Source organism: Callorhinus ursinus, unplaced genomic scaffold (assembly GCF_003265705.2).
Source record: "Callorhinus ursinus isolate GAN/ISIS: 27379988/994484 unplaced genomic scaffold, GSC_fseal_2.0 scaffold55, whole genome shotgun sequence".
NCBI lineage: Eukaryota > Metazoa > Chordata > Mammalia > Carnivora > Otariidae > Callorhinus > Callorhinus ursinus.
Window position 1 is genome coordinate 2,989,580 of NW_027397117.1, and position 66,680 is coordinate 3,056,259.

Sequence of the window (66,680 nt, forward strand, 5' to 3'; positions counted from 1 at the left end):
ATGATCTTGAATTAGGAAATGGTTTCTTAAATATGATGCCAAAGCATACGCAACAAAAGAAAAAACAGATACACTGGATGTCATCAAAATAACAACTTTTGTGCTCCAAAGGACATCATCAAAAGTGGGAAAAGACAACCTACAGAATGGGAGAAAAGTACAACTGTATATCTGATAAAAGACCAGTTTCCAGAATGTATAAAGAACTCTTGCAACTCAACAATAAAAAGGCAAATACCCAATTAAAAAATGGGCAAAGGATTTGAATAGACATTTCTCCAAAGAAGATATAAAAATGACCAATAGTGGGGCACCAGGCTGGCTTTGTCGGTGGAAAATGTGACTCTAGATCTTGGGGTCATAAGTTCGAGCCCCATGATGGGTGTAGAGATTACTTAAATAAATAAACTTTAAAAAAATGACCAACAGTACATGAAAAGATGTTTAACATCATTAGTCATCAGACAAATGCAAATCAAAATCACGAGATCCCACTTCATATCCACTAGGATAGCCATACTAAGAAAGATAGACAATACAGTGTTGGTGAAGAAGTTGGAATCCTCACCCATTGTTGGTGTAAGTGTAGGATGGTGAGGCTGCTTTGGCAAATGGTCTGGCCTTTCCTCAACAAGGTGAAACATGAAGTTATCATATACTCACTCACTGGTATATAATCAAGAGAAAAAACACATGTCACCTAAAAACTTGTGTGTGAATGTTCGTAGCGGCATTATTCATAATAGCCAAAAAGTGCAAACAGCCCCAGTGTTCATCAACGATGGATGGATAAATAAATCATGGTATACACAGACAACGGAAAATTATTTTAGCCTTAAGAAGGATGAAAATCCTGTCACCTGCTACAACATGGATGAATCTTGAAGATATTATGCTCAGTGAAATAAACTAGTCACAAAAGGACAAATATTGCATGATTCCACTTATACAAGGTCCCTGGAGGAGTCAGATTCACGGAGACAGAGGGTAGAATGGTGGATGTCAAGGGCTAGGCGGAGGGGGAAATGGGGAGTTAGTATTTAATGGATATAGAGTTTCTGTTTGGGAAGATTAACAAATTCTGGAGATGGATGGTTGTGATGGTCAATGAGCAATGTGAATGTGCTTAGTGTCACAAGGTGTATACTTAAAAATGATTAAAATGGTAAATTTTATGTTATGTATATTTTACCCTCCCCGCAAAATCAGAAGGACTCGTGTAGTAATAAATGCTACAATGTGAATGAATTTTTTTAAAAAGGTTTTATTTATTCATTTGAGAGAGAGAGAGAGTGTGTAAGTGTGAGAGAGAGCACAAACGAGGGTTAGAGAGAGCAGCAGACCCCCACTGATGAGCCGGGAGCCAGAAGTGGGGCTCGATCCCAGAACCCCGGGATCATGCCTTGAGCTGAAGGCAGAGGCTTAACTGTCTGAGCCACCCAGGCGCCCTCAGTGTGAATGAATCTTGAAAACATTATGTTAAATGAAAGAAGCCAGGGGCGCCTGGGTGGCCCAGTTGGTTGAGCGACTGACTCTTGCTTTTGGCTTGGGTTGTGATCTCGATTGGGGCAGGAATGGGGAGTGATTGCTAATGGGTACAGAGTTTCTTTCTGGGGTGATGGAAATGTACTAAAATTGACTGTGCTGATGTACCCCAAATCACCGAATCATACAATTTAAATTGTTGAATTGTATGGCATGTGAATTATATCTCAATAGAGCTGTTTTTTGTTTTGTTTTGTTGTTTTGTGTTGTTGTTTTTTTAAAGAGGGTAGCAAGTGGGCTTTTGGAGAAGAATGAATTTAAACACTGAACCAGGGAGCAGAACCATGAAGATGAAGTGTCCCCTTAGTATGGTCAGCCCCTGGAAGTCCCTGACAGATAGTAGGTACTCCATAAATTAAAACCGAGGGAGCGTTTCCAGAGAGAGAAACACATCACAGCTGTTGTTTTTGGAGCACCGAGTAGATGTCAGGCATCATGCAAGACACATATCAGCTCACATCCTTCAACTACTCAATTTACAGGTAATATAATTGAGGCTCAAGGAATTAAGGAATTTACTCTTGGTCACACAAGAAGTGGCGGAGCTCAGAAAGGGATCCAGGTCTGTCTGACTCCAAGTCTAAAAATAGACCCTAAAAATTATTAATTTTATATGAAAGTTTTCAGACTTTACTAAAAATATAAAGAATAATACTGTGTACCCCCACTGGCTTAAGAAATCAAACTGTCACTCAATGCTATTGAACTTCCTTTGGTCTCCTCCCTGATTCCATCCTCCCTCCTTTTTTCTTTTTTTTTTTTAGGATTTTTTTTTTATTTACTTAAGAGAGAGAGAGCATGAGCGGGCATGAGCGGGCGTGAGTTGGGGGAAGGGCAGAGGGAGAAGCAGACTCCCCAGTGAGCAGGGAGCCCGATGCGGGGCTCGATCCCAGGACCCTGGGATCACGACCTGAGTTGAAGGCAGATGTTCAACCGACTGAGCCACCCAGGCGCCTCCCCTCCATCCTCCTTTTGCCAGACAGCCATGCTCCTGAATTTGGTATTTCTTGTCCCCACTTTTACTTTGTACATATCTCCAAGCAATAGGAAGTATAGTTTTGCATGTTTCTAAACTTTGTATAAACAGCACTACACTGAGGCTGCCTCTTCTCGTTCAGTGTTGTTTGTGAGATTCATCCAAATAGACATGTGTAGCTATAATTTGCTCATGTCCGTTGGTGTTTAGTACAAAGGACTGACTGTGTGTGCGAAGGTTCCTCGGCTCCTTTGCCACTCTCCGGGGGTTGGACATTTGGGTTGTTTCCAGTTTTCTATTATTACAAGTAGAGCCACTATGAACACTCCCGTTCTTGGCTCCTAGTCTAAGAGACCAAAAATTCCTGCGAGTTTGTATTAGTTTCCTATCGCTGCTATAACAAATGACCAAATCCGTGCCTTGAAACCCTGCAAATTTGTTACCTTACGGGTCTGGACGTCACAAGTTCAAGATGGGTTTCCCTGCGCTGAAGTCAAGGTGTCGGCAGGGTCACACTCCCTCCAGAGTCTTGAGGGGAGGGTGCATTTCCTTCCCTTTTCTGGCTTCTAGAGGCTGCCTCTGTTCTTTATCTTGAGGCTCCTTTCTTCCTCTTCAAAACCACCAACACAGTGTCTTCAAGCTTCTCTCTGACTCTAGCCCTCTACTTCACTGCCACAACTCTTTTGATTCTGACCCTGCTGCCTCCCTTTAATCAGGACCTTTGTGATTACATTGGCTCACCCGGATGATCCAGGACAACCCCCCCACCCCCATCTCAAGACCCTTAATTTAATCACGTCTGCAAAGTTCCTTTTGCCTTGTAAGGTAACATAGTCACAGTTTTCTAGGTTTTAGGCTGTGGACAGAGGGGAAGAGCTGGGTGATGTGGTTGGGGGGGGTCTTTGAATGGCGAGCTTGTCAAATCACTCTCTGGAGTGAAGAATCGCTTCTGTCTCCCACCTTCAGGGCGTAAGCATTCCTGTTGCTTCCCATCCTCACCGATATTTGATGTTATCTGACTTTTTAATTTTCACCAACCTGATGGCAATGAAATGTCTGGGCTCTGACCGCAGTGTGGTCAAGAACGAGATGGTGGTCAGTGGCGGGGAATATGAAAAAGAGCAGCCCTGGCAGTAAGGAAGTGGCCAATGACCTTGGCTTTGAGCAGTGCCCTCGAAGTGGTGAGAGAGGGGGTGAAGTCAGACTGAGTCAAGGAATAAGGAGGGTGAGGAAGTGGGCAGGGCAGGATACAGGGGATGTCTTAATCCGCCCGGGCTGCCGAAACAAAATACCACAGACCGAGTGGCTTAAACAAGAGACTTTTCTTTCTCATAATTCTGGAGGCTGGGAAGTCCAAGAGCAAAGTCCCAGCCGATGGGGCTTCTGGTGAGAGCCCTCTTCCTGGTTTGCAGAGAGCCACCCTCTCATTGTGTCCTCACACGAGGGAGAGAGAAAGAACTCTCGTCTCTCCTCCCCTTCTTGTTAAGGACACTAATCCCATCATGGGGCCCCAGTCTCATGACCTTATCGAAAACCACTCACCTCCTAAAGGCCCACCTCTAAATAACCATCACACTGGGGGTTAGGACCTTGACATATGAATTGGGGGGGGGGGGGGGGGGGACACAAGTATTCAGTCCATCACAAGTTACTTGAAAATATTGGGGGTGGTGATGAAAGGAAGGTGCCAGTCTAAAGGTAGAGATTAAAGGCAAAAGAGCCAGAGAAAGAGAGACATAACTACTAGATTGGGTCAAGGCATCTCGGGGGAGGCAGGTGAAGGTGAGACCCATAGCAAAGGTACCTGGGTTGGCTCTGGAACGAGGGGCACGGGGGGAAGGAAGGGCACCAGGGCAGATGCAGAAAAAAACCCAAAGAGGTGAGGCAGAAAGTTGGCAGAAGCTTCTCCATGGGATGGGCAGCAGAGTTCTCTCTTGAGAGGGGCAGGAGTGGGTGCGAGGGTCTGGCGTGGGGAAGGTTTACGGGATGCGTTGTTGTGCGGCATTCAACAGAGGGTCCACTGAACAAGGGGGGGAGCGGCAAGACAGAGAGGATGAGCTGAGACAGGCGTCTCCCGTCAGATCTAACCGGCGCCTTCCCAGAGTGAAGAAGTCCTGAAGCCCAGAGTAGGAAGGGGCCAAAGGAGGGCCAGGTAGCAGGGAGTGTCTAGGAGAACTCTGGAAGCTTAGTGGAAATGGTGGGTCCTGAGGAGGCAGAGCAGAACCAGGGAGATCGTAGCCAGGAAATTGGGAAGTGCAGAGGTGCTCTTGATAATGGTCAGGACCAGGGTGGAGGGACAGCAGGCACTGTAGGAACCCAGAAGAGAGGGGCACACAACCCAGCCTGGGGAGGGCGAGAGGGCTTCCTGGAGGTGGTGGTCTTCCAGCTGAGTCTTGAAGGGGAAAACCAAATTTCAGTTATCATAAAAATGTGGAAGGAAAATTGTCGTCACTGTCTGTCAATAAGCCTGTCCTGCTCGACTCCATCGGGCAACTCTCCAACGGACAGCCCGTTTCGTTTCTCCTTCTCACATATCTCTACCATGCCCGGTGTGATCTGGCTGGATTGGGAGAATCCTTGGCTGATGAACTTCTCTCTGGGTTCATTATTTTTCCTCTACAGCTTCAGAACTCCTATTCATCCCTCAAAACCCAGCTCAAATATCACCTCTTCTGGGGTCTCCTCCCCAGCCCCACCCCCATGAGGCTTTCTGATTGTCCTGGTCCCACCCCTGTGCTTTCTCAGTGCAGTGAGGTGGAGCAAGCTGTCACCACTGCTTGATTTTAGACAAGGGACTTATTTCTCAGTGTCTTTCCTGACAAGGGCACTGGCCAAGCCTATTCTTGAAGATAAGGTACACGACATCCTCTGGCATCACGTGGGAATCACAAAGGAAGACACCATGTGGTGACACCTGCCGTTCTCTCTCGTACTAAAAGAAGCTGAGACTGTGACTCTGCCTCAATCCCCGAGCTCTCTGAGGGCAGAGACCATGCCCTCACAGAGCCTAGCCCAGGGCCCGGCACAGAGAGGCACCACGTGCTCTGTGCACACTGCACAGACAGGAAGAGCTGAGACTGTCTCTCATTCACCTGTAATGTGACTTTGGGGAGATGACATCATCTGTGTGCATCTGTTTCCCCATCTCTAATACGACAATCACTCACATTAGGTATTCACTTGCTACAGGTAAGACACTCCGCATTCACCAGCTCGAAACCTCAGCTGGTGCGTCATCGCCCCATTTTACAGAAGAGAACACTGAGTCTTGGGGAGGTAAATGACTTGCCCGAGTTAGCAACAGGGCAGAAGCTCCTGGCGCCCAGCCAAACTCGGGAAATTGTTGTGCGAATCCAAGGGAGGAATGTGAAATAGCCCTGCAAACTGTAAACGCCTGGGGTGGGAGCTTCCGCGCCTGGGGGGGGGCGTGGTGAATGACGGCCGGAGAAGGGGTGAGGAGAGAGACCGCCTCCGGTACCCGCCTGGCGGCAGGAGGATGGCTTTGCCGCGAGCTCGCGGGTGCGGGAGGCGCGGCTCCGCCGGGGCGGCCACGGGTGCGGCCCGCCCCCTCCTGCCCCACCCCCAGCCCCAGCGCCGCGGCCCCTTTAAGAGCGGGCGGGGCGCCCTCTGGCGGCGGAGCGCCGCGCGCGGCGGGAGCCAGAGCCGGATCCCGGAGCCGGAGCGGAGCGGAGCGGAGCCGGGGCGGAGCGGGCCGAGCGGGCCGAGCCAGCAGCCGAGCTGGGGGCGCGGGCGGGCGGCATGTACCGGGCCCGGGCGGCGCGGGCGGGGCCGGAGCCCGGCAGCCCGGGGCGCTTTGGGATCCTCAGCACCGGGCAGCTCCGGGACCTGCTTCAGGACGAGCCCAAGCTGGACCGGATCGTGCGGCTCAGCAGGAAGGTAGCGCGGGGGGCGCGGGCGGGGGGCGCGGGGGACGGGCCGCGGCCTGCCGGACCTGCTGACCGACCGAAGGGCCGCGCGGGCCGGGCCGCGGGGCCGCGGGAACCTGGCACGTCCGAGTGGGCCTCGCGGAGCCGCCCCCGGGGGAGGGGGCGCCCGGAGCCGGCCTGGGGCGGGTGGGGCGCCGGAGACCCAGGGAGGCGCCCGTGCACCCCCGGGATGGCCGCGAGGCGTGTCCTCCAGCGGATGCTCCGGGGAGGTGTGTTCCGGGGACAGGGGGTGGCTGTGTTGTGGGGGGCCCTGTCTCGCACACCCACGTTCTGTAGGGCCAGAAAGGGGAGGCGCCTTCCATAGGGGAGAGCTAGGGGCCTGTTTGACACCTGGGGGGGGACCTCTGGGGGGACGACCGCATTCTAGGGGTGCCGGAGGGGGCTTTGGGGCTTCCGTTGGGGAGGCGTACTGGAAGCTGAGGCGGGTTTTCCGTAGGCCACCATAAGAGAAAGTTGTATATTTCACCGGCGATAGGCCCGGGCTGCTTGTCTGTGGGGGGCAGAAAGGGAAAGTGTCTGTTGGAGGGAGGCAGACAGGAGGGGCATGTGCATCCTATAGGGGACAGATGGAGGGTAGTGCGTTCTCCAGGGGCAGGGAGGGGGGCTTGGCCCTCCGACAAACAGAAGGAAGAAGCATTCTCCGGAGCGGGAGAGAAAGGGGGTCTGCTTTCTGCAAGAGAAGGAAAAGCTGGGAGCAGGTGCTGGGGATCAGGGAGGAGAAGGGGGTGTGTATTCCCTGGGGTGTGGGGATTCCACTGGAGGGCAGGAGGAGGGGTGCAAAAGGAAGAGAGGGTGTCTTGAGGGGGGTACCACGCGGGGACAGGGTGAAGACATCACTCTGGAGAGTAAGAGCAGGGGGGAGTGTTTTCGGCACACACACCTGAAGAGGAAGCAGACAAAGGCCTGGAATGAGAGGGAAGCTGCCCATGCATGGAAAATGGGACAGAGGAGGGCGGGGGACTCCTTAGGGACCTGAGCAGACATATTAATTGAAAAATTAAAAATTAACTAACATTTGTGGAGGCGGTCATCGTTTTCCTCACTTGGGCTCACAACAACCCCATAAGGTAGATGTTTTCCGCTCACTTTGTATAAAAGGAAACTGAGGCCCAGAGACGGAGCTCAAGGCAAAGCCCCGACTAGGCCTCTTGCAGTCCCTCCACCTGTTAGCCCGACATCCTGAAGACAGAGGTGCCTAGGGCTTGGCCCTTGGGCCCTGTTGCCCTGGGCAGGGGTGGGGCAGGAGGGGGACCTGGGCAGATTCGCTGAGTGGGCCTCTGGGCTCTTCTGTCTGTTCTGGCAGTTCCAGGGTCTGCAGCTGGAGCGCGAGGCATGCCTGGCCTCCAACTACGCGCTAGCCAAGGAGAACCTGGCACTGCGGCCCCGCCTGGAGATGGGCCGGGCTGCCCTGGCCATCAAGTACCAGGAGCTTCGAGAGGTGGCCGAGAGCTGTGCGGACAAGCTACAGCGACTGGGTGAGGGACACCTGGGAGAACTGCCTGTGGTGGGCGCAGTCGGCCTTCTGGCCGGCTGGCCTTGGGAAGGGCGAGGCTCTGAAGGGCAGGACTTGGGCAGACCTCTTCCCTGGGCAAGTCTTCGGGGTGCTGCTCCTGGAAAACTGAGTTGGGGAAGTGAGCAGTCCCTGAGTAGAACTGGGTTGGAAAGGCCAGAAGGGGGCTCTGAGTAGGGGAAGAAAAGTGGCCCCGGGTGCTCTAGGGGGCAAAGCCTCTGTTTCCTCTTTTGCACTAGGACTGGGGCAGAACCCCGGGGTGGGGGGGGGGGGCGCGGTTCACAAACTGACCCCATGGGCGGGACCCTGAGGCTCCAAAGAGAAGCAGAGAGTCACACAAGGGGTCTGTGCAGGATTGGGCCCTGGGGCTCTGGCCTGTCTGTCCGGGGCGATGGGCCCTGAAGGCAGGAGCTATTTACTCTGTCTCTCTGTGGCCTTCAGAGGAGAGCATGCATCGCTGGAGCCCCCACTGTGCGCTGGGCTGGCTGCAGGCTGAGCTGGAAGAGGCTGAGCAGGAGGCTGAGGTGAGGGGAGGGGCAGCGGGGCCTGGGGACAGCAGGGAAGGAGACCCATCCTATCATCCCCCCCCATTCTTACACTGTGGGGTTGAGAGCCCCTCCTCCAGGAAGCCCACCCTGAGTGCCTGGCCCCAGGAGAGCCCGCTACGCAGGTGTCCAGCTGTCCTCATTGGACAGCAAGGCTCTTCCTCCCCACCTGTGAATGTCTCAGCGTAGGACAGTGGAGACTGGGTGGGCAGAGGAGCTGGGACTAACTTCTCAGGGCTGGGTTGGGAGCACCGTGCTCCCTGGGTCCAAGGAGGCAGCGGAGGAGGGGCCTTGATGAGAGACACCTAAGTTTCCTCCAAACGTGTCCCCATCTCTGGTTCTGCCTCATCTTCCACCCAGCAGAGGACATGTGTCCCTAATCATTTGGCAAGCCCCAGGCGGGGCCCAGGCTAGAACTCGGGGCCCCATCTCCCAGCATGGGGTGGTCACCCCTGGAAGAGATTCAGGGGTGGGAGGGGGAGAGGTATGGGGGAAGGGGCTCTTCTCAAACCGTCCCCACCCCCCCCCCCCCCCCCCCCCCGGGCAGAGGGGGCAGCCGCCGCTGGGGGGGCAGAGCCTGGAGGCCTTCCTGCCGGCCTTCCAGCGCGGCCGCGCCCTGGCCCACCTGAGGCGGACCCAGGCGGAGAAGCTGCAGGAGCTGCTGCGGCGCCGGGAGCGGTCTGCCCAGCCGGCCCCCACTGCTGCTGCAGAGCCCCCCAAACCCTTCCCCGCCGCAGCCGTCCTGCCCACCGGGGCCACCCGGGGGCCGCCGGCAGTGCCCCGGAGCCTGCCTCCCTTGGACTCCCGCCCAGTGCCCCCTCTGAAGGGCTCCCCCGGGTGCCCCCTTGGCCCGGCCCCGCTGCTGAGCCCTCGGCCCTCGCAGCCAGAGCCTCCCCACCGGTAGGATCCAGGGAATGGCCCCCCAGTGGGGGGGCCCAGACAAACTTGATCTGTGGCTCCTCCTCCTCCTCCCCCCACTGTCCGGGTGGGGGGAGGGGCAGGCCCCTCCCCCTGGCCTCACGCACGCCCTGGCCCTGGAGGCGGAGCTGGGGAGGAGGGCCACCTGGACGATGCCCAGAGAGAGGGCCGGAGGTGGGGTGGGCAGGGTGCCTCTGGCGCTGAGGAAACTCTGCCTTTTTTGTTTTTCCTTCCCGGCTGGGGCCTCCCCAATGAAAGAACTTTCCTCCTGGGGGCCCGGGAAGGGGGCCTGCTGGCACCCTACCACTCCACTGGGCTGGCCCGACGCCAAGGCCGACAGCAGCGCTTTCCATCAGGTCCTGCTCCGACCTTTCCCCAGTTCTGGGGCCTACCGCCTAGGAGCCGGGTGGTCAGGCCCCAGCCGCGGGGCCGGGGACACCATGGCCCTGGGGCTACTCTGTGCCCCACTCGCGCTCCGGACCCTGGGGCGAGGTAGGCCAGGGGCTCCTGACCTGCGCAGATGCGAGTGGGCCATCCCCAGGAAAGACCATTCTGTATTTTTCTGTCCCCGTCTCCTTAGAATGGAAGCTTTTTGAGGGCAGGTCCTTGTCTTTGTATGTTCTGTCCCCAGCCCCACCTCCCAGGGGCCGTCAATAAATGTGATGATGAGGAAGACGATGCTCCCCGACTCGTCTCTCCGCTCCCTCAGCCAGCCACTCTGCTGTTGCAGCCTCCACACCCGAGCTCCTGCGCGTCCCCCTCTGGAGACGCCCTCTCTTCCTCTCCGCCCACCCAAAGCCCAGCTGTCCTTCAGGTCCTGCAGTGCTGCTGTCTCTTCCATGAAGCCTCCTCTGATTACCAACCCGTGGGAGTCTTTCCTAACTCTTAACTTGTGGCCAGAAGCACACTCTCTGCTCCATCACTGTTCTCCAGCTGCCTCACCTGTATGCACCTTCTCCTCCTCCTGCGTTGCCCGTAAGCCCAGTCGGGATGGTACCTGCTCCTGCTCTGGCCTGCCAAATGACCACCTCCCCTGAGGGCTGGAGGGGCTTCTATGAGGCTGAAGGTCATGTTTTCAACTACGGTGAATACTAGATAGCCAGCTTGGCCGATGAGGGTGGGACAAGAAGTTGGGAGAGCAGGAACAGGCCCTGGGGTCAGCTTAGGTCAAGTCTAACGAGATGCAGTTTGGCCGGGAGGCCTGGAAGGTCCTGCAAACAGGAGGGGGCAGGCAGAGTGCCATAGAAGCGAATGTGATCTTGGTCCATGTTAATAGGAACAGAACCATCTAGAAAGAGGAAAGTATTGGGTTGGCTCTACTCTTCACTGAAGTTTTAAATTGTAAGAGTGACCCCCCCCCCGCCACCACCACCTTTGGTCTCCTTCGCATGTCCCTAATGTGCACGATGAGAAAGCGGACTGGGACTAAACCCCACAATGAATAGTTGAGGGATCTGTCTGAGATACCTGTGATGGTTAGCCTCTGAACCGGCAAGGGCTAGAGATGTCAAGCCAGAGGTCAGAGTCAAGACCACTGGATGGAAACCATAGGAAGGATGGGGGTCTCTCCATAAAGATGTGTGCGCAGGGCCCGAGTGACTGCTTGATGGGAGCTGTCGAGGTTTCAGCAGTGGTTGGAGGGACTGGCCCATTTGAGCTTTCCAGAGCCCTTCAAGTCCAGACAGTCAGATTGCACCCTGCCAGGGGTGCAATCAAAGCATGCGTGGACAGTGCCCACTTGAGCAGCTCTACCCCACACTGGCCTTGGTTCTCCCACCGTCCTCACGCTAGCGCTTGAGCTGCTGGAGGCTGAGGGACACCAGAACCACAGGGTACCTGCCTAAGATGAGAGAAGACTGCACAGCTTTGGAAGACCCCCCACATTCTCAGCACAGCCTCGGGCAGGCTGGGCCCCTCTTGCCCTGGCTTTCCATTCCTGCTCCCGGCTTCCAGGGCCGGGGGTTTGTAACCAGAAGGAGAAAAGGGAGTTGAGATTGGGCATGTCTGAACCCTCCTCCGCTATCGTGAGTTGGGGAGCAGGCTCTGGCAGGCAGAGGCTAATGTCCATAGCCTAGTAATTCAGCATGCCCTCCCCAGGGCAGGTAAGAAGAAAAAGGAGTGACAGACCCCAAGGGCAGGGGCTGGGAGGGGAGAAAAGTGTTATCAAGGGAACCAGATGATATCCTTCCACGGGTCTGACACACCACTCACCTTCCTTTAAGAGCTCAAACTCAGTTTTACAAGGGGTAGGGAACAAGGCCCTTTATTGTTCAGCTCTGGCGTAAAAAAGACTTGAGGCAGGTAGGTAGAGATACCGACAGAGGAGTGGGCTCAGTTCGGGCCATGGGAAAGCCTTTGAGTTGGATGGTTAATAAACTTCATTAACCCTCATGCTTGAAGGTACACGGAAAGTTCTGAAAGGCTCTGGAAGGTTCCAGGCAGTCTGGGCTCTCTGCCGCCTGACAACTTCTGGAATTTTTCTGTTTCCAGGTTCCAGGACCCCAGGGAATGTCCCTGACTGCAATCCTCTGTGAGAGAGAACAAACTTGAGAGTCTACATCAAGGGGCCCCTGAGAAAGGTCCCATCTATTATAGACCACCAGGGCTTTTACAGACCAAACCAAAAAGTTGTCCAAATAACAAAACTTCTATCCCTTCCTGATAAAAACAAAGAGTTCCTGCCCTTTAAGAAAGTCTGTTATGTACACATCCTTGTTCAGGAATCACTATCTTGAGTATTTTCCTAAGCTTATTTCCCTTATTTCTCAAATATAAAACATAATTTTGGGGGGGGGGCAATTAAGGCTTATTGAACTAAGCAGGCCTGAAAAGCGTGGGCTCAAATCTTTACTACTGAATTGTGGTGTGGTCACTGCAAAGCTAGGGCTAACAACTTGCCCCTGACTTCCAAGGCTAGAGAGAATCAAATGGTGTAAGAGACCAAGCTGGACTAGCTGTTGGTTTCTCCCAATATATACAAGGATTTTACACAAAAGATAGAGTGCAGGAATTGAGGTTACTGTATGTACCAAAGGACCTCTTGCTTTGTCCAGTAGACCTGCCACTGCTGTAGACTTCTCAAAAGATCTTTCTTGTCCCACAACGAAAATAAGGTTTACACTCTGCCTCCCTGCTTAAAGTGTGAGCTCTTGTAACAACATACGACGTAGCCTAGGGGGTCTGCAAACTCATGTGTCTGCTGGGGCTAGGAAGGTCACAGAGGTGCAAAGCAGTCCATTTCCACAAAGAAATACACCCTCTCCCATTTTCTGGAAAATGCATGGTCCCTTTTTTTCCCTTCTTGGTAGACACGGAGCATAGGAGACATTTCTCTATTATGAGCAAAACGGCCAAGTGTGTAGATCAAGGCCTTTTACACTTCCCTGCTGTCGGTGGGAACACAGCAAAAGGGGGAGCCATGTCCTCTCTAAAAGGCAGATGTTACAGCTTTTCCCAAGTGCTAGTACGAGTGTGTGAGTGAGCACAATGGCAGCACGTTTTCTCTCTCTCTCTCTCTCTCTCTTTTAAATATTTTATTTATTTGACAGAGAGATAGCAAGAGCAGGAACACAAGCAGGGGGAGTGGGAGAGGGAGAAGCAGGCCTCCCGCGGAGCAGGGAGCCCGACGTGGGGCTCGATCCCAGGACCCTGGGATCATGACCTGAGCCGAAGGCAGACGCTTAACGACTGAGCCACCCAGGTGCCCGTGTTTTCTCATTTTTTGAGAAGTCAGAAATCTCGATTTTTATGCAGTCTCCCAAGTTTTGAAAGTTGGCTAAAGCTTTTGAAGCCGCTGGGCCAGCCACAGCCAGACACGGTGTGCAGGTTGGCTGCGTGGCCTGTGGGACCAGATCTCAGCCCATTCTTGGTCCTCCTGAACCAGGCCTCTTGTCTACCAGCAGCCCCCTCCCAGAACTGAGGGTGTGAACGCCAAAGGGGCACAAAGCAGGAGGGGAGGACGAACGCACTTGAAGTCTAGTTAGAGGACCCCAGCCTTAAGAGAGAGATTGAGAGGGACACCATGACCTCATAGCAAGTGAAGAGGAGCTCTCTGCACCTGCTTCTTGGGGATGATGGCACTGAGCGTTCTCAGTACATGCAAGTTCACCACGAGGACCTAGATTCAGGTCTCGTGGTCACGCTCACAAAGTAACAGGACCCTCAACTGCTTTGCACAAACCCTATGGCCACCAGGCCCACAAGCTGGGCCTGAGAACCAAGGTACTGAAGGTAGGCAAGGCAGGCCTCCTCCTATGATCCTGATCATTGGCAGGGGGCAGTGTGTGATCTTGTCACAAGGCTGAGGAATTAAGAGGAGGCAAAGACCAGGATAGAGCCCACTTTTCTAGGGCACTGAATCCAAGACGGTAGATTGAAGGAACGCTACCACTTCCCAGCCTCTCTTCCTGGGATCTGGTGACCTTCCCACGAACGTCTGAGGTATGCCACCTACACCCCGCTGCCATTTCCCCAAAAAGGATTACGGTGGCAACTTACTTGGGCTCCATCCTTGGGGTCTAGGCTTGTGACCATAAGGACTCTGTGTGTGTGTACGTGTGTGTGCACGTGCGTTATATATATAATGACCAAATGGACAACTCATTGGTCTAAGGTAGGCTACTGTTATTCATCTTGGCTCATGCGAGGATCATTATGGAAGGCAAGGTGCACCGAGTGAACAAAATGCCAGAACCTCAGAAGGGAAGCAAGAAATCCTACTCCCTCAGCGCTGGGATCTGCAAAGGATCACTGCACCCAGCAATAAACAAAAGGCAACAAAGGGCAAAGTTTGGCTCAGGAGAAATAAAGTCCTGATCAAGTCCAAAACCAGTATCAGGATTGCCTATACAAGTACACCTCTGACCACGGTCTTGTCCGTGTCTCCCCGCTCAGGACTTGTGTGTGCTGCTCATTCAGCCTCACGCTGTACTTGCAACCCCACTGCCACCCCAGTGAAGAGTCTGAGGCAGGCTGGGCTGCTGTTATCTTCTCCTGTCCTAGGCCCAACTTTCAGGGAGTTTTGTTTTAGTTTGTGATCAAAAGGAGAACAGGGACTAAAACTGAACATGTCTGAGCCTTCCTCCACTATCAGGAATTGGGAAGCAGCCCCTAGAAGGCAGGGTATAATGTTCATGGCCTGGTTCAGCCTCTCCTCCTCAGGGCAGGTAAGAAACTGAGAAAGGAACGACTTAGGGCAATCTTACGGGATAAGGGATAGGTGGGAAGGGGGAAATATGATGGGAACCAGTCTGGGTATCCTTCAAAAAGCCTCCCACACGTCTCCCCTTCCATAAAGGGCTCCGACTCCGTTTTAGGGAGAGTATTGAGGGGGACCTTCGAGTTCAGCTCTGGGCTAAAAAAAAAAAAAAAACAACAACCCACAAACCTGAGGCAGGCAGGATGGCACTGTAATAGCGTGAGCCTGGTTCTAGGGCCTAAGGAGAAGCTTACAGTTGGGATGATTAATGAACTTTATCGACTATCCTGCTTGAAGTTGCATGGAATGTTACAGAAGTTTCACAGGGTCTGCCCCCTCCCCCAACCTTCTGGAACCTTCTATATACCTCTGCGTTCTGGGCCCCCAGGGATTGTTCTTGGCTTTGATATTTACTGACAGAAAACAAACTTGGGGGGGTCTATATCAAGGAGTCCATGAGAAAGGTCCCAGCTATCACAGACCACTAGTGCTTTTACCCCCCAAAAGAACCCCAATCTTTTTTGACAGAAACTCTGATAGAATCTTGCCCCAAGGACACGCTGTTATGCGTCCAGCTGCTTGCTTGAGAACCACTAGTTTCTGGCACATTTTACTGAGCCGAACACTTCCTGTTGTTTGTATTTCAAAAAGGACTTGTTTTCCAAATATGAAACATAATAACATTAAATGTTCTTTCTAAAAGTACATGTGCCCCTCCCCCCCAAAACCAAGGCTAGCAGAGCCTACCGGGTTTGAATCCAAAGCAGGCTCAAATCTTTACCACTGAATCGTGTGCTCACTGAAGAGTCCTAAGAGCTTGCCCCTGACTTCCAAGGCTAGAATCAAAATCGTTTCCGAGATACCCATTTGAACTAGCTGTGGCCTTATCCTAATTACAAGGATTTCCCAAGAGCAGTTCTTATTAATTTACCAATGTGCCTCTGGCTCTGTTTAGAACCTACACTTCTGTCCTCACTCTTGTGGTAGATCTCTTGCAAAGGTTTTCCTATCCCACAGTTTTACACTTAACCCCAGTGCATAAATACCTGAGCAGCTGAAATCTCACAGCCCACACACATACACCATGTGCAGGGACACATAATCGAGAGCCTGACTACTACAGCTCCAGCCAAGTGATGACCAACTGCTTAGCTCGACTTAGAAACCCAGAGAGAAAAAAGCCTCAGCCAGCTCTGAATAAAGACCCAAGTTTCCACCACATGCCTCCTCTTCCTTAGAAGTACCGTCTACTCCACACTCAAGCAGCCAAGTTTCAAGGACTTGTCTTGTGGGGTTAAACAAGAGGACAGGCCACATTCCCAGTTTGCTGGACTCAAAACTCCCAGTTACTCTACTTCAGGGAGGGGATGGGGCTGCAGAGTTAGTAATGGGGTGGCTGGCCAAGGAATGACCAGGAGACAGGCACACTGTCCCAAGGATAAATCTGACTCTACTAACATCATGTTTTAATCACTGAGCCCATTAGAACTGTGGATAATAAAGTGTGACAGACCTCAAGAGAGCAAATGATTTGTTCCTCTGCTGTCATGCCACAGAGTAATTTCTCTGAGGTCATACATTAGATAAGTACGGGTACAGGAACACTCGATTCCTTATGCTCCACGACCTTGCTTTCCCACTCCCACATGCCACGGACAGAAGGGGGAGCGGGGCCTGGGGCTGATCATACAAAATCGGCAAAGTTTCCAAAGATCCCATTCTTACCCTACATCGGGTCTCACCTTGTGGCTGGGGAACTCACAGAAAGACAAGGTTTGGACAACCCCAGAATTTTTCTTTTGGCAGCCAACAACTGGTCACATGGCACGGTTCAAGGTTACACAGGACCCCCACGGTACAAACGTGGGGCAGGAGCAGACAACGCTTGCTTAGAGCTTTACAATAAAGCCAGAGCAAGTGTTCCAGAAGTTGACAACATCAGGAAGGCAACCTCTGGAACTGGCACCCAAGGGACTCCAGAAAACCCTTCACTCTCGGGCTTTCGGGATTCTTCTCACTGGGCATCGAAAGCCTTCTTGTCTGGACCGTAGGGGAGGGACGTGCAGGTGAATGGCTAAGCTGGGCGGGCGGGGAAGAGGAGGGGGAGGGCAGTTCCTTCGGACCCCAGCAGAGGTAGACTAGGGAAGGCAAGGGTTCAAGAAGACAGGAAAGGCCGTTTTCTTGGGGCTGGCTGGGGGGCTGCTCCCCTTTCCTCCTCTCTCCGATTAAAAACGAAAGCCCACGATGACGAAGGCTATGAAGAGAAGGAACACAAGAGTCGTGTCTCGGGTCTCGTCCCAGCGGAAGCCCTTCTTGGCCCGGTCCTCCTGCTGCTTGCGCAGGGCCTCTCGCCGGGCCCTCTGGCGCCGTTCGCGCTCCAGCTGTTCTCCGTAGTGCGCTTGGTAGAAGGCGTCGAAGTCGAACATGGTGCGGTTGGCGCCCGCCGCGGCCCGAGCACGACTGTGGGCCCGAGAGGCCGGTGGCGGGGCGTGGGGCGAGCTGGCATTGCCGGCGGGCCCCTTGGAGGGCCGGACACCAGGCCCGCGCAGGTCCTCGTCGCTGAGCAGGCCGCGGTCATACTTGCGACGCAAAGTGGCACTGCCCAGCACCAAGTAGGCCTGGGAGATGCGCGTGAAGCGCTCGGCAGCCTCCGCGCTCCCCGAGTTGCGGTCTGGGTGGTAGAGAAAGCTCTGCCGGTAGTAGGCCGCCTTGATTTGCGCCTGCGTGGCCGTGCTGGGGACGCCGAGCAGCTCATAGAGCGCGGTGCGCGAGTATGGGCCGTCGCCCTGGGAATAAGTTCTCGCTCCTAGGCCCAGGCCGGATCCCGGGTTCTGTGGAGCGTTCGGGACCAGCCACAACCTCCACAGTAACCGCCGCGACCACCTCAGATCGCGCTTGGCTGCCATCTTGGATGGACCGTGCGGGCGGTGCAAGATGAACTGGCCAATGGGAGGCGTGCGTTGTTCGCAGCGCGTCGGCACTGTAGCCAATCGAGTAAAACAGGAGGCGGGGAGAGGGGCGGAGCATGCGTATTAAGAGGCGGGCGTGGGGCCGATGACATAAAAGCCGGGTTTCCGGACCGTCAGTACCAGTCTCGAGGCTGAGGCGGGGAGATGGCGTTCCGCAGCAAGAGACCGGAGCACGGCGGGCCTCCCGAGCTGGTGAGAGTTTTGCCCCGCGCGCGCCCCTCTCCCTGCCTGTGCGGATTCCTCATCTTGATTCCTCCTCTACTGCTCTTTTCTTTTTTTTTCCCCCGCAGTTTTACGATAAGAATGAAGCCCGGAAATACGTGCGCAAGTAAGGGGAGCCTGCATATTGCCCGGCGTCGGGGGTCGGGAACCACCGGCAGGTTGACCCAACAGCGGGCATTGCTGGGAAAGCACGCGGAATTGGGGGGGGGCGGGGGGGGGAAGGAAGAGACAAGGACTGATTCCGGTTCTTAGAGTGGGAAAGTCAGCGATGAGGAAACGAGCGTTAAAATGGGGGTGGGTCATACTTATTCTCTCCAGGTGGTTTTCGAAGTTTTAAATGACAGCTTGTTTGAAACATGTCGTAAAGTCGGCAGGGGGCCGTGGATCCGTGTAAGGGGTCGGTGCTGTTGAGGGGAAGGAAAGCGTGTTCGCGGAATGCTGTATGTAAGTTCTCATGAGAATTGCTGGTGTAGGATCTGCATTTTGGAGGGTGGTTGTGTAACTCTAAAGCTACTCAACAGTTGAAGGCTAGAACAGGGACTTCCAAACCTCCTCTTTCTGATACGCTAGTCCAGAGATAACTGCTCTCTTTCTTTCCATTCAAATTAGAGTCCAAGACCAAGAAAGTCAGCAGAAATCTCTGGTCCAATTGTCATTATGTAGCAATATAAACTTCTCGCCAGCTGCAGAGCTCTGGGATTCTTTCTCTTGGTCTTGGGATAGATCTACTATAGACCTGTTTTTATTAGCTGCAGTCATCGATTGAAATAATAATAATAGATAATAATAGTTTGATTCACTTAATAGGAAAATGTTAAACATTTTCTTAAGCTTTTTTATGTTGGTGATGTGTTGAAATGATTAAATTTAGAGCATATTGGGTTAAGTAAGATATGTTCTCAGGTGTATTGGGTTGAGTAAACTATTACAGTTAATTTTATGTGTTTCATTTTAATCGTGGTACTAAGAAAGTCTTACCTGGCTCGCGTTATATTTCTTACGGACAATACTGCTATGGATTTTATTGTGCGTTGTTGAGCTTTATACATGAGAGTAACTATGGTGGGTAATTCTTCCAGAAAATGTGTTTTTAAGTAATAACATCAGAGCCTTACTGAGTTGAAAATCCCCAATGATTAGTTATTTAGGTAAGTGGTTTGTTCCCTTCACGTTAGCATTGCAACTGGTAGAGTTGTAATTTGTGTCCCAAAGTAACTTGTTGCTGTATTACATGGGGTCACTTTTAAGTAGTTGAGTATGGTGACTAGGAGAGTACTTCAGGGTGATTGTTCCTTTTCCTCTCTTTTTTTTTTTTCTTTTTTCCTCTGGGTGATGTTTTAGCTCAGAATTCTTTTATCACTTGCTTGTGTTTTCTGCCTTCCCAGCTCACGGATTATTGACATCCAGACCAAGATGGCTGGGCGAGCTTTGGAGCTTCTCTGTCTGCCTGAGGGTCAGCCCTGTTACCTTTTGGATATTGGGTGAGATCCTGGGGCCCAGTTCAGGTTGTCCAGGTGGTGGTGGAGTGTCTTTGCTGCTCACACTGTTGAGTTCCTGTTGGTGTCTTCCAGCTGTGGTTCTGGGCTGAGTGGAGATTATCTCTCGGATGAAGGGCACTATTGGGTGGGCATCGACATCAGCCCCGCCATGCTGGGTATGTATGTTCTACTTAGCATGGGAGCAGACTACTCTTTTTGAGTGTGGAGCAGTATGGGTCGTCTCTTTCCCTGATGTACTCTTCTCCAATGTAGATGTGGCCTTGGACCGGGAAACTGAGGGAGACCTGCTTCTGGGGGACATGGGCCAGGGCATCCCCTTCAAACCAGGCTCCTTTGATGGTTGTATCAGGTGAGAAGAGTCTTCGCTTCCTGCTTGTAGTCCTGCAGGTCAGTGCTTCCCAAACTGGCCGTGCAGCAGAGTTACACAGGGTACTTAAAAATACACATCCCCAGGTTAGAGCAATGCCCCCAGTTATGTGTTTTTTCTACTTTGAAACGGTCTACTCCTTTGATTATCTTGTGTTGCCAGGTTCAGGTACTGCTGGCATAGATTCTGTCTCTGGAGGGGAGGGGGAAGGGGTGGTCTTCTCACAACTCCAGGAGCCATTTTGTGGGCCCCAGCAGCCATCTTGTGGGCCCCAGCAGCCATCTTGTGGGCCCCAGCAGCCATCTTGTTGGCCCCAGCAGCCATCTTGTTGGCTCCTTTTTGAATAGCTCTGCAGTGGAGAGTGGCCCAGAATTTTCCAGTCTCTTCAGTGGTGCTGCCCATTCTGGGTCGTCAAGGTCAACTTTTGGGCATTTACATAGTACTTTGGTAACAGATCTTAGAACGTTGAAATGACCGTTGAAGCGTGAAGTTGTTTTCTGTGGTAAAGTTCTGTTGAATGTTTGGTGTAGTGTGTTGTTGTTGGGGTGGAAGGTAGGGGATAGGGAGGAAGTCATAACTTTAATCCTTACCTGGGGTGGGGGTGGGTACCTCCTCCTGTGATTGCGGCCTGAGCAGTGGGGATCTGGGTGAGCAGTAAAATTTGGATTTGAAGATTTTCTTCTAGGATAAGGGATTAGTTTATATCTGGGAACAAGATTAGGGGGAAACCGCATTTCACGGATAGCAGTTGCTTTTTAGTAATGATTGGGTGAGATGTTCTAAGCCGCAGAAAACTGAAGGCCAGCGATACGGTTTGTATATTTTAGGAGTAAGTCGTCAATTTTTTTTTTTTTAAGAGAGAGAGTACAGCAAGCTTATTATTTTATTTATTTGAGCGTTCCTTATGTGTAGGACGTGGTACCAGGTGTGGTGGAGTTTGTGGAAATACAACACAATCCCTGCTTTAAGACTCTCCATGGTGTATTAGGTGCTATAAACACGGGCCATACAATTAAACACGAAGTTGAGTGTGGAGTGTGACTGGGGAGTCACGGGGCCCACCACAGCGGTGAAGAGAAGCCAGAGAGCACAGGAAAGCCTTGAAGAGAAGGAGGGGCTGGGGTTGGGCCTTGAAGGCTCCGAGGAGTTTGGATAGTCACGGGGAGGGTTTCTGAGTGAAGGAACAGTGGGAACAAAGGCACAGAAGTAGCCAGGGGAAGGAGCTGAGAAGTTTGGGCTTTATTGAGTAGTCAGTGGGAAGCTAGGGAGCGACAAGATCGGAGCTGTATTTTGGGAAGATTATTTAAAAGAAAAGCAAGATGAAGCAATGGAGGCGGTGAGTAGTGCTGACCCAGGAGAAGTGGTAGAGAGAAATAAAAGTTGGGAGAGGCATTTGGACAGACCGTCACGGTTTGGGGTTCTGTGGTTAATGTGTGCACAGCAGTGAACGGGGACATACCTGAGAGGAGTATATAATAGCTGCTTGAGGTTTTTAAATCTGGGGTTGAAGACACTGAAAATAAGTACAGTTAAAGGAACTGATTTGAGGGCGCCTGGGTGGCTCAGTTGGTTAAGCGACTGCCTTCGGCTCTGGTTATGATCCTGGAGTCCCGGGATCGAGTCCCACATCGGGCTCCCTGCTCAGCAGGGAGTCGGCTTCTCCCTCTGACCCTCTTCCCTCTCGTGCTCTTTCTCTCTCATTCTTTCTCTCAAATAAATAAATAAAATCTTTAAAAAAAAAAAACTGATTTGAGGAGGACAGTGAATGGTTTGTGTTTACTATAAAGGGGTTTTCCCTTGATTAGAGGAAGGGAATGAAGGGGGGGGTAGGTGGCAGAGAGCTTTGACATGCTGTGTAATTTTAAATCCGAGACGCATGCAGAAACAAGGTTGAGAAAATACTTGTTTGGACTGGCTGCAAGGAAGTTAATGCTGACCTTCTATTTACCCTTTTCTGTCCAGTTGTAGGATGGTAAGCTGGAGTGGGTCTGCACGTGCCCAGAAAGAGAATTATGAGCAGGAGGGTTTTACCTGGGGCTCAAGGATGTGCATGGTGTTCAAGTCTCAGAGGCTGGGGGGAGCAGTGTGTGTTGCTCTCTCTCCTGACCGGGTCCCTTCCTTTCTCAGCATTTCTGCTGTACAGTGGCTCTGTAACGCAAACAAGAAGTCTGACATCCCTGCCAAGCGCCTGTACTGCTTCTTTTCTTCTCTCTACTCTGTGCTGGTGAGTATGAGATCTCCCAGTCTGGGCTGGCTGCTTATCCCTCCTGCAGGTAGTGACGGAGTAGGAAGCGGCCCATGAGAAAGCCATTCAAATGGGACCTCAGGACCCAAAAGGGAGGGGGGGTGGCAGGACCTTATTGTGGTTACTTCTGTCTTGGTGTTCAGTCTAAAGAGAAAGCTCGGTGGTCTCACATCCCTAACGAGATGCAGAAGATGTTGATGAGACCGATCACAATTCCTGTGTCCCCACTGCACTGAATTTTAATTGGAAGTTAGTTTGGGGGCATGGACTCCACAGAGCGAGGACAGAGACATCATGTCCAGGGCTCACAGAGTGCCCACATCCTCTTGACTCCCACCCCTTTCTCCCCCCTTCTGCTCACGCTCTGATGGGGAGCAGGGTGGTTATTTATCACAGAACCTTTATTAAGCTCTATCTTGTTTCCATAACTGATGGTGTTGATTTCGGTTGTGTTACAGGATTAGAGGATTTGAGATTTTAAGTCCCAAAAATGAGCTCTTTTACTTTTTTGAGTGGATCCAGGTATTTCTTGGTTTTCTTAATCTCCCCACCTCATCCCCGGTTTTCCTAGGATGGGTGGTTTTTGCATATGGCTGGCTGGTCTCGCGCGTCATGTGGTTTCTGTCACACATGCACTGGAGTTAATCCGAGGTTCTGATGGCCTGTGTTTGCCTTTCTCTCAGCTGAAGTGGTTTTCTCTATGTTTAGCCATCTCCCCATTACATTTGTGACTCTGCTCAAGTGTCCCTCAGAGAGAGGCCTTCCTTGAACCAAAAGTAAAGCCAACGGTCGTCTTGTCACTCACCATTCTTTTGTCCTAATATATTTTTCTTCTTGGCACTAAATCGATACTGTAAGTTAGCAGTCTTTCTCACTAAAACATGTGCTCCAAAAGTTCTGGGGCGCTCTCTGCTCACAGCTGTATCCCAAGCCCTGTGAACAGTGTCATGTAGCTAGTGGGGTTTCAGATATTGAGTGAACAAGGAATGGAGAAGTGTTGGGCCCTGAGCGCAGGGTATATTTGTAGGAGAGTGATGTTTCTGTTGCTTGCAGGTCCGTGGAGCCCGTGCCATCCTGCAGCTGTACCCTGAGAACTCAGAGCAGGTGAGCCCCTCAGGCTCCTGGAGGTGCAGGGAAGGGGGGGAGGGACCCAGAACAGGTAAGCTGTCCTGCTCCTCACTCATCTGCCCTCCCGCTGTTGGGAGGTGACAGAATGAGGAACTTGTTGCTGACTGGTGGGAACAGTAGGGAGCGAGCCTCCGAGAGAGGTTCCTGTGGCCACTGATGGCAGGTGTTGTGACCTGTCATTCTAGGGAAGAGTAGTGGTATCTGCGGGGGTTAGGATAAAGACGTTCAGTCTTCTAATGACAGACATGTGGTATTATAATTAATAGGATAATTCTGGTTTCCATAGTCAAATGAATAGAAGTTGGGGAGGATTTGAGAGAACAGCAGAGCCGTCTGCCCTGTGGAGGGTCAACCATGGGGATGAGGAACAGAGGTACAGATTCTGAAAGTGGGGAGCTGTCTCCAGCCCCTCACATAACGAATTTGCCTCCTGATTGGTGGCCGTTCATTCCTGAGATGGGTCCCTGGGCTATAAAGAGAATTGGCGGGAATTGTTGGTTCTAGCTTGCATTTTCCTCTGTGTGGCTTTTGGGGACTCAGAATGGGGAACGGTCTGATGAACACCTTCAGTTCCCCCTGGGCAGGGTGCATCCTAGGGGCAGACTGGCTTCTGGAAGGGAGTGGAGAGGAAGCTGTCTGCTCTCCCAGCCTCCCTGCCTGACTTGCCGCCGTTCTCTCCTCAGTTGGAGCTGATCACAGCCCAGGCCACCAAGGCTGGCTTCACGGGTGGCGTGGTGGTGGACTTCCCCAACAGTGCCAAGGCCAAGAAGTGAGTGCCGGGGGCTAGCATGCTGCCCGCACTGAGCAGAGAGGGTGTTGGGGTGATGAGCCGGCCAGAGGCGTGCGGGGCTGGGTCCCCGGGGCCCTCAAGGTTCTGCACCTGTGTGTGGGAGGGAGTGTGCGTGAGGACTCATCCCCCCCCCCGCCCCCACAAGGCTTTATGAGCTCAACCGTCACTCTGCTTTCTGGTTTCAGGTTCTACCTCTGCTTGTTTTCTGGGCCGTCAACCTTTCTGCCTAGGGTAAGGATCCCAGAGTTTGCAGGCTTGTGGCCTTTGGATTCCCTGCTTGTGGGGCTGAGCCTAGTACCTGTTGGAAGGGCTCAGGCCTAGGTGGCCTGGCCTCCTGGGGTGGGGCAGGCGGCTGGGGAGACCGCCGGGACGATCTAAGAGCACTCTGGTCCCCGCAGGCCCTGAACGAGAGTAAGGACGACGAGGAGGTCCAGGAGTCCGAGTTCACGAGCGAGAGGTAAAGCTGTTGCTTGGGCTGCCTCGGGTTTGGGGGCTCGCTGCTGCCAGGGCTGGCAGACAGGGTGGCTCTCCACTTTCACGAGGTCTCTCAGGTCCAGGTGTGGCAGTAGCACCACGGTGGTGACAGCGGGAGCCCTTGGGGCCTGTCCCTGCCTCAGGCTGGGCAGCTGGGACCCTTCTGGATGTGTCCGGGCAGCCGTGCGGCCTTCTGTCTTTCCTCTGTCTGCCGTCCCTCCCCACCTGTGTCGTGGACCCCCGCACCCCCTCCGTCTCCCCGTCCACTCCCCTGCGTGCTCTTGTCCTCTCCGGGCTCCTTCCCTCCCGCTCGCAGACGCGCTGCACGGCCTCCCCCGTCCTCTCCAGTAGCCCCCGATGCCAGCTAGCCAGCGCCGCGCCTGGGTCCCCTCTGGATCAGATCCACACCTGCCTCTTGCTCTGCCGCCCCATTCCCTTACCCCTGCTCCTGCTTCCGTCTCCTCACCAGTCACTCTTGCCAAGGCCACAGCAGCCTCGATCCTGCCAAATCTGGCCACTTCTCAGTCTTCCTCTGCTGTCCTCTCAACCTGCCTGCTCCGTCGGCGCCAAAGCGGCCGATCGCTCCCTTTGGTGCTTTCCTTGCCCGGCCTCCCACCCGCTGTCCCGGTTTGCTCCTTGCCTCGCTGGCTGTTCCTTCTCCGAGCACCCTGGGGCCCAGCCTGGACCCCTTCTCCCTCTGTCGCCTTAGCCACCAACCCTAGGTGCACTGCTCCGGATTTATGCCCGTGGCCTCAACCCCACCTCCAGCTTGCGAACCCCCGTAGAAATCCGTACCAGACTTCCCGCAGGTATTTGGGACCAAGCCAAGCTTTTGCTGTTCACCCCGAGGGTCCCTTCCTCTGCTCTTTCCCCTCCTCATTCCTGTCTTTCTGATCTCCTCTCCAGCCAGTCCTTCACGTTCTGCCCGTGTCTGTCCACACGGCAGCCCCCTCCCCTGCCCAGCCTGAGCCCCCACTGCTCCCCTTGCCTGATGCCGACACTGCTGGGCTGGCCTCCCTCTGCACTCTGGGTCTTTGACCCTTTGAATTTCTCTTCCACGTGGCAGCAGGACGAGTCCTTTTCCTTTTCCCTTAATTTCTTAAAAAGGGAGGTTCTGTCTTCCAGTGTCCTTGGTTGAGTTCTCCTTACCCTTGTTTCCCTCCACCTTCCACCGCTCTGAAACCCGCACGTGTGGTTCCTGGGTGGTCTGGTGTCTCCCCGGCCGGAAGGAGAACTTGGGGACCGCTGACGTATCCCTGATGTCAGAGTAGGGTCCTGTTGGTGAACGGTATCCAGTGTTCGCTGACTGGATAATTGATGGTAAGGCAGCAGAGGTTACTTCTTCATTCTGGTTGATGGGAGTGCAAAAGCCCCAAGGTTTTTAAGACATTGAAGAGGAAAAACGGGCAGAGCGTCAATGAGTTTGGAAGGCCACAAGTGGTGAAGATGACGAGTGTGGTCCTGATGTCCACCACAGATTGGAGCCCCCTGAAGCCCCCCCCCCGTGGTCATCTGCCTTAGTTCCTCAGCCCATTCCCCATGGGGATTTGTGGGGGGGGGGCTCTTCGAGATGTGTTCTCCTCTAAGGTGCCCACCACTTGCTCCCAGCAAGTGGCGCCCTCTCCTCTCCCGCCTCACAGAGGACCCACACGTGGTTCAGCCCCCTCCACCCACAGTACAGTCCCTCTTGTGCTCACACTGGTGTCTACAGACGACACACGCTAGCTGTAAACTTAGGTAAGCAGCCGTTTCTCATCTACTTGAGGGGTCAAAGCCCACACTTGGGCAGCGTGTTGAGGAATAGAGCACATCTGTGCTTGGGCTCGGCAGTGTCCGGCCCGGGCCTGTCTGCCCAGCTTTGCAGGCCCTCAGCTGGGGGCAGGGGGCAGAAGGCTGTTATCCGTTGGAAGGATAATCGGGGCTTCTCTCGTTCTTGTCATTTCTTTTTTTTTTTTTAAAGATTTTATTTATTTGAGAGAGAGAGAATGAGAGATAGATAGCACAAGAGGGAAGAGGGTCAGAGGGAGAAGCAGACTCCCCGCTCAGCAGGGAGCCCGATGCGGGACTCGATCCCGGGACTCCAGGATCATGACCTGAGCCGAAGGCAGCCGCTTAACCAACTGAGCCACCCAGGCGCCCTCGTTCTTGTCATTTCTAATCATTCTGTCTCTCTGACTCTTGTCTCTCTGAGGACTCCGTCCACCTGTGGCGTTTGCAGCTTCTGACCAACTTCCCTCTTGGCACCTCTGGTCTGGGGCACTCACTGCCTCCCCCTGCTCCCTTCATCTGCCTTGATGGCTCTCCCCCATCATTCCTTCTTCTGTGGCTCAACAGCTGGCCGCCCAGCTCGTCCCTCCTGCTGATTGGTCCTGCACTTCCAGTCCCCAGTTGGCAGCTCCCTCCTGTTTTGCACTGGGTGCCTCAGACTCCTGCCCCTCTGGTTGTGGGCATTCTCCATTTCTTTCGGGCAACTCTGCCTGTACACGCCGAAGGGTCTAGATCACATGTTATTGTCTCTGACTGCTCCCTGCTTACTGAAGGGACAGCATGCTCACTCCTTGCCTGTAAGCCAAGTGAGATTCTGAAATTCCTTTTTTTTTTTAAAAATAGATTATTATTTATTTAGAGTTGGGGGGGAGGTGCAGAGAGAGAGAGAGAATCCCTAGCAGACTCTACACTGAGTGTGGAGCCTGAAGTGGGGCTCAGGACCCTAAGATCATGACCTGAGCCAAAATGGAGTTAGATGCTCAACTGAGCCATCCAGGCACCCCTGAGTTGTTTTGTTTTGAACAATTCTGACTTTTGTTACTACGTCAGAACAGGTGAGTAGTAGTAGCCAGGGTCTGTGATGTTTCCAACCCTCAAGATCCCACTGCCCTTCTCGTCCCAGGCACACAGGACTCTTCTGTCCCCAAACCTTCTGCTTGGTCCTTTCAGTGCCTCCGCCCTGTGGTGCTCTGGTCTTGGTGCTGCCTCACCTTCTGCCTGCAGAATTACCCGTTTGTCTCAGCAGCCCTCTAGTTTTTCCCAGACTCTGCTTTTCCTTTCTGCGTCAGTCGCTTAGCAGCTGCTGGGCCTCTGTGCACTTGCTTTGCCTGGCGTGGCTGGTCCCTGCCATGGCCCGGTCGCGGGCTCTTCAGGGGCAAGTCTGGTTCCTATCCACCGTAGGACATCCTTGGGTCGTGCACTCATGTGCTCAGGAAATGGCTGTTACTCAAATGGTGAGCAGCCCTCCATGGCCGGAATTATGCTGGAAGCTGTTTGATCCCAGCTGCCAGGTGGGGATGTGGTTTGCGGGGGCAGAGGCTCTCCCTGTTCTCAGGGCCTCTCTCCCACGGGGCTGTGTGAGGGGGTCCCTCTCCTCAGCCAGGGCCGGAGGCCAAGATCAGCCCTTGAGGATCATTGTCGGGGCTGCCATGAGCTGGCAGCCTTGTTTTCCTGCCTCAGACATGTGGAGTTGCTGGGAGCCCCCACGTGGTCTAGCCCAGGCCTGCCAACCCCACAGTCAGACGAGGGGCTAACGTGGCAGCACTGGGCACGGGGCCTCCAGCTCTCCTCGGATGGTGCCAGGCTCTCATGAGCTGATCCTGCCTGTGTTGCCCCAAAAGTAGCGCGGCTCTCCCTGCCTGCCCTGCGGGCAGCACCTAACGAAGACACCGAAACGATGCATGTGGGGGGCGAGTAGGGGACCTCCCCTCCTGCTCTCCTCCTACACAACAGCTTTGGCCCGGGGGGAGGGGTGTGTGTGGGGGGGGGATCACTGAGGGGAGGGGAGGAGAGGGTGTCTAAAGGCGGGGACACTTCGGTGGCCGCAGGGGCATGGGAGGATTGCTGTTGGGCCCTGTGCGTGTGAGCTGGGCTGCCGGCCAGGCCGCGCCCTCCGCCCCCTCAGAGCAGTGTCTCCCGCGCAGGATCCTGTACAGGATGGCGAAGCGCAGGATCATGAGGAAGAGTCGCGAGTGGGTGCTAGCAAAGAAGGCGCGCTACAGGCGGCAGGGCGAGTGAGTGCTGGGGCCGGGCTGCCGGGGAGGGCGGGCTCTGGGGCTGCGCAGGGCTTCCCTGCGGTTGGAGGGGTCCCGGGGGGTTCTCGGTTCTTTTCTCTGAGACTGGCCCGTGACTTCTTGGCCACAGGGCGGTCAGACCGGACACCCGCTACACCGGCCGCAAGCGCAGACCCCGCTTCTGAGCGGCGAGCCGGACATGTTTGGAGGCCCAGCGATGCGCCGCGCCTCGCCACCCACCTTGTCGCCTGCCGGGGTTCTCTCTGTTGAAGTGCCTACTTCCATTACCTGACAAGATACTGTTTCAGAAAAGTTCTCAAGTTCTAACCATTTCTCTTCACTAACAAAAGTTCTTGTTCTAAAAGCAATAAACCACTTTTTGTGGAACTGGGGCTCTAGCATTTTTCAGCTCTGATCCTGAAAACATTTCTTGGGTTTCTCTACTGGTGGGGGCCGCTGCCTCGTTCCCCAGGTCCAGATGAGTGAGGCTCGCAGAACTTAAATGTGTGAAAAGTACCCTTTTAACATACAAGGAACACAGGTAGGTTTGATTTCAGGCTGCTTATCTATTCCAGCACGAGGCCGATTTAAGAAGGATGGGCAGGATGAAATTATCTGTGGGACCCACTGACCCGAGACCATCACCCAGCCTCCTCTGGTTGCCCTCCCACTAAAGGTGTCACCCAGCCTGTGGCCTGGGCTGACCTTTGGCCGTGAGCTGCACCACTTGATCAGCCCAGCACTTGCTTGCCTGTCTTTGGAGACATGTCTCTTGTCTGATTTCTAGCGGTCAGAGGGGCAGGTTAAGTCCTGCCCTTGGGGTGTGGAGGGGATCTGGGGGTTGCTTGTGACTCCTGCAAAAGCAGGAGAGGGGGTAGCTATGGGCCCACAGTACAGAACGGGCATCAGGCTTCAAGCAGGAGTGGAGACGTTCGGGCTGCGGTGGAGAGGCTGACCCCCAAGTTCTAAGGCTGTGACACTGTGACCGTAAGAAATCCAGATACAAATGTTTATTCTACATAAAAATCTCACAAAATGGGCAGCTGGTTGTACCAAGACCTTTGGTGAAGGGGTGAAGGAGGGGAGGGAAGTCGCTGTTGAAGAAGGCAACACGGACAGTGGTCACAGTCACTGGGCAGGAGCAGAGCTGAGGGAAGGCGGGGCACAGACGTGGCCCCATCCCCTACTGCATGCACTCGCATGCACACTCCTAGCCTATCGATGAAGAGGGGTCTCGGGTGGGGGCGTGTTTCTGACTTGAGAAGCCCCGAGATGGGGAGGAGGGAGGTACTCCTCCCTGGCTGGCTGCTGAATACTGCATCCCAGACACCAGACACCCCCGTGGCACGTCAGTGGGAGACAGCACGGGCAGGACATGATTGCAGGCCCGAAGTGATGCCTGACTTCCCAGAGCACAAGAGAGCAGGGACCACTGTCCCAAACATGCAACACACGATGGCTTGAGAACCGGACTGAGGCCCGCCGGGGAGGGGGGCTGGCCCAGGGTGTGGGCTTCGGCTATGGCAGAGGCCCGCCAAGCCTGGTCTGCCTCCCTAGCTCGAAGGGTGGTTGGAAACCAGGCACCAGACAGCCTCTCGTAGAATGTTACCTGGGGTCAGGCCTAGCCCAGAGGGGTTGCTCCTGGGGCTGCAGGAATGTGGGAAGGGGATATGAGGCAGCCAAGACCTGCTGGACTCTGCCCCTACACGGGGAGGGAGCCTGGTCTTGACAAAGCCAGAAGCCACCTGGCCACGGCACCCTGAGCCTCCCTGGCAGTGATCAGCTGTTAGAGGCTTAGAGCTGGGCTGTCTCTCAGGGCCACCCCTTCCTTAACCTGAAAAGCAGCACCATGTGGCCAGCTGGTCCCCACCCCTTAGGGGGCGTGGCTTTGGGGCACAGCTGGAGAGGCCAAAGGTCAGAGCAGACCCCAGGCTGGAGTGGAATTAACGGGAGGCGGGGGAAGGGGAGCATGGCTGCCCCAGGCAGCGCTCCCTGGAGGGGGTGAGGCGGCCTGGGCCAGGGCCTGAGTCTGTCCTTGCTGCGGACCTGCCCCACCCCGCTGGCTCCCCGGTACAGACACACACTGTCACAGAGATCATGCACACGACGGCTCAGGGCACGGTGGGTATGGAGGGCCCTACGGCAGAGAAAGGGGCAGTATGGGGTGGGAAGGAAGGGGCTCCGAGCCAAAAGGCGGCAGCAGCCAGGGGGCCTCCTGAGGGCAGACCGTCCCGAGTGGGGTGGCGGGTGGGGTGCTTTCTAGCCGAAGATGCCTCCAAACGTGGAGGCGATGACAATGCCCAGGACCACACAGCAGATGATGATCATGATCTTCTTCTGCACCGGGGAGGCAGGAAGGAGCGGCCTCAGACCCGGGAGGGAGGCTGAGGGCTGGGTCAGAGCTTAGAGGGGCGGGGCACGCAAGGAGAGTGGTCCCTGAGCTGGGCTGGGGGTTGGGGGTCTGGGGGATGGAACCTGAGTTGGAACTGGGGAAGGTGCTGCCTGGAATGTACAGGGGTGTGTGTGTGTGTGTGTGTGTGTGTGTGTGTGTGTGTGTGTGTGTGTGTGTGTGTGTGTGTGTGTGTGTGTGTGTGTGTGTGTGTGTGTACACATATGGGTGTGTGTGTGTGTGAATGTACGGGTGTGTGTGTGTGTGTGTGAGAGAGAGAGACAGCTGGGAGCTGAAGGCCTCGGGGTGAGGGCTTGGGTCAGAGCCCAGAGATGGAGTCAAGGCCGAGTGGGGAGGGATCTGTGGTGGTCCCCGGGGGCTCTAATGGGCAGAGGGGGGCTACTGACCCGGCGTGCCTTGCTCTGGTACTTGACGGCCTTCTTGGTGTCAGACACGGCCCTCTCCACATAGTCCACCGAATGTTCCACGTTGTACTCAATCCTGTCAATCATCTCCCCCTGCAGGGCCGTTGCCCATCAGCTCCAGTGGGCCCCCCTCAGGGCAGGACTCTGGGGAAGCACCCTGAGGGCAGAGAAAGAAAAGTGGGGGCGTGAGGATGGGGGGGTACAGCCTCTCCCTGTGCCCCCTCAGGCCAGGCCCCCGGGGCAGCACCCTCTCTCCCCTGCAGAGCAGCCATCCTGGGAGGGAACCTGGCCGTGCAGTCTCAGCCAAGGGGGTGGAGACCATGCAGGGGGCGCTCAGCCGGGCCGGGTGCGAGGCAGAGGGAGGCAGGGGCAGCAGAGGGTGCTCTGGACAGGGTCCCACTCCTTCCTCGCTGGCGTGGTGGTTCCACCCAGCTCCGACTGTCTTCGGTCTTCAACACTTAAGACCCCCTGCCTACTCCCGTAGCCCTCCTGGGCCCCATAATGTGGCCCCAGCAGCCCCCAGAGGCCGCTCCCACCATGACACTGCCCGAGACCCGTGGTGACAAATGACTACTCTCTCCAAGTTCGCTGCTCCCGCTGGTGTCCAGGTGTCCGCAGTCTTTCAGCCACAGCGGCAGCAGCCTCCTCGTGGCCACCTGGCTTCCTAACTCGGCTCACACCACACCCACACTTCAGACCCTCTGGTCTAGGAGAGAATCCAGAAGCCCAGCACCACCGCCTGCCTCATCTTCACTACCCACCCCCGCCCCCCGCCCCGGCCCGCCGAGCTAGAGTCGCAGGAGCTCCTCAGTGAGCCGGGCTCTTGCCAGTCTCAGGACCAGGCTCTGCTGCTCCTGCTCTTCACTCACCCTGGGACCCTGGGACCCTGGGACCCTGGGAAGCTTTCCGAGCTCAAATGCCACCTCCTAGAGAGGCCTTCCCTGACCACCCCCGTCCAAGGTGGCCACCGCAGGGACACTATTACGGTGTTACCCCAAGTGTGGCCCTGGGACTAGCAGCATCAGCATCCCCCTCGAACCTGTTAGAAATGCAGATTCACGGGCCCCCACTCTGACCTACCCATCTCTGGGACCGGGGACCAGGAAACCTCCAAGCCCCACCCCCCCCGCCCCGTGATTCCTGGGCCTTTTAGAGCTGGAGAACCACGGCTCTATCTCACTGCCTCCTGCTAACGTCTCCTGAGCACCCGGCACAACTGGAGAACATTCCATTTGTCATTTCCTTATGCTGCCCTTCCACCCCACAGTCATGAGCTCCAGGAAGCAGGCCCTCTGCTGTCCTGGTCACTACCACACTTCCAGCTCCTAGAAGAGCGGCCGTCCACAGTGCCCCCGTGACAGACGGCTGGTGAATAAGACAGGCCAAGGCTGGGTGGAGGGCCATGCAGGGCCTGGGGTCCTGGTAGGCCAAGCAGAGCCATGCAGCACCTGGAGCCCGGGAGCAGAGCCATGCAGAGGATGGGGTCCTCCAGGTGGGCCTGGCCCTGGAGGCGGTGTTGACAGCGGGCGGTTAGTTACCTGGAGACTTGGTCCCTCCCGGGCAGGGCAGCGTGTCAGGCAAAAAGGGGAGGGGTTAGTGCAGCCCTGGGTGCTGCTGCGGGCTGGGTGGGCAGAGGGCAGTGGGGCCCTGGGCTCTCACCTGGCTCTCCACGAGCATGGCCATGTCCATGAACATGTCGTGCAGTTCACGGATGCTGTTCTCCAGCTTGATGATCTCACTGTGCCGCGTCTCAATCTCACTCAGAGCCTGCTTGGAGATGCTGGAGTCCATGATGATCTAGGGAGCGGGAGCAGTGTGCTGGGACCCTGGAGCCTGCCGCAGGGGGCAGGGAGGGCCGGCCAAGGGCAAAGGCAGCTGGGATGGGCGGTGGCTCCCTCCTCAGCCACAGCGCTCCCCCACTTCCTGCCTGGTTCTTACTAGCTGTTACCTGCTTTCTCGGGGACGGACTTCTCGGTGTTGAAGTGGGGCCACCTGTGCCCACCACATGGTCACTGCTCACCAGCCTTGTATAGAGGCCAAGTTGACTAACCCTCAAGGACCCAGGCCCTGAACCGCCTTTCTCCCTTTCCCCCTGCCCCTCCTGTCAGTCTCCCGGAGAGGGTAACTACCCCTTCCCTTGTCTCCTGGAACCCACAGCCCCTACCTGCCTTCCACCCTGTGGGCCGCCTCCTTCAGGAAGCCCCCCTGCTCAAGTGTCACCTGAATGTAGAGGCGACCGTGTCTCCCAGGAGAGGAACAAGGCCCTGAGGATGGCGGAAGGAGCCCCTGGCCGGTGGCAAATGGACAGGAGAAGCAAGGAAGTGGACCCAATTGAGAGGAACCAGGAGACGGGGGTCTTAATTCTACCTGGGCCACTAGTATTTAAGTGGCCTCAGTCCCTTTTCCTCGGGGACTCAGCCTTCTCTGAAACCAGCCTCGCAAGGTGGTTATATCCAAAGACTGCCCCCAGCCTCAGCACTTGGCACATACACCAAGGGTCCGTGCCAGGGGTGAGGGTGGGGTGGGGTGGGGTGGTTCACACTCACCCCAGAAGCAAAGATGGCAGGGTTTCCACTCTCCAGCATGTCCTCCAGCTCCTCACTGGTCGTGGTCCGGCCAGCTGTGAGCAGGGGTTGCACTGAGCCCCGCCCCGGCCCCGCCCCGGCCCCCCCCCTCCCTCCCCCCCCCCCCAGCCCCCCAAAGCTTACTGATCTCCAGTTGCCTCTGGATGCGGCCCTTGCAGCGCTCACGGTAGTCAGACTGCGTGGCATTGTACTCGGACATGACCTCCACAAACTTGCGGGACAGCGTGGAGTGCTGAGGGTGCAAGGTGGGGGTGCAAGTGTCAGGCCCAGCTCCACAGAGCCCCAGGGCCTCGAGCGCCCGCCAGCCCACCCTGGAGGCCCGCCGGCGGCACCTGTGTCTTTCGGATCCTCAGGTCCGCAGATGAGCGGTTGAGGCCTTCCTCCTGCTCGATGCTCTGCTCGATGCCTGTGGGAGAGGGGGGCTGCTGAGCCATAACCTGTCCCCCTCACCACTGTCCCCTCCCTCTTGGACCCACACACCCAGGATCTGGCTCCGGACCTCTCCTGGGGAGGGTCTAGTGTGGACTATGGCTGGGGGGGCGGGGAAGGGAAGCAGAGGAGGAAGGCGCGCCAGGCACTGCGGGAGGGGCCTCCAGGGGCCCATCTGGGCACGATGCGGGTTTCGGGGGGGTGCACATATGCACACCCATCTGCGAGGCCTCGGGCACACACCAAGCTCTGTGTGTGTGAGTGCCTACTGTGTACTAGGCCCGGCGGCTTGGGCCCACCCGGCCTTCTGCTCAGGAAGCCTGTGCGCCCAACAAGGGGCCATGGCCAGAGCGGAGAGGGCCGCCACGGGCGGCCCCTGGGCCCGTGCACCTCTGCGCTCCCACAAGCACATGGGGCTTGTGTGTGGGACCAGGCGGTGCTGGCCACCCCTTGAGCCCTCTTTAGCTGAAGTGGGGGACAATTCCCAGAGTGGAGCACTCCCTCACTGAAGCCTCAAGCATCTGTCGCGAGGCCCGGCCCCAAGCCTGGCCCAAACAAGCCTTGCCAAGTAGCAGCTGAGAGAATGGGCATGTGATGGCACCCTCATAAAGGAAAGCAAGACCCAGTGTACCCCTCCAAGTTCGTGAGACCCATGGAACACAGAGGAAGCGGGCCCAGAGTGCCCCCTCCCGGCCCCCAAGACAAGGCCTGGATGGAGCCCAGACTCACTCTTTAACTTGGAGCGAACTTTGTTTGCGGTCTTCTTTATGTCAGACATGAGCTCCTCCAGCTCCTCCTTCGTCTCTGGGGAGGTAGAAGGGGGAGAGCGTAGACGCCCAGGGTTCCCCCACTGCCTGACGTTCAGGCTTAGCCCCTGGCGCAGGGGGCCCAGTCGCGGGGCTCCGGGCAGAGCCTGGGTCCCAGGTCTGCCCGATTCCGCTGGCTAAGCCTCTGCCTGCCCCTCCAACCCTGGGCCAGGGCCACACCAGCTGCAGCCTCACCCCCTCTTGTGCTGCCTTCCAAGGAGCCTCCCTTCCTCCTTCGCTGGCTCTCCCACCCCCTGCACGTAACAGATGGGTCTAAATTTAAGGCAGAAATAATTGTGGAGCAGCTAGTGATGCTGGAGTCGGCACTGGGGAACACTGACTTGATGCTTCCTGAGTCGAAGGTGGGGGTGCAGGCTCACCTAGAGTTACCTGGTAGCTGGGGGGGGGGGCGGACAGACATCCAGCCAATAGGGTGACAGCTGAGGCCAGGGAGGCTGAAGCAAGCCCCCCTCCACTGAGCACCTTGGGCGGGGGAGACCCTGTTCTACTGAGCTCTGCTTCCCAGGTGCTGAGCTCAGTGGGGGCCAACCGCTGAGTGCCCAGTGGGTGCATGGGGGCATGAGGCACCTGGCCTGGATGGGAGCTGATGGAGAAGAGGCTCAGACAGGTGCGCTCCCTGGCACACAGTTGGCCCTGGAGCACCAGCTGGCTGGTCCTGTGACGGCGAAGTGGGGGGAATCTGGCCCTTGTTCCGACTGGAACCATCTCTCTAAAGCTGGCAGAGGCCATGGGGGTACCCAGCTTGCCCCACCCCCGGTGGGGGGGGGTGGCCGAGTTGGGCAGGGTGGCTGCTTCCCTCTGGGGTGCTGGCTGGAGCAATGGCTCATGACAGCGCCCCAGCCACAGGGCAACCCCAGAACTCTATTTCCTGGAGAAACCAGGACAGAGCTCCTGGCTGAGCCCTTCCTATCCAGTCTGCTTTCCTCTGGGGCTGGGTCTCTCCTAGAAGGGGTTGGGAGGGGGGCATTTACAGCAGTTGATGGGGGGGGCACCTACTAAGTGGATCGTGAGGTGGGGGCTTTGAGGAGCGGAGGAGGGTGCCTCATTCGTACAAACAAAGGAAACTTGGTTACCAGCTGCTTTGCCGTCTCTGCCTCTCTTGCTCAGACCCAAAATAGCCCAGCCCGGATGGCGGCCCTCAGGGGAGGCAGGGCAGCCCTTGGCCCAGGAAAGCGCCTCCCCCCCCCACCCCAACTCGCCGCTGTCCTTCCCGGTGCCTCCTCGGTAACTGCTCCCTCCGCTCTAGAACCCTCACCGGGGAGCCCCCTCCCCACATCAGTGACACCGGGGCTGTCCTGACTGCTTGGCTCGAGGTGGCAATTCTGAACGGGTCGCTACTGACTCTATGACGCAGGGAGACCTGGTGCAAAAGGTGGGACAAGGGAGCCGAGGTAAAGGAACTGGCGTCTCCGTCACCCCATGCTCGCCCCATCTGCCAGCAGGGGAGTGCCCCAGCTCTTAAAGTACCCTGTTCCCACAGCTGGCCCCCTCTGACCCTCAGCAGGAGGGACCCATGGGGACACACGCGGACTCAGACGCACATGCGCGGGAAGACGTATGACGTCACATGCTGCTACCCGAGACAAATCGCTGGGGAGAGGGGTGATGTATGGTGGCCACACTGAACGTGGGCCCTGCCTTGGGTGGCCCTTCTCTCCTTCCCACCCATTCCTGGCACGGGCTCCTGGCAGACTCATTTTGCTTTCCAAGGGCCCGGCACTGGGCCCGCTCGGCTTGGCCCTGGCCTCGGGTTCCAGCGCCCTTTGGGGGCTGTGGAGAGATTTCTCCCGGGGGCTTGAGGATGGCCGGCGGACCAGGGGCCGAGGGGCCAGGGACAGGGAGACACAGCTGCAGGCCACACGCAAACCCAGCTCTGAGTGCTTCACCCAGCCTGCGCAGCACCAGAACCCTTCGCCTTGCATTCTTGGGGCCCCCGGGACTCGTGCTTGAGGCGAGCCAGCAGGAGCAGTGTGCGCGTGCCCAGGTCCCAGGCCTGGGCCCAGCGCTGTCACTGCCTCGCCGGGGGCCAAGGGAAAGGAATCTTGGGCCTGTGTGCAGTCTGTCTGGCACAGGGCAGGGCAGTCATCAACACCTCGCCAGGAGCTGTGACAGGAGGGTCAGGGGGGCCTGTCTGGGGTCAGAGTGGAATGCAGACACACAGAGGCTCCCTGTGCATAGGGAGAAAGGTGACTTTCTGGAGCCCTGAGAAGGCCCGGCTCTGGGGTACTGGTGGCCAGGTGCCGGGGCCGCCAGCTCTTTCAGGAAGCTCCTCCTGCTTGGCCGGCTTGCCCTCCCACGGCGCTGAGCCATCTGCTGCCCGGGGAGGCTTGGGAAAGGGAGGGGCTGGGCAGACAGGCCTCCTTTTGCGCCTTCCCACCCAGCTTACCTGGAGGGGGCGGGGCTGGCCGGAGGCCCCCCGCCCCAGGCCTGGGCCAGCCGTGTTCCCTGAAGCTTTCCACGGGGCCCTCCCCACCCTGGCCAGGCCCAGGTACCCCTCAGCCGCCCAACAGTGAGGCTGCTGAGGATCCAGGAGCCCCTCCCCAGCAGCAGCGCCTTCCAGGAGGCCTGGAAGCCGCCCCTCAGTCCTCCACACTCACTCTCATCAGGGTTGGGGGAGGCCAGGATGGCGCTGTGCTTCCGTTTCACCTCCTCCACGTTCTCTGAGATCTTGTCAATGAAGCCACGGATCTCCTCCACCTGCACACCAAGGCCTCCGGTCAGGAGGAGACCTGGGGAGGGCGCTCGTGGGCACTGGGGCTGGACCAGACTGGAGCTGGCGGCCAGGCTCAGAGAGAGGCTGGACCAGGCTTCGGGTGGGGGGTGTGACGTGGGCCCCCCGCCTCCAAGGTCTGCCAGCGTATTCGCGGACGCGGGGTGTGCTGGCTCCCACCTGTTCAAAGAACTCATCCATGAAGCCGTCCCGGTCCACGGTGACAGTGACATCATCATCATCATCGCTGTCCTTGGCCTGCACAGGGGTGTGTACACGTGAGCGGACCTGTGGTAGGCCCACTGGGACCCACTGGACCCGGGACCGCGAACTGCCCAGCGTCCATATACAGCAGGCTCACAGGCTCAGCTCCGCGGCCCCAACCACTGCCCTCTGTCCTCTTAGCAGGGACAAGGTCTGCCTGCGTCCTCAGCTCCCAGCCACAGTGAGACGTGGAGGACCCCTGGGGCCCCAGCATAGGGAAAGAGGCCTTGCTTGTCAAGATGGTGACAGGGCCAAGTCTCTACCTCTAGGCCAAGGACTCCTTCCCCTGCCCAGCTGCCTGCCCCTTCCCCACAGGACCGCAGTCCTCCTGGCACACCCCTTACCCTAGAGGGCAGCTGGAAAGGCTTGGCCCCCTGGCCAGCGGCCCCCAACTCACAGACCTTGCCTGGGACAGGCTGCCTGGAAACCAACCTTCTCTACTTTCCAGTCCCGATGGTTTTAATTAGGATGGGGCCCAAAGTTCCCAAGCTCCTTTTCCGGGCGGGGGGTAGTGGGAGGCCTGGGCGCCACCCACACCTGTCTCCGAGAAGGCAGGCTGGCTCAGACACAGGGCTGTCCCATAGCGCCTCAAGCAGGCCTGAGAGATACTGGCTGAACGCAGCCCTGCAAGCTCAGCTGACCCCTTGTCATTCTCGACATCAAACCTCGATTCTCTTCCCCTCCAGGCCGAGCTGGGCCCGACCAGCCTGAGAGGCCAGTCATGTCACTTGGCTCGGGGCCTGCCCTAGGCCCCACCCCGCCACCCAAGGAGCAGGCGGACAAAAGCCACCCCCATCACAGGGCGGAGTAATTACGCCTCTGACTTCCCAGTGTGCCGGGCCTGCTCATTACTGTCCGCCTTACACGCTTCGAGTCGCCAGGGGCCGCCCACTCCGCTGGCAAGGGCAAGCCCCTCTCCACGGCCAAGGCCAGGATACGGAGGGTGGGACCGGCCCCCTCAGACTGGGGTTATCAGGCTTGGCCACACCCCTTCAGGTCTCAGCACCCCACAGGAGGAGGGGTGAGCAGGCTCGGCACTGGCCTTCACCTTGATCTCTCTTAACCGAGGACAGGGGCAGGTGGCCGTCGCGGGATGGTGAAGCTGGAGGACCCAGGAGGCTGGGCCCAGCTAGCCTGCTGGGGAGGGACCCAGGTTCCGTGCCCAGCACAGACAGTGGCTGGCTGAGGGACGTGCCCTGTGGGTCTGTTTGCTCCTGTGTGCAGTGGGGACAGGGACGCCTGGCTGCAGGGACAGAAGGCTGAGAAAGGGTGGGAGGCACAGCATGTTCTGAAAGGGCTGTGCCCCTGGGGCTCTCGGGGTCCCACTGCCCCACCAGAGTGGGACCAGACAGCAGAGGGGGTTGGTTGGGAACTTTATGGAGGCGGCTCTGACAGGCCCCTCTCATCAAGAGATCACACCTCCTCCCCCAGCAGCTAAAATAAATCCTCGCTCCCACAAGTGCCTGTGGCTGCTACCAGGTGGCCCCCTCCCCCCAACCAAGCCCACCTATTGACAATGAGAATCTAGGAGCCATTTCCACACTTCTGAACCTTCCCAGGCGCAGGAGCTAAGCTAGAGGAGCACTCCTTAGGGAAACTGAGGCAGAGTGCAGTCTGGAGGAGCCCAGCTCCCGCTCCGGGGCAGCCTGCCAGGTTGGGAGGTGGTCCCAGGAGCTCCTGCCCTTCAGCGGCCTGCCCTCTCTGTCTTTTTGGCATCTAGAGAAAGAGGAGGATGGACAGGAAAGGACACGAGAATTTTCCAGCTCCCCTCCCAGGAAGAGTAATGACCGGCTAGGGCCAAAGCAAGGGCGTCAGGGTTTCCAGAGACGAGAGCCGTTGCCAGAGGCTCCTGGGGTCTGGGTTGCTGCTCTCCCTGGGCCTCGGCTTGCCTGCCTATAAAACAAGGACGGAACTTCTCGAGCATCCAGCAGCTCCGACCTGCTCCCTCCACAGCCTCCCCAGGAAACTGACAGCTAGAGTCAGGGAGTTTCTCCAACACAGGGTTGGCAGGAAGGATGTCCACGCTCTCCTCCCGGCCCGCCGGCCATGAGCGCAGAGCTGAGGAAGGGGACACCTGGGGCCAGGGCCTGACTGGGGCTCCCAGGCGGGGGTCCACCCCGAAGGTGGCATTCAGCTTGGCCCCAAAGCCAATCGGAGGGTTGAGGGCCTGACTTCACAGCCTTGGTCACACCAGTGGTGACTCCAAGCAAAACCTTGAGGGGTCTCTCCGTGGGGACCCCTTCCTTACCACATCCTGGCTCTTTTTCCTCCTCAGGACTTTTCACCCACTGCCCCTCATTACCCCACTGCCGTAGCCTGAAACTGGACCCCGGCATACCCCACCTAAACCATCTCCCTGGCTCCACAGCCCACCCGCTGTCTTCCCTTGCCCCATGCAAGCCCCTCTGCCTGGAATGCTGATTCCATGAAGCTGACATTCCCCTCATCCTGAGATGCCACCTCCTTTCAGAAGCCTTCCCCCGGGTATCTTGCTCCTCGGGTCCCCCACACACTACTCACATCTCTGCTGGAACCACAGCCACACGCTCTCAGGCCCTAAGGGACCTGAAAAGTCACCTTGGCCTCAGCTGCTGGCCTCAGCTGCCGGCCTCAGCTTGCACACCTCCTGTGATGGCGAGCTCACTAGCTTTCCTAGGCAGCTCTGCCTACCTTGGGCTGCCCCAGTGCCCCTTTCCTGAGGCCCTAAGCCATAAAAAACCTGTTGGTGCCCTCTCCCTGGGCTGGCCTTGCCAGAGACCTAAAGGCAGCATCCACACCTCCCCTGGGTTTTCCCCTCAAGCTGACCATTCCCTTCCCCTCATATCCGCCCCCCCGCCCCCGGGCCCTAAATTGCAACCCCTGCCCCAGACTTCTTTGGTCCAGTCTCTGTCTTCTTCTGCAGTACATGATACAAACTGAATCTGCTGTTGATTGTTGTCTAAGTGGTACCAAAGAGCTGATCCATCCCTCCCTCTTTTTACATGGTCTATCTTTGTTAATACAACCAGAGATCAGTATAAGTGATCATATAGCACTTCCTGCCCAGAAAAGCCCCAAGCCCTTCCCCACCACTGTCTACTTGGTTGGATTTTAGGCTCAAGTGAAGGACTTTTGCTTAATTTCTTCATTTGTTCTGATCCTTGTTCCACTTTGTGAGAATCTAATGGCTCATGACTCTGGGGCCCCCAGCAACCTCATCCACATCTAGGCCAGAGCCCTGTGGCACCTTTCTAGAGACATCCTCCAGGTTAACTAAGACCCCAATCAGGTTTCACTGGCACTAAATAAATGACAAGCCCCAAACCTAGACACACTCCTGACCCAAAAGGAAGTAAGAACTAGGCTGGCGTCTCCTGGTGTCCTGGAATGGTCAAGGTGGGCATCACCGACATGCACAAAGGGAGCACCCAGATGGTTTAGAATCCTGAGGGCCCCTTGGACATCTGCCAGCCCTCTGTGAGTGACAGTCACAGCTCCAGAAAGAGGGCTGGACTGGACTGGGGACTTGAGGTGGCGGCTGGAGCCTGGGGGCGGTCGCAAGCTCGGAGCTGCAAACATCTTCAGGATAAACCCACCCAGGCATCATGTGAGCACCCTACCTGCCACCTGGCCCAAACTACGTTCTGCCTTGTTCTCCTGAGCCCCTCCTCTGAAACCCCCCATTCCCAAGGGTCCCCCCAAATCAGAAAGCGGGGTACATCTACTTTCTTCCTCTTCCTCTCACATCCATCCAATATTTGACTTGTCACGGTGTTTTTTTCAGTGGTTCTTAATCCTGTTCCAGCACCATGATCCCTTGAAAGGCTTAAAAAAAAAAAACACAAAAAAAACCCAAAACCAGCTTCCAGGGTTCTACCCCAGAGACACCAAATCAGAATTTAGGGGTTTGGGGCTGGTAAGGCCAAGTTTTTAAAAAGTCCCCCCACCCCGGGGTTGAGACCCAGTGGTCTGATCTTACTCCCTCTGACAGACTCTGGCCTCATGAGGCCTCTGGGCCAAGCCATCAGGAACGAAGGCCACCCTGGCCAGAAGCCCTAAACTTCCAGAGGAGGCCAGACAGCCCTGGTGGTCTCTCCTGGCAGAGGCTCCAGGATGCCAGGATACCTTCCTGGAAACAAAGGTGTGATTCCTCCAAGAGGCTCGGAGTCCAGGCAGCCTCCAGGCCCGTCCCTGGAGACGGATGGCGGGAGGCCAGCCAGCAGGGTTGATTCATTCCTCCTGAGCAGGAGTTGGCTGTTGTCTGCCTTGAGGGCTATTTTTTTTCCCCCTTCTTGTTTTTAATGACGAATCAAAGTCAATATGCCTAGAGCAGAGAGACCCAGAGCTGAATCAGGGGTATGTGAGGCCAAGCTGGGTCTCCAGGAAAGAGGGGCTCCCCGCCTTCCCTTGTCTGACCCCTTCACCCTCTCCCCATCTGGTGTACGCCCTTCACCTCCACATCCCTGTCCCTGACCAGGGCCCCAGGGCGGCTCCAGAAGGCAGCCTCAGCCCACGGAGAGGAGGTGGCTTCAGCCCCGCACTCCCCCTGCCCCCCGCAACCGCCCCTGTCCCAATATACCGTGTGACCTTAGATAAACCCCTGGCCCTTTCCAGACCTTAGTTTTCCAATTTGTGAAAGAGGGGGTTGGACCAGATCGTCCCTGAAGGTCATTCCGGCGGCACCCCAGGGCACAATGTGTCCAAACCCGCTGTTTCTTCTGGGAAACCCCAAGGAGGTAAGGGGCGGGAAGGAGGCCTACTATTAGGTCTCTTCCACTCTGCAAGGTGGGCCCGGCCGGCTGCACTGTACGGATGACAGGGGCACAGAGAGGTTAAGGCGAGAACCTGCCTGCTGTTGTCCAGGACACCCGGTCTCTTCCCAGCAATGAGAGGGAAAGGGGGAACGGGTGGGCAAAGGGGCGCACGGGCTTCCCCAGCCAGGCATCAGACCACCCACCATTCTCTCCTGCTTGGGCATTGCAACCTCTCTGCCTTTACTACCGCAGGCCCCTCCTTTTGGACCACCTTCCCCCCTCCCATGCCTACCCGACCCCTTCTGGGTCACCCCAGCTTCCCTTCTTCCAGGAGCTGGCAGCCCCAACGCTCCCTCTTCTCTGTCTTCTGGCTCCCGCAGCAGGCCCCATATTCTGCATGTGGCTCAGCACAGAGATAAACACCCTCCTGGGCCCCGGGAAGGGTGGGTCAGCTCCAAGAAGATCTCAGAAAGAAAACCAGCGAGGCCTCCGAATGGGGGGGTGGGGGGAAGGAGGCAGTGGTACGCTAGGTGGGGCTGCCCAGGGGCACCTTGCCCTAAGTCTCTCCGGTTCTGTGACCCTGGGCTTGTCTTTGACCCTCTTAGGCCCCTGGGCTGCCCTTCCGACCTCTGAGGGTCCCCGATGATCCCTTCACTCAGTCTACACAACTGCAGGATCAGCTGCCTAAGAAGTGGGAGCTGGGGAAGGCTGGAGGGCTGGGCCTGGCCTGCAGAGCGCTGAGGAAATGCACCAGCTCCTTCCCCAAGTGTGACTTTTATAAATAAGCTCCCCTTGCCTTCCTTCCAAATGTGGTGGCGTTGGGTGGGGAAGGAGGGGGGAGGAGGGAGGGAGGGCTGGCTACGGTGCAAGTCACTGGCCCAAGCGCCACCTCTGTCCAGCCCAGCCAGTACTGGCCTCCTGGTTCCTGGGGACTCTGATCTGAGAATTCTGACTCCTGGGGCTCAAGGTCTCCCCTAAATATGGAGTCGGACTCAGGTGACCACCCCCTGCCCTAAGAAACTGGGCTCTAGGTTTTCTTATCTCTACTTTTATAGGTGGGAACCCAAGGCCCAGAGGGAGACTTGTGGGAATGACAGCCCCCCAGACAAACTGTCCCACCCCACCCAGTGTGGGCTCCTGCAGCCTGCAAGAAAGCCCCAGTGGGCAGGGCTCCCCGGCAATGAGTACAGCAGCCTCCATGGGTTCTGAATGCCTGCAGGGTGGGGTCTAGAGAGGAAGCCTCAGCGAATCCACAGAGAAGCCAGGCCTCACCATCTAAGGGACCACTATGGCTAGTGTTTATGTACGTATGTTGGGGGTGGGCGTGAGGGGTCACAGAGATACACACCAGAGCAAAAGACCTGGGTTCAAGCTCCCTACAACCCAAGCCTTCTGCGTGGTCCCCCAGTCCCAGCGAGGCCTCAGTCTGACTGTCTATGGGACAAAGCCCCTTTCTACCATCCCTTTTGAGCTACCAGGCATGCCATTTGCTCTCTTGTGCCTCAGTTTCCCCTTTAGCAGAGAGGATGAAGGCTGATGCGTCAGAGACCCTGTCACATGTAAAGGACTGTGTTCCCCTGACCACTTGGTTCCCACATACACTCTCACCTGACCCACCGGGCGCCCAAACATCAGCAAATGCACCACGCGGCCGTTCATCGCCAAGATAACATTCTTTCTGACTCAACACAGCACAGGAAGCTTGAGGGCAACCGCAAGGGCTGGCGGGGGAAGTGTTTAGACATCATATATGACATGAGGGACCATCTTCTTCCTTTGAAACCTCCTGAGGTTTACCCTGGGGGCTGGGCATTTGGCCAGGAATAAAAGGTCTGTCAGAAGGGTGGGGGCTGGTAGCCAGAGCCAGGGGGGAAACGGAGGCAGGAGAGTACAGTACCAGCTCCAGACTACCCAGGATATAAGACTGGTATAATGGGGGAGACAGGGCACAGATGCAGGGAGCCTCTGGACAGACAGGTCAAGCCAGGGGGTCAAAAGCCCAAAGGACACCTAAAACTTTTCATATAAGAGAACCTCGGTCTCTGGCTCCAAAAGGGATAGCAGGGGGAGAGCTCAGAGGAGCCAGTGAGCTAGCTGCGCCTCCACCCCAGATCAGCACTGCGGGCAGGGCACCTGCCAGACAGCAAGGTGGTCAGCTAGGAGATCAGACAAGAGTCAGCCTGGTCTAGAGCCCTGATGCCCCCCTCCCCACAGGCAGGCTTCATTTCCTTCACTGCCCCCATACGCCCCCAGGCTTGCCACCTCTAAGGGCAGAGGTGAGAATGCCCTGGGAAATGTCTGAGTCCAGGGGAGATGAGGGCGAGGGGGTAGGGGTGAATGAGGAGCACGCGGCAGGGGTCTCAGTCAGGGCCAGGAGAGGGTGGGCTCTGGTCAGAGCCTTTGTGCATCCTCCTACTTCCCCCAAACCCCGCCCCAGGAGCCACACCCCGGGGGCCTCCGAGACACACAGGTGGAGAAATAGGTTCAGGCTGGAATCAGACCAGGAACCCCGGAAGGGTCTGAAAAACGCCGCCGGCCGGCCGCGGCTGCCCGGAAGCCAGGAAGGTGGACCGGGGGCGAATATCTGACCCCTCTGGGACCGGGGCGGGCAGCCAACCCCGAGCGCGACGGGGGTGGGGAGCCACAGGTGATGGGAGCTACAGGTGACGGAGGCGGCGGGGCGCCCCGCGGGACAGCGCCCGCCCGAGGAGCCCGGCCCCACCCGGCGGCCCGGTTTCCGCAGCGCGCCCTGCAGTTGGGCTCTGGGCAGGGGACCGCCCCCGGCCCCTTCCCACTGCGGTCCCGCCGTCTGTCCTCACCCGTGCGGGGGGACAGGAGGCTCGGTGATGAGGCACAGTGAGGGGACAGAGACAGGACCTGCTCCGCGGGCCGCGGGAGAGGTCAGCCTTCCGTCCCGCCACCGGTATCTGGTAATAGCCCTCCGACCCCCCAAACAAGGGGGCGCCGAAAAGTTTATCCAGGACCCCGGGCTCCGGCCGCCAGCCCGCGGGCCCACGGCGCCGAGCTCACGCGAGCCCGTGACCCCGAGTGGGTCCGAGGGGCGGGACCCGGAGGGGCGTCGGGGTCCCGGGCTCCGCACCGCTCCCTCCTGCCCGGCCGGGGACGCAGGGGCTGTCGTCGGGTGGCCGCCGAGGCCGGGAAGGGAGCGGCCGGCGCGCAGGGCGCGGGGCGCGGGCGACGAGCGGCGGCGCGCGGGGGCCGGACTCACCGTGCGGAGCTCCTGGGTTCGGTCCTTCATGCTCCCGGGAGTGGCAGCGGCGCCGGCTGCAGCCGTGTGAGCCCCGCATGCGCGGCGGCCGCCCCGCGGCTGCGCAGCGCCAGCCCGGCCCCGCCCCGGCCCCCGGGACCCCGGCCCAGCCCCCAGCCCCGCCCCCCCCCCCCCCGGCCCCGCCCCGCCGCCGGCCCCGCCCCCGCCCCACCGGCCCCGGGCGGGCTCAGTGGGGTCGGAGCCGTGGGACCCCGTGCCCCCGCGTGCCCCACGCCGCGTGATCCCTGCCTGGGGTGGGGCCCCAGAGCCCCCGCTCCCTCTCCCAGCGGTTCCGCCCTCGTTCTGGACCTTGGATTTTCAACCCCAGAGCTCCTCACATCCCTGGGGATTTGCTGGAGGTCGGAAACCCCTCGATTTTATGGCCTTGGAACATCTGGCACTCCCCTCCAAAAACCTCCTCCGGAGTAACAGCCGCTGAGCCCCTACCTTCCCACTTTCCCCCAACACCTCATCCAGACTCAGGCTCTCACCCCTCCTTCCCAGGGATTTCTCAGTTCACTGGTCTGATGCTGGGTGACCACCCCTTTTCCTTTAGTTTCCACTCCCAGCGGGATGCAGGAACCCTTCTATCTCTGGAAGGGAGATTTAAGCTAAAGCCTGCTCTCCTGCCCCTTTGCCTGCAATCCCAACCCTGAGCCCCAGCCCCAGGCCCGAGATCCTATTTCTCTATATGGCTGGGGGCAGCTAAGCCTGGAGCCCCGCTCACTGTGGCACTAATGGAAAGATCTTAGCAGCGTGTAGAGGGGTGGTGGGTGGGGGCTAGTCAGTAGCAGATGCTCTTTTCTGATCCCTGCCAGCGTCTTGTTGAGACAGTAGCCATATAACCCACCCCTCACCCCCCCAGCTGCCCCTCTGTGCCCTGGCCTAGACCCTCTTGACCTCAAGCCAAACACTCCCTCTTCCCTTGCCCAGGGCTGCCAAGGTGTTGTTCTGGAGCTGGGCCAGCCCCCTGCTGCCCAGTGTGTCTGAGCTTGGCGCTTCTCCCAGACTGTGGGCACAGGTTTGCTGGCTGGCAGACGGGCTAGAGACACTGTTCCAGCCATCTCTCCTTCCCTGGAAATCCGGCCAGAGACTGACTAGCTTAGAACATCCCACAGAGCAAGCACTGGTGGTGCAAAAGCAGGACTCACCTGCAGGAGGGACTTGCTCAGGGTTACAGGGAACAGGTGGTAGCAAGGTGCTGCCTGACTCGTGGTCCAGAGTGCTTTCCTGTGTGCAGGGTGAATGGTGGGGTGGGTCATGGGTGCACCCCCAGAGCCCAGTGTCTGGCCTTGAGGAAAGAGGACAGGAGGGGGAGACACAGCTCATGCGCTCAGAGGGCCCCAGGGTCACACCAAGCATCACTTATTAATGTACATATTAAATGGTAGCGTGAAGAATGAATAAAGACTCTGCTTTTCTGTTAGAGGTGTTACCCTCATTCGATTATTCGTTCATTTATCAAACATTACTTAGGAAACCATGCTCAAGCCGCTGTTTTGCACTCAAGATGTGTGATGTAATGGGAGAGACAGACATGGTTTCAGTAGGTGAAGGGATCCTGGGTGGCTTCCCAGAGGCCGGGATTGCAGCAGGGAGTGGTGGAGGTGTTCGGGACAGAAGGAGTGTGCCCAGACCCTGGGGTGAGGCTGGGAGTGTTTGGAGAACCTCAGAGCTTGGGTAAGAGATGAAGCCAGTGAGGGAAGCCTTCCTGGAATGTTGAGCTTTATTGTGCAGACAAGGAGGAGGGAATCAAGGATCGACTCTCATTCCATGACTCAAAAATTAACTGAGCTGGGATGCCTGGGTGGCTCGGTCGGTTAAGCGTCCAACTCTTGGTCTCAGCTCAGGTCTTAATCTCAGGGTGGTGAGTTTAAGCCTGAGTGGGGCTCCATGCTCAGCATGGAGCCTACTTTAAAAAAAAAAAAAAACAACAGTTAACTGAGCATCTACTGTGCACTGACTATTCTAGATCTTGGAGACATGGCAGAAAACAAGAGAGACAAAAGTCCTTGCCCCCATGGAGTCTATGTGTAGGAGAGGAAAGAGATGATAAATGAATAATATCCATGTTGGTGATAATATGCTATGGAAAAGACAAAGTAGGGAAGTAGGGGTAGGGGGTGCTGGGTTCGAGGTGGGTTTCCATTTTTATTTTATTTTATTTTTAAAGATTTATTTATTTATTTGAGAGAGACAGGGTGAGCTTGCGTGAGCTGGGGGTGGGACAGAGAGAGAGGGAGAGAGAGAATCCTCAAGCAGACTGCCCACTGAGCAAGGGAGCCCGACCCGGGGCTCCATCCCAGGACCCTGAGATCATGACCTGAGCCGAAATCAAGAGTTGGCACTCAAACGCCTGAGCCACCCAGGCACCCATGGGTTTCCAATTTTATTTTATTTTTTAAGGATTTTATTTATTTATTTGAGAGAGAGAATGAGAGATAGAGAGCACGAGAGGGAAGAGGGTCAGAGGGAGAAGCAGACTCCCCGCTGAGCAGGGAGCCCGATGCGGGACTCGATCCCGGGACTCCAGGATCATGACCTGAGCCGAAGGCAGTCGCCTAACCAACTGAGCCACCCAGGCTCCCTAGATTTCCAATTTTAAATTTGATGGTCAAGGATGGCCTTGCTGAGAAGGTAGCATTCTTTTTAAGGTTTTTTTTTTTTAAGATTTTATTTATTTATTTGAGAGAGAGAGAATGAGAGATAGAAAGCACGAGAGGGAAGAGGGTCAGAGGGAGAAGCAGACTCCCCGCTGAGCAGGGAGCCTGATGTGGGACTCGATTCCAGGACTCCAGGATCATGACCTGAGCCGAAGGCAGTCGCTTAACTGACTGAGCCACCCAGGCGCCCCCTTTTTAAGGGTTTTTGTTTGTTTGTTTGTTTTAGTAATCTCTATACCCAACATGGGGCTCAAATTCACAACCTGGAGATCAAGAGCCGCACACCCCACTGACTGGGCCAGCCAGGCACCACAAGAAGGTAGCATTTGAACAAGTATCTGAAGGAGGGGAGAGAGCGAGTCATGTAGGTCTCTGGGGGGAGAGAATTCTGGGAAGAGGGAACATCATGTGCAAGACCATGAGCAGAGAGCGTGCCTAGCCTGTCGGAGAAACAGCAAGGAGGCGTGGATGCCTGGAGCCTAGTGGGTAATGGAAGACCTTAAAGGAGGTGAAGTCAGAGAAGTCGAGGGGCAGAGCCTTGTAAGTGACCAATTCCTTTGGCTTTTACTCTGACTGGGATGCAAGCCACAGAAGAAAGGGACTCAAGGAGAGCCGAGATCCATCTTGGGCTTTAACAGAATTGCTCTGTTTGCTGGGTGGAGAATACAGATCTTCCTCAACTTGCAGTGGGGGTAATGTCCCGATAAACCCATTGTAAATTGAAAATCTCCTAAGTGGAAAATGCATGTCATACACCTAACCTACTGGACGTCATAGCTTAGCCTAGCTGTCCGTAAATGTGCTCAGAACGCTTATATTAGCCTGCAGTTGGGCAAAATCATCTAACATGGAGCCTATGTTATAATAAAGTGTTGACTCATGTGATGTACTGAATGCTAGCCAGAAAGTGAGACGCAGAATGGCTGTCTGGGCACAGGAGGGTTGTCGGCGCAGGGGTCCCTCACTCTCGTGATTGCTGCTGGTGCCATGAGCCAGCATCACGAGAGAGGATCACGCTTCACATCACTAGCCTGGGAAGAGATCCAAATTCAGAATTCAGAGTATAGTTTCTACTGAATGAATATCACTTTCACACTGTTGAAATGTCAAAAAATCATCAATTGGGGGCGCCTGGGTGGCTCAGTCGTTAAGCGTCTGCCTTCGGCTCAAGTCATGGTCCCAGGGTCCTGGGATCGAGCCCCGCATCGGGCTCCCTGCTCGGCGGGGAGTCTGCTTCTCCCTCTCCCACTCCCCCTGCTTGTGTTCCCTCTCTCGCTGTGTCTCTCTCTGCCAAATAAATAAATAAAATCTTAAAAAAAAAATCATCAATTGAACTATCCCAAGTCTGTGTCTGGAGACTGTGAGGGCTTTGGGGGAGGAAGCAGGGATGCCATTTAAGAAGTGATCGCAATCGTGCCCGTGGCTGGGGCAAAGGTGACGGCAGTGATGTGGTAACAAGTGGTCATATTCTACATACATTTTTTTTTAAGATTTTATTTTTTTGACAGAGAAAGACATAGCAAGAGAGGGAACACAAGCAGGGGAGTGGAAGAGGGAGAGGCAGGCTTCCCGCTGAGCAGGGAGCCCGATGCAGGGCTCCACCCCAGGACCCAGGGATCATGACCTGAGCCGAAGGCAGACGCTTAACGACTGAGCCACCCAGGCGCCCCTCTGCATACATTCCAAAGGTAGAGCCAACTGAAGGAAAGAGAGAAATCCAGGGTGAGTGGAGTCAAGGTAGGGGAAGAACTGGAGGAGGGGTAGGCTGGGGGTGGGAGTAGATCAGGATTTGGGGTTTGGATCTATTTGATTTTGAGTTGCCCATTAGACACCCCGATGCTGAGGGACAGTAGGCCATTGCCCATGTGATCTGGATTTCATGGGAACAGCCCGGGCCAAAAGCGGCCAGCGCAGGTAGTTCTTGGAACATGGGAAGAGCTCGTAGCGGCGTGGAGGACAGCAGGAAGTGGTGTCTAGGAGAGAGACCTTGACCGTCTGAACAACAGCAGGACCTGGCAGCCTGGAGAGAAGGGTCAAAGGCATTCAAGAGACTTATTTAATATTACTATACTGTATTTCAATTATGAAAAGAATGTTTGTTGTAAAACATTAAAACAATTAGGGGAGCCTGGCTGGCTGAGTCGATAGAGCATGTGACTTTTTTTTTTTTTTAAGATTTATTTATTTATTTGAAGAGAGAAAAAGGGCTGGGGGAGGAGCAGAGAAAGGGGGGAGAGAATCCTCAAAGCAGACACCCCGCTAAGTCCAGAGCCCAACGTGGGGCTTGATCTCATGATCCCGAGATCATGACCTGAGCCGAAATGAAGAGTTGGATGCTTAAAGGACTGAGCCACCCAGGCACCCCGAGCATTTGATTCTTGATCATGACCTCGGGGTTGTGAGTTTGAGCCCCACGTTGGAAGTCAAGAGTACTTAAAAAAAATTTAAAAAGACATTAAAACAATGAGAGCTATTATGAACTAGACCAGACACCTGAGAGCATTTAAAGTGCCCGCCCGGATATCCGGGGAGACATGCAGATGGTCAATGAGGAGTTCATGTGCAACACCAGCTGGAGACTAAGGAGGCAGCAGTAGTCTGGCTTGGGGTGGAGATGGAGTTGTGGGCCACAATCCCGGGAGTGTGTGTGTGTGTGTGTGTGTGTATGTGTGTGTGTGTGTGTGTAATAAGAAACAAGGGCTGAGTTTGGAATGGAATACTCCATGGCAGGGGCTAAAAGAGAAACTGCTGCACGAGATGCCATGGGTCCCCAGAGCGGCCAACTCCCTGGGTTCAGGGACCACTTCCCAGAGGCGGGGCATTTGAATTGGGACTTAAGGGATGTGTAGGAGGTAGCCAGGTGGAGAATGGGGGAAAGGCATTCTGGGCCAAGGGTGTGAACAAGGACAGGGATCGTGAGAGAGCAGGTCTTATTCCCCGTGGGAACAAGGCAGTCCCCATAACACACATCATTCCTAGCCCATTCTTTTTTTTTTTTTTTAAGTAGGCTCTACTACCAGCGTGGAGCCCAGTGCAGGGCTTGAACTCACAACGCTGAGATCAAGAGTAGGACACTTAACCGACTGAGCCCCCCAGGTGCCCCACCCCATTCTTTAATGTTAATAATTGATGGATATTCTGTCCAGACCAATGCCCTGTAAAGCCCTGTCCCCACTTTAGTCAAAGGAGCATCTCTGTGGTATCCTGTACTCTACTTGTTCTGGGCAGTGAGGTTTCCCTACTGCCCCAGGAGGAGAATCCTGATACCCTAATAGAGATTTCTATTTCCTTTGTGGTCCAGCCCTGTGTCACCTCCTGGAGGCCACCTTCCCTTGACGCAGCCACGATGCCCGATGCCCACTGGGCACCCTCCTCTGAGGACTCTGCACTTGCTTAGTTCCCCAGGCCTGGGACATTCTCCTCCCTGTATCCTTCCTCCTCCCCAGGGACCTGGCCCTTGACTTTCACTCCTTCCCTAGTGGACATCACCTCCTCCCAGAATTCATCCCTGACCGCCCAACAATGAGGGCTGGGCTCCTGTGTGGTCCCACAAAGACCTGTATTTATCCAGATTGTAGCACTTATTCGTCCTGTGTGGCTACGGTCTGTGTTAAGTGTCTGTCCCCTCATTGGATGGGGACATCTGAAGGGAAGGAACCAGGTCACGTTCTTGTGTCTTTCCCAAGGCTGGCACAGAAAGCAGGTTTGTGGAATGAGTGATAAATCATTGCACATTTGAATGAGCACGGTTCCTATAAAGGAGCACTGAGGGAAACGCTGGGCATTTGGGTGCTCTCAGAGCCCCTGGGGACAGTTTGGGGTTTCCATCCCGCAGGCTGGGAGGGCGGGGCGTGGGCCCCTTGCCCACCGGATCCTTGAGGTTAGGAACTGCTGCCACCTGCTGGTCATGGCCGGTGCTGCTTCCCTGGCACCATTACCGCTGAGCACCTGCGTGCCCAGGTTGGGATGATGAGTCACCACCTGTCCTCCAGAAGCCCTCAGGCTGGTGGGAGAGACACCTGGACAGTGACAAGACAATGACGGGGAAGTGCAGAGGCTGTAGGGGGTCTGCAGGAGGATGAGGAGGCAGCTTGTGTAGAATTTAGGAACAGAAGTGTCCCTGGGGCGGAGTCCACGGAGGTTGCAGAGCAGGAAGGGGCTGCTGATATAAAGGGAGTGTGTGTGTTGTGTGTGTGTGTATGTTGTTGTTGTTGTTGTTGTTGTTGTTGTTGTTGACGACGTTCTCCCGTTTTTCTTTTCTGTTGCTTTCTAGCAGGCTTTCTCTCCTTTCCTGGCATGTCTGGCCCTGGTCCATTATTATGCAAAGCACTGGTCATTGTGTGATGTACCTTACTTAGCTTTCCTGTGACCCTACTGGGGAGATGCCCCATTAGTTCCATGTAACAGATGAGGACAATAAGGTTCAGGGAGGTAAGCACAAACAAGATCACATAGTTAGAAGTCCCCAGCCCTGCACATCCCAGCTCTTTTGACCACAAAACCCTGCCCCCTGCCCCGCCGGCAGCTCTCTTTCCCACTTCCAGCCTCACCACCCCAGCACACCATCAACTTTGTCCATCTTCCAGCTCAGCCCTGAGGCCTGAGCTCAGCCATCCTGGGGAAGCAGGGGAGGAGCGAGATTGGACGGTGGGCAGCTGGGGCATGAGCCCCACTGCTCAGTGTGTGATGTTTGAGGTAGGGCTTTGATGGAATCGGCTGTACACCTGAATATAAGGTGATTCCCTCCTTTTCCCAATGAGAAAATTTAAAAGAAATTTGGCCCAATATTCCAGTTTAAACATTTAGGGATGCAGGTGAAATTAGTGACTTCCTGGTTATACTGAGTTAAAATATTTAACAGTTAAGTATCTTAAATCACGTGTTTTTAAGAATAAGTTTATTTCAAAACAATTATTTTCTATTCTCGGGGTTTGTGAGCATTCATTCAAACCCTTCACTTGCATCCCTGCCTTTCTTTGTCATGTCGCGTGTCACCCGGAGCATCTCCTTTGAGTTCCCTACCATGGTTTTCTCGAACACATCTTCGCTTGTGCTGGGACTTACAGAACTTGTCGAATGCATGAATGATGCAGTCACTGAAAACGTTATTCCAAGTCATGAGAGAGTGGGTGTTTTTCATCTAAGTGGTAGGTTAACATTTGGGATCTCCGTAAGGTAGTGCAGAATAATATAAAATAGCGATCTCCCGGTCCCCCTTGTCTTTCCCCGCTTTCTTTTTCTCCACAGCATTTCTTACCGCCTGGTATACTCACTCCTTTGTTTATGGTCTATCCGCTTTCACTAGAATGTGAGCTCGGTGAGGTCAGGGAATTTTGTCTTCCTGTTTTATGTCCACCACCTGGAAACATGCCTAGAACATAGGAGGTGCTCAGTAAATATTTGTGGAATGAATGAATCACTTAATGACTGTAAAGCTCTTAGACATTTGACAGCCCAGTGGCAGCCAGGGCCACGCATGAGGATGGTATTGGAGTTGAGGGTGTGGGGAGATGGTCCCCACAGGAGCCAAGCCCCCATAAGGGCATCTGCGTCAGGGGGAGCCCCATTGTTTTAGGGGGTTAGCTACACACAGGAAGACTGAACTAACTATGAAATGCACTGAAGACAATTGGAAAAAGGGAGTAAAATATGCAACGGGGAAAAGCTAGGATGAGCCTGTGCTGGTGGATAGGAATTCAGGTCTAATAGTGAACTTTTTCTTAATATATGTAAATTCTATTAGTTAGGGTTCCCTAGAGAACCACACCCACTAGGATGAACACTGGGAAAGAGGCTTTTATTTTTTTCTCAAGATTTATTTTGAGAGAGAGAGAGCATGGAGTGTGGCGGGGGGGGGGGGGGAAGGGCAGAGGGAGAGTCTTTCAAGCAGATTCCCCGCTGAGCACAGAGCCTGACAACGTGGGACTCAATCCCAAAACCCATGAAATCAGGACCTGAGCCAAAAGCAAGAGAGGTGGCTTAACAGACTAAGCCACCCAGGCACCCCCTGGGAAAGAGGTTCCCATGATCTCCTGTCTGCAAGCTAGAGGGTCAGAAAGCTGGTGTAGCTAGGAGCACCGACGGTGTCAGTAGGGCAGAAGACCCATATTCCAGCCCGAGCAGTCAGGAAGAGAGAGAGGATTCGACCTTTCTTCTGCCTTTTGTTTTATTCAAGCCCTCCACGGATTGGATGATGCCCACCCACATCCGGGGGCACTATCTGCTTTACTCTCTGCACCGAGTCAAATGCTAACCTCTTCCAGAGACAATACTAAGAAATAATGTTTAACCAGATAGCTGAGCATCCCATGGCCCAGTTGACACAAATTTAATGATCACACAGATAAAGAAATAAACATAATATAAATGTATGTTAACCTAATTGCAATGAACATGCCTAACACACAGGTCTTTTTATTTTACAGGATTTTTATTTTATTTGGTTTTTTGAGAGTGAACGAGCGAGAATGGGGTGGGGGAGGAGGGGGAGAGGGAGAGAGAATTTTTTTTTTTTTAAGATTTTATTTATTTGACAGAGAGAGAGATCGTGAGCAGGGGGGAAGGGCAGAGGGAGAAGCAGGCTCCCTGCTGAGCAGGGAGCCCGACGTGGGACTCGATCCCAGGACTCTGGGATCATGACCTGGGCCGAAGGCAGACGTTTAACCAACTGAGCCACCCTGGTGCCCAGGAGAGAGAGAATCTTAAGCAGGCTCCGTACTCAGCCCAAGCCCAACACGGGGCTCCATCCCAGGACCCTGAGATCATGAACTGAGCTGAAATCAAGAGTCAGACGCTTAACCGACTGAGCCACCCAGGCGCCCCCATTTGCGAATCATTGTAGTAGCAATTAATCTGGGCAAGAAACATCGATGGATGCTGACCCCTATGGGTGAAAGTGGGGTAAAGGAAAGGATGGGTCATAGTCTCAAAATACTTCCCTTCCCCGGTGCTTATTAATCACGGTCAGGTGATCAGCATTGATCCCACCAGTCATGGCTCCAAACATCAGATAGGAGAACGTAACATCCTTTCTGTGATGTCTCTGCCCAAAATGGGTAACAGTGGTCTAATCACAAAGGAAGGCGTGGACAAGCCCAAATTGGAGGATGGTCTACAAAATAACTTCCCTGTAATCTTCTAAATGTCAAGGCCATGAAATCCAAAGACAGGCTGCAAATTGTTCCAGACCGAGGGGGACCAGGGAGATGTGACGACTGGGTACGTTTGATACCATATTCGATTTTTTTTTTTTTTACCCTAAAAGGATATTTTTTTGGACACTGAAGAGCAGTTTTGAAATTGTTTCGAAATAAAAAGCTAAAAGAAATGACTTTCTCCTGACTCCTGCTGGCCTGCAGGGTTCATTTTGGACATGGTCCTAGGGAACTTCCTATGACAGACGGGGTGTGACCTCCTGTGACTTCCTTTGTGCTCCCGCTGTTCCTGGACCCCCCGCCACTCTTTTCTGATTAGATCTATGCTTCATTCCTCCTGGCCTCAGAGGTCCCTGAGACCACGTCCCTGGGCCCTGTCAGGATCATGGCACAGATCAGCCTCTCAAAACACAATCAATCTCCTCGACAAAAGGGTGTATTTGGGGGTACGGTTCAACTCCACCTCTTCACCGGGGGCTCAACCAAAGAAATTGTTGGTCTGGCTCTTGGAGGTACCCGTGCCTCAGTGGCACCCATGGGCAAACAGGAGGCATCTCTGCCAGGGTTTCCTGGGAGAAATATTTACGGTTTAGGGCAGAGTTGAAGATCTAATCCCCCAGACATGACCTTGCCAAAGAGGCTTCTCAATGGGGAAAATTCTCTTTTATACCTTTGATGTCACTGGTGTGCTCAATGAACGCACTGGGGGGGGGGGCGGGGAGGAGGCGTGAGCTACCTAGACTACCTGTCCAGCATTGAAGATGGGCCTGGCTCTGTCCCTCCCTTCTCATCTCTTGACGTGGGTAGAGCGCCCCCTTGGGGTGAGGGACAGGTGTGACGGTGCAGGAATGGGGCTGAGGAAGCTCTGGGCACGGCAGGAGGGTTCCAGGATCCAGGAGGGGAGGCAGGGGCCTGGCCAGCCAGTCAGGGGCGGAGCCTGACAGGGAGTGCCTAGTCCGGAAGGGAGGGCAAAGGGCTATGTTGTCTGCCTGCCCCACCCCACTGACAAGAGTCCCAGTCACCAGGCCACCCTCTCTGTCCGGGGCCCTAGAGGGGTAAGTGTCCTTGTGAAACCCACCTTGTCTCTTTCCTGTGGCTTAGCTGAGAACTTCTTTCCTCCTTGAGGGTCCACACGCCCTGTCCCCTCTGTTTACCCTTGTCCCAGGCAGAGGCCACACCTGCCAACCCCTCAGCATGGCACAGTGCCCCTGCTCTACTTTCAGAGGTCCAGGAGATGGGTACTGGGGGGCGGGAACAGAGCTTTCCAGACCCCTCCCCTGCTGACATTAGCATCAGAGCCAAAAGGGAAGAGCAGAAGGGCCCAGAAGAGGGACACCTCATCTAGACAAGCTCTAATCCCTGCTCCCTTCTCTGTCACCCTACAACAGGCCCAGCATCCCAAGTGGCTGGAGCACTGGGGGACGCCCAGACAGAGCCCTCGCTGGACCAAGTCCTCCAGGAGCGGGATGAAGCCATTGCCAAGTGAGAGGCAGATGCTGGTGGGGGCTGGGAGGGCAGTGGGTGGCTCACCCTCAGGGCTCTGTCCTGCTAGAGGAGAAGAGGTGAGAAGTCAAGTATTCCTGTAGGGAAAGCCGCATAAACTCTCACCCTGTCACAAGGCGGGGGCTGTGGCCAGACAGCAGATGTGCGGGGTCCAAGCTGCTCTCCCCACCACCTGCAGGAAGCAAGCATTGGAGGCCGAGCTGGACACATGCAAAGCCAAGTTGCGTGCTGTGGAGGCCCAGCTACTGGAGGTCCTGGAGGAGAAACTGAGGCTGAGGCAGGAGGTGGAGGCCTGGGAGGTAGCGTGGGAATGCCAGCTGGGCCGGGGAGGCATGGAGAGAAGGAGAAGGGCACAGGGTTGGCCCTGAACCTGCTCTCCTGCCCCCAGGAGGACATGCAGCAGCTGGTGAGGCAGCGGGTCGAGAGGCAGCTGCAGAGAGAGGCCAGGGGCTCTCTGGGCGCCCCCGTGGACCCCCGAACAGCCAGGGCCCCCTGGGTCCGATTCCCCCTGGGTCGGTGGGGACGCTGGTGGTGACAGAGCTCAGCCCAGGACCTTGGGAGCAGTGTCTTTATTCATTAAAGCTTGAGGTCTGACCATCTCTGCACCCTCATGCTGTCTCATGCCCGCCTGAGTCCTTTTGTGCAGAAACATGGAGTGGGCTGCAGGGCCTGGAAGCCTGGGGTTTCCTGCCCCCTCTTGCCAGCAACTCTTAGGCCAGGAAGCCTTGGATGGCAGCCACAAAGTCCTGGGGGCAGTCGGCGTGGATCCAGTGGCCAGCATGGGGCACGGTCTGCATCTGGGCTCGAGGGAAGAGCCGCCTAATCTCCGTGTGGTGGCTGGGGCTGTCCGTCGAAGAGAAGACCGCGCAGCAGGGGTCCGCCGAGGGGGTCAGAGTGGGAGGATGGGGAGAGAGAGAGAAGTGGAAGCAGAGCAGGGAGAAGAGAGCTACATGAGCCCACATGCGCCCCGTGGTGTTTCTGCATTCTCAGGCAAAACCCGCCCACACCCAAGCCCTCCCCAAAGTGGGATCCCCAGGCTGGGGCCCCTCCCACCACCACCAGTAAAACTGGCTTACCGCACATATTGAGAGTTTCCACCTAGGAGGAAGAGGGTTGGCCCAGGGTAAGATTCTTGTCGTGGTGGGAAAGCCAAGATCTTGTCCATGTGCTGGGCCAGTGCTTCCAAGTTCACCCTCCACACGAAGCGCCCATCCACCTCTACCAGGTTAGTGAGCAAGAACTGACGCTCGGCCATGTCCTGTGGGGGGGGGTGCAGTAGTTGGGGGAGGGAAGCCTCTGTGTGAGGTCTGGGGCTGCCGCTCTTCCCTTGACAGGTTCCAGCCCACGACACCATCCGAGCATGGGTGTGTTACTTGGATAACGGTGCTGAGCTGCTCGTCGGCCAGTTTTCGGGCAGAGGAGCGGGGCATCTCATCTGGGATGTCTACAGCCCTCATGGCCGCCATGTAGGATGGGAAGTTCGAGCTTGGGGTGGTCTCCACTGGGCTGATGTCGACAGCAATCAGGCGTTCTACCATCTCTGGCTGTGTGAGAGAACCAGGCTTGGGACTGGGCCTTACGGCAGGCATACTGGGTCTCAGGCAGAGTTCCCAGATCCTGAACTTGGCCATCCAAGGCTTGACTGAGTCCCAGGTCAACTGCTGGGTACTCAGGGTCCACAGTGGATGGGAGGAAGCCCCGTATAGGGAAGGCTCACCCTCTGGAGCGCCAGCAGCATGGCTGTCTTGCCTCCCATGCTGTGGCCAATGAGGACGCAGGGCATGAGGCCCAGCTGGGGCAGGAGGTCCTGCAGGTCCTGGCTCATGGCCTCGTAGCTCATGTCTGGGCTGTGGGGGCTGTCACCATGGTTCCGAGCATCCACCGTAAGCACCTGCAGAGTGGAGAGAGGGCCGGCAGAGCTGGCATCCACATTCAGGGCATAGACAGCCTAAGGCATGGCATTCCTGCAGGCTGAAGGGGGGTAGAGAGCCTGGGGAAAGATCCTGAAGTGGAAAAAGGGCCCCGATGGTGACAGGGCCCAGTTCTCAGACCTTAACGGGGAAAGGGTGTTGGCGCTTAGGCCTTGGACAGCCGAGCCTAAGCTCAGTGGGGGAGCACGCACATGGGCATCTGTAACACGAATGAAGGACTGGATGGATGCAAGCACGAGAGAATGAATGGGGTCCACCGAGGGCCACGGTGTGCCATGTGGCCTCCATCCTTAGACGGTCAACCTCTTCCTCATTTCCGCTTAGAGAGACCAGCCACTCCCCGGCAGGTGTCGTGTCCTGAGGGCCGAGAAAGCGGGCCCCACCTCGGCCTCCTCCTAGTCCCGCCCAGCTAGGCCCCACCTCCGGCCGGACCCCGCCTCTCCCGGAAGCTCACCCTTCGGCCAGTCTGCTGGGCCAGGGCCTTGGCGATGGAGTTAAAGTTGGTTTTGGAGCCGAAGAGCCCGTGCAGGAACACTAGGGCCGGGCGGGTCGCCTCTCCGTCCAGAAGCTTGTAGGAAAGCAGTACCGACCTGGAGGGAGGCGCAAGGATGGAGGAGGGATCTAAGCCGGCTTGGGAAGGGGTTCAGGGGAGCGGCCTGGGCGGGGGCGGGCGCAAGCGGAGGAGGCGGGGCCATTGCGGCCCGACTGAACGGGGAGGAGCGCTGGACGGCCTCCCACATGGCGCCCTTGACTGACCTCGGCTCGGCGCCGCTTCGGCCACTGCTGCTGGGTGCGACGGGCACCCTGGAGGAGCTGAGACAGCAGGGGCCGAGTCCCCTAAAGGGGAGCCTCCAGGGGCGGGTCCAGCGGAGCATGCCCGGGAACAGCTACCCGGCGCGCACCACGTCCTGTCCCTTCGCTCCGCCCCCGCGCCTTCTCTCAGTACCCCGCCCAGTTCCGATTGCAGCTCCGCCCTCTGCCCCGCCCACTAGCGCGGACTTCCCCGCCCTCGCCTTCGTTTCCTTACGTAATCCCAGAGTGCGGTCTGTTCCCCCTCCCCGTTCCGCCCCTTGCGTCATTACGCAACCCCCTCAGCCTCCGCGCCGTGAGGCGGGAGAGCCACCCCTGGCCACGCCCCAGGCGGAGCCGCCGAATGTCCCTGGTTACGCCCCTCGCGAAGCTCCGCCCAGCCCCTTCCGGCGTCGAATCCTCGTGGAGAGTCAGGGTCTTGTGGCTTGGGAGTCCTCGCGGCTCGGAACGTCCTGGATGTGAGGCGCTAGTTTTGGGCGGCCCGCGGGACACGTCCTTGGCAAAGCGAGGAGGCCCTGCCTTGATCAGCGCCCGCCCCGCACCTGGCCTGCCCCTCTGCCCCCACGCACCGCCTTGGGTGGGTGCCATACTTTCAGTGCCGCGGGCGGGCGCGGAGAGACGCCAGGAGTGGCTCCCGTCGTCGGGGCGCCAGCATGGAGGCGCCGTGCTCCACAGCCGGGGGCCCAGGCAGGCAGGGTGGTGCCCCTCTTGCCTGTCCTGAAGTCCTCAACTCTAGAGAGCTCATCTCCAACCACCCTCCACGCCTGCCCTTTACAGATGGGGAAACTGAGGCAAATGGCTTGTACAAGAAGCAGAACCAGAATCGCTGTCTGATCTGACCTTTTTTTTTTTTTTTTTGGTTGCCATTCTTGATTCGAGTCAAGATGGGAGGCCAGATGTTTGTCCGGGAAGGTGTTTGCTGCTTTGAGCTGAAATGGATCAGATGTGCTCACTCTTCTTTATCAGCAGAGAAATAAAGGATCCTCCCACCCTCAGAACTCAGCACATCCTGCTGAGAAATAGCCTCCGTCTGGAAGCCTGACCGGCTGCCAGTTTCTGTCCCCAGCCTGGGTTAGTGGTGGCAGTGGCATTGTCTCAGGTCTCAGCCGGCTTCCACTACAGTACATCCTTCAGCAGTTACAAGAGTAGCTGCTCCTTTTACAGCATTTAGCTCAGAGCCCTTAAGGGATTCCCCATTTCTAAAGCTGGGAGTTGCCTCCGTGGTCGGTACCCACCTCCCCACCTTACCTGCTTTTGCACCCATGCTACCCATTCTCTTACTTCCCAACCAGAGAACTGCCTTTGCACACCTCCCTTTTGGTTTTTTAACCCCAGGACTCCCTCTGCTGGCGCCTTCCATATAGCCCGTGGCCCAAGGCCCGTGCAACTTTAAAGGTCCAGGAGAACTGCCACCTCCTCAAAAGCCTTCCTGGATTTCCCCAGGTGAAACTAATCTCTTCTACCCCATGTTCTCAAAGCATTTGTCAGGAGCCTACTGTCTCGTATTAATAGAGCTGGCTTTCTCTGTGTCCACCATAGTCTGGGAGCTCCTGGCGGACTGGAGACATGTTTTATTTATCTGGTGCAAAGGGCAATAATAATCATTTTACTGAATGATTGTGAAGAGATTCAGGGCACTAGCTGAGGCTTAGGTGAAGGTTCACCTAGTGGCTGGGTCAGTGCCCCTTCCAGGAGATGACATCTGGACCAGCCAGGCCTCTCCCCCTTCAGGGCAGGCCTGATGGAGTCAAGACCAGTAGGATGCATCTGAGCTTCAAGGTGTAATAAATACCTTGCCCAATAAAATGGCTCCCACCTTGAGTCAGCCTGGGGAATGGCAGTTGTTTTGTTCTAATTCGAGGGCTTTGAAGTCACTGGGGACGCTAAGCACGCCAGGTGGTGCGATGATTTGTTGCCAGCATAGTCATTTGGGGAGTGATGAGGACATTTGAGTCCTGGATGGGGGCTGGTCCAAGGCATGGGAGGGGTCCTTGGAGGAGACATCAAGCAGGGTGTTTTTCTAGAATTGGTGGATGGAGGGGCAGGGGATTGACATAATGTTGGTGATTCAGAAGGGTAGTATTTCAAATGTGGTTTCAAACCACCCCCCCACATCCGCCCCAGCCTCCTATCTAGCCAGGGAACCTGAGCCTGGCCCACGACCCTGGACCATGTGCTCAGAGCCCTGGGTCTGTGGCAGAAGCAGTCTGGAGACATTCCTGAGACCTGGGCCAAAGCCCCATCACGTGGCTGGTTAGGGCCTGGGAGCAAGCGGAAAAACCAGTTGGCTTGAGGTTTCCACTTGAGCACCCCGGAGCAAGCGGTGGGGCCATGGGGCCACAAGAGGGGTTGTTGCCACCTGGGAAGGACTCTGGTGATGGTGTGTTGGGAATGGGTCAACCTGGGGGCTGCCCACCCTTCTCCAGCTTGTTAGGAACTGGCCAACTCCTAACTGGTTGGTCGGTGAGGGTCTCTCTCCTGGGGGGTTATCCAGCCGTTGGCGGGGAGGCCTTCTGGAGCCCCTGATATGCTGAGGTCATGTGGCGGGGGAGCAAAGGGGTGCAGAAAGAGACCGCACTGGGAGTCTGTTCCCAGCATCCCTGTTCCCAGCAGTCCCCAAGGCCCGGTGAAGTGGGAGGGTGTTGTCATCCTCATTTTACTGCTGAGAAAATGGAGACTCGGGAGGGGAATAACCCAGCTCCAGTCACTCAGCACGTGCATGGCCCAACCCAAATTCCTTCCTGGGAATGTTGACTCCTAGTGTAGTGCTCTTGGTAATCACCACCCTTCTGGCTGGGAACCCGGGGCCCCGAAGGGGTGTGGCCCTCGTCAGCAGGGACACTGCGCCCTGGGGGCGGGAGCACGAAGGGGTTAAGGCAGGGAGGCGGCGGGTGGCCCATCAGTGCACCTGGCTCAGTATCGATCACGTGGCCAGGGTTTCACCTGCCCCGCTGAGCAGGGACAATCGGGCCGCTTATTTCCAGGTTGGTCGCCATGGTGACAGGAGTGTGCCAGGGGAGGTCAGCAGGGCAAATTCCTGCCTGCTGGCCGGGTGGGGCCAGGGTGTCAGTCGTGCTGGGGCGGGGCTCCCAGGAGACCCCTGGAGGTTTCCCGAGGGGGGCGCTGCTAGGTGATTCCCTGCCCAGCCTCCTCCTGTCTGGCCACTCAGTCTTCTCAGATTTGGATCCTGTGTTTTTTAAGCTGCTGGGACTTTTATATGCATTATCTTGTTTAATCCTCACTGCAGCCTTTCCCACAGGGGCATGGTAATCCCCGTGCCTCCCCCAGACTCCTCGAGCACTTCCAGAACATTCCCTCCTTCCTTCATTCCTTCAAAAATAACAGATACTTTGGAGCCTCTACTATGGACCTTTCTAGACACAGATGCCTTCTAGACACAGCCGTGAACAAAACGAGAAACTCAGGAACCACGTAGCCGTGGACTGTGTGGAGTATTTATTTTCTTTCTGAGCAGTTCGGGGAGGTCCCTGGGGCCATCGATAGAAGGTGGGGAGTGCACAGGGTTATCTTGTAGCTCTGGTGTCCAGAACATCGCTGGGGCCCCTCTCTGCCACCTCCAGGGCCCCTCCCCACATTCTCTCCCCTCTGAGCTTCCCACCAGGCCACACACATTCATGTCCTGCTTTGCTCCACTCCTCTGCTCCAGAAACGCCCACAGGTCCTGCTAACTGCAGCCTGGTCAACATTTTTCCTACCTCCAGACCCACGTGCACACTGTACCCCCAGTCACAGCCTCCTCCCAAGCACAGATCTTAAAGTAGGGGAGGGGTGAGGAGTCGAGATGGCGGAGGGGGTCTATGTATTTTGAAACCCAGCCAGCTCCAGTCCCCGGGGAAAAACCACCAGCCTGCGGGATACACTTCAGCCTCCCCTGCCTGCATTTTGAAGCCTTTATTTATTGAGCACCTACTATGTGCTAGGCACTGGGGGTGCAAGGATGAGCCCAGATCCACTCACAGACCTGACAGTCCGGTGGGGAGGATACTAATGGATGTGTAATTGCACACCCAGTAAACATGCAAAGGAAGGTGGGCAGAGAAAGGAGGAATCCAGCTGGCCCTGGGGTCAGGTAGGGTGGCTACGCAGAAGTGATGCTTGAATGGAGGTCGAAAAGGTGAGTAGGAGTGGGAGCAAGCGAAGGGCTTACAGTGGAGGAGGGCGTTCCAGAAGTGGGAACCCCATGTGCAATGGCAGAGCCATTCCCTCTCCCAAGGCAGAATCTTAGGAATCCTTCTAGATGCGTCTCCCTAACCTCCCCCGCCCCCACCCAATCCCTCACCTAGTTGCTACTGATTTTTATCTTCCAAATAACTCTGATATCCATTCTCTCCTGTCCAAATCCACGACCCTGTCCCTCCCTGCAGTGGCCAACTCTCAGTGGACTTGTCCATTTTGGCCCTTCTAGTCACTTCCCCACATGGTGGTCCATGTTCTTTTCCAAACATGTAATGTATTTCTAGGTTAACCTAGTTGGTTCCTTCCTGTGTTTCCCTACTTTTCTGTGCTCGTTGCCCCTGGGGATGCATATGGCTGACCCAAGAGTAGAAAAGCTGGTTTGTGTGTTTCAAGAGGTGAGGCCCTTAGGGGAAGGGAATTCCTCCAAAGAGACCAGAGCTTGGCCCAGAATGGGAGGGGCGTCTGCCACCTGGTCCTCAGCAGGCTCCCCAGAAAGGAAACAGTTCAGGGGTCTACTAGGCTGGCAGGACCATAGGCAGCTTGCAACATTTCCCCTGGTCCCAAGCCCAAAGCAGACACAGCACCAGGACCGAAGAGGCCATTGAATCAAGATGACCATGTCTCAGCAACGAGCACTGTTGCCTGAGTGCTGGATATTGTCCAACCTGTCCCTCTTTCAACCCCCCACCCCCCCATCCCAAGCAAATTTGGCCCTGCTGAATATCCTGGAATCGTGGCGCACACCCAGGGGGACTGAAGTTCAACTTGTCTCCCACTGCCAGGGCAGAACGGGGCATCACAGAAATCATGGCATTGTATGTCTAAGTTTAGAGACTGACTTTCATAATTGCGATAATACCATGCACATCCGTCCACAACTGGCTTTCTTTTTAAATCAATAATCCAATAATCTATTCAACAAATATTTATCGAGCATGTGCTTATGCCAAGTATGAATTTAAAAAAAAAAAGATTTTATTTATTTATTTATTTATTTATTTATTTATTTATTTATTTAGAGAGAGTGAATGCAAGCGGGGGGAAGGCAGAGCCCAACTTGGGGCTCAATTCCATGCCCCCGAGATCATAACCTGAGCAGAAAGCAAGGGTCAGACGCCGAGCCAACCAGGCGCCTTGAATTTTTTTAAATGCCAAGTATGAATTTTAAAGCTAGGGAAATGGCAATTACATGGCCCTGTTCCTCAAGCAATACAAAAACCCAAAACCCAAAATCCCCTGTTTTCTACTCTCCAGTGGGGGACACAGGCTGCAAACAAATAAAGAAATCAATATGTAAGTGTAAACTGTGGTAAATTCAGTGAGCAAGGTGCTGTGTTTACTAGTAATTGGGGTGGGCAATATTAACTAGGGTGGTAAGGAAAGGCCTCAGGTAAGGTGACATCTGAAGGATAAGAAGGAGGCAGTCATATGAAGACTGGGGGAAAGTGTCCTAGGCAGACGTAATAGTGTATGCAAAGGCCCTGAGGTGCACAGAGGAAGCAAGGGGAGCAAGGCATGAGGTAGGTAGGCTGCAGTTGGTCTAAGCAGGGGCCTGGTAGGGGACTTGGTCTTTATTCTAAGAAAAGTGAAAGCCAGGGAGGGGTTTAAGGAGGGATAGACGTGCATTTTTATAGGACTGTTTGGCTACATAGGGGAAGAGGGAGGGACAGACTGAAGGGCACGTGGAGGAGAGGAAGGAAAATCAGCTTGGACACTACTGTGGTTGTCCAGTTAGGACATGATGTCCACTTCTGGCTGGGAGGTGGCCATGGAGGTAGAGAAAGGTAGATATCAGATATGTTTCGGAGTTAGAATCAGCAGCATTTGATGAAGAATTGGATGGGTAGAGAGGAAGATGGGGAGGTAAAGGAAGGAGACAAGGACAAATCCTAGGTCTCTGGACAGACCACATGGGCTGGCAGTTGTGCGTTTACTGAGCCAGGTAAGGCTCGAGAGGAGCTTTCCCCACATCTACGAGGTACTAGTAGGAAGGGACAATCTAGAGTTTTTTGGTTTTTTTAAAAGATTTTATTTATTTATTTGTCAGAGAGACAGAGCGCGAGAGAGCACAAGCAGGGGAAGCAGCAGGCAGAGGGAGAAACAGGCTCCCCGCTGAGAAAGGAGCCCCATGGGGGACTCAATCCCAGGACCCTGGGATCATGACCCAGACAGAAGGCAGATGCTTAACTGGCTGAGCCACCCAGGCATCCCACAATCTAGAGTTCTACTTGACGCATGTTAAGGTCAAGTTGCCCAGGAGATATAATAGTCAACATTTGTTGAGTGCTTAACATGGTGTTTAGCACAACACTGTTCTAAGTGCTTTATATCTATTTACTGATTTCATCCTCATAAGAGCTGTATTATTTATTGATCCTTCTTTAGAGCTAAGCGCATTGAGCCACAGAGAGGCTAATTAACTGCCCACCATCACGAAGCTTGGATGCTGCGGGGCCAGG

At 55.8% G+C, this 66,680-nt stretch overlaps 5 protein-coding genes, 1 long non-coding RNA gene and 1 other non-coding gene across 12 annotated transcripts; 4 read left to right on the top strand and 3 right to left on the bottom strand.

Moving 5' to 3' along the window:
- Positions 1-6,207: 6,207 nt before the first annotated feature.
- Positions 6,208-10,418, top strand: VPS37D (VPS37D subunit of ESCRT-I). The gene is made up of 4 exons (XM_073884168.1): positions 6,208-6,418; positions 7,772-7,943; positions 8,420-8,517; positions 9,080-10,418. The coding sequence occupies exons 1-4, from the start codon at positions 6,281-6,283 to the stop codon at positions 9,425-9,427; spliced, it is 756 nt and encodes a 251-aa protein (XP_073740269.1). The 5' UTR covers positions 6,208-6,280; the 3' UTR covers positions 9,428-10,418.
- Positions 10,419-15,246: 4,828 nt separating this feature from the next.
- Positions 15,247-17,690, bottom strand: DNAJC30 (DnaJ heat shock protein family (Hsp40) member C30). Its single transcript, XM_025864714.2, has one exon. It carries the CDS (start codon positions 17,542-17,544, stop codon positions 16,864-16,866), a length of 681 nt encoding a protein of 226 aa, XP_025720499.1. The 5' UTR covers positions 17,545-17,690; the 3' UTR covers positions 15,247-16,863.
- Positions 17,644-28,720, top strand: BUD23 (BUD23 rRNA methyltransferase and ribosome maturation factor). 2 transcript variants are annotated; one of them, XR_003206404.2, is made up of 13 exons: positions 17,644-17,799; positions 17,898-17,935; positions 19,215-19,310; positions 19,401-19,483; positions 19,581-19,677; positions 21,823-21,919; positions 22,994-23,044; positions 23,752-23,837; positions 24,044-24,089; positions 24,257-24,315; positions 27,501-27,553; positions 28,244-28,333; positions 28,464-28,720. XR_003206404.2 is itself a non-coding variant. In XM_025864595.2 (12 exons), exons 1-12 carry the CDS (start codon positions 17,752-17,754, stop codon positions 28,516-28,518), a joined length of 846 nt encoding a protein of 281 aa, XP_025720380.1. In that variant the 5' UTR covers positions 17,644-17,751; the 3' UTR covers positions 28,519-28,720. The 2 variants fall into 2 exon arrangements, 1 of the variants encoding a protein (XP_025720380.1); XM_025864595.2 differs by lacking the exon at positions 27,501-27,553.
- On the top strand, positions 27,655-27,785 carry LOC112817595 (small Cajal body-specific RNA 20). Its single transcript, XR_003206429.1, has one exon.
- Positions 28,721-29,328: 608 nt separating the features above from the next.
- Positions 29,329-46,055, bottom strand: STX1A (syntaxin 1A). 2 transcript variants are annotated; one of them, XR_003206405.2, is made up of 10 exons: positions 45,925-46,055; positions 37,879-37,956; positions 37,586-37,685; positions 34,891-34,965; positions 34,065-34,138; positions 33,856-33,964; positions 33,694-33,767; positions 32,807-32,944; positions 31,130-31,304; positions 29,329-30,670 (listed from the first exon to the last, which is right to left on the bottom strand). XR_003206405.2 is itself a non-coding variant. In XM_025864596.2 (10 exons), exons 1-10 carry the CDS (start codon positions 45,952-45,954, stop codon positions 30,593-30,595), a joined length of 867 nt encoding a protein of 288 aa, XP_025720381.1. In that variant the 5' UTR covers positions 45,955-46,055; the 3' UTR covers positions 29,329-30,592. The 2 variants fall into 2 exon arrangements, 1 of the variants encoding a protein (XP_025720381.1); XM_025864596.2 differs by having other exon boundaries at positions 31,130-31,240.
- Positions 46,056-50,172: 4,117 nt separating this feature from the next.
- Positions 50,173-57,846, top strand: LOC112817564 (uncharacterized). 4 transcript variants are annotated; one of them, XR_012375675.1, is made up of 4 exons: positions 50,173-50,348; positions 57,169-57,262; positions 57,462-57,582; positions 57,672-57,845. It is a non-coding gene; the product is annotated as an uncharacterized lncRNA (long non-coding RNA). The 4 variants fall into 4 exon arrangements; XR_012375676.1 differs by having other exon boundaries at positions 50,173-50,363; positions 57,672-57,808; XR_012375677.1 differs by lacking the exon at positions 50,173-50,348 and adding an exon at positions 55,824-55,844 and having other exon boundaries at positions 57,672-57,808.
- Positions 57,838-60,158, bottom strand: ABHD11 (abhydrolase domain containing 11). Its single transcript, XM_025864732.2, has 6 exons — positions 59,971-60,158; positions 59,669-59,804; positions 59,001-59,174; positions 58,657-58,827; positions 58,360-58,541; positions 57,838-58,126 (listed from the first exon to the last, which is right to left on the bottom strand). The coding sequence occupies exons 1-6, from the start codon at positions 60,087-60,089 to the stop codon at positions 57,994-57,996; spliced, it is 915 nt and encodes a 304-aa protein (XP_025720517.1). The 5' UTR covers positions 60,090-60,158; the 3' UTR covers positions 57,838-57,993.
- Positions 60,159-66,680: the final 6,522 nt, after the last annotated feature.

Bases quoted from the DNA above. Each gene is read 5' to 3' on its own strand.
- STX1A (XM_025864596.2), bottom strand. From the start codon at position 45,954: ATGAAGGACCGAACCCAGGAGCTCCGCACG. The intron at 31,241-32,806 runs GTGAGAGCCCAG...ACGGCCCTGCAG, and splicing joins CCATGCTCGTGGAGAGCCAG to GGGGAGATGATTGACAGGAT. The intron at 30,671-31,129 runs GTCAGTAGCCCC...TCCCCGGTGCAG, and splicing joins ACCAGAGCAAGGCACGCCGG to AAGAAGATCATGATCATCAT.
- ABHD11 (XM_025864732.2), bottom strand. From the start codon at position 60,089: ATGCTCCGCTGGACCCGCCCCTGGAGGCTCCCCTTTAGGGGACTCGGC. The intron at 58,542-58,656 runs GTAACACACCCA...CCCCCCCCACAG, and splicing joins AGCTCAGCACCGTTATCCAA to GACATGGCCGAGCGTCAGTT. The intron at 58,127-58,359 runs GTAAGCCAGTTT...TTCGACGGACAG, and splicing joins GGAAACTCTCAATATGTGCG to CCCCAGCCACCACACGGAGA.
- BUD23 (XM_025864595.2), top strand. From the start codon at position 17,752: ATGGCGTTCCGCAGCAAGAGACCGGAGCACGGCGGGCCTCCCGAGCTG. The intron at 23,045-23,751 runs GTGAGCCCCTCA...TTCTCTCCTCAG, and splicing joins ACCCTGAGAACTCAGAGCAG to TTGGAGCTGATCACAGCCCA. The intron at 23,838-24,043 runs GTGAGTGCCGGG...TTCTGGTTTCAG, and splicing joins AACAGTGCCAAGGCCAAGAA to GTTCTACCTCTGCTTGTTTT.
- VPS37D (XM_073884168.1), top strand. From the start codon at position 6,281: ATGTACCGGGCCCGGGCGGCGCGGGCGGGGCCGGAGCCCGGCAGCCCG. The intron at 6,419-7,771 runs GTAGCGCGGGGG...CTGTTCTGGCAG, and splicing joins TCGTGCGGCTCAGCAGGAAG to TTCCAGGGTCTGCAGCTGGA. The intron at 8,518-9,079 runs GCGGGGCCTGGG...CAGAGGGGGCAG, and splicing joins CTGAGGTGAGGGGAGGGGCA to CCGCCGCTGGGGGGGCAGAG.
- DNAJC30 (XM_025864714.2), bottom strand. From the start codon at position 17,544: ATGGCAGCCAAGCGCGATCTGAGGTGGTCGCGGCGGTTACTGTGGAGG.